Source organism: Saccoglossus kowalevskii, chromosome 18 (genome assembly GCF_978046115.1).
Source record: "Saccoglossus kowalevskii chromosome 18, keSacKowa6.1, whole genome shotgun sequence".
NCBI classification, from domain to species: domain Eukaryota; kingdom Metazoa; phylum Hemichordata; class Enteropneusta; family Harrimaniidae; genus Saccoglossus; species Saccoglossus kowalevskii.
Window position 1 is genome coordinate 15,006,791 of NC_140658.1, and position 60,948 is coordinate 15,067,738.

A 60,948-nucleotide genomic window follows, 5' to 3' on the forward strand; every position below is an offset into this window, starting at 1 on the left:
AGCTAGATTGGCTGGTCTTATTTTACACAATTTTCACTTTGATACATTTCACCACTACTGTATCTCCCTGTATATAGCCCAAACCATAATCATAATCTTACTTCGATACATTCCACTTACATTGTATGTACATGTATGTAATATCCTACTACTACAAAAGACACATACACAACATAAACCACTGCTGAGGATAGATGGGCGCACGCTCGCTGCATAAACATAAATGATGGGTTTGTGTATTTGACAAATGTCTACGAGCAACAAATTTCCTATACACACTATCTCGATTGACGTATCTGTGTCGTCGTGGATTAAGCAGTTGAAATGTTTCGCGAAGATACGGATAATTCAACCGCAATGTCCGTTTCGGACCACCCGCAAGGTGACCGCGGCACTGAGTCCATGGACGTAGGCATTGCCGGAAATAGACAATAGAATCTGGTCAAGTAGAGATTTCCTGTCTATCCCATTGCAGTGACTATAATTACATGCAAAATTATTCAAGACAACGGATGATGTCATAGACTTTTAAGGTCTATTGTTTAGCCTAATTGAGAGTATATTGTTATGTTAAGTAGTTCACAGCTTGGGGTTGGAAACAATAGTAAGTGAGGTAATCTATTGTTTCCTTTGTTCTGTGTCCACTTGTATTTGTCAGCTGATCATATGAAGCCATGTAATAAATGGTTGTGGTTACCAGAGAACGAGATACCCTTAGGTACACTCTTAAGATGGCATTGAAGACAGCCACCCGTTATATACTAAAGGATGCGGTAGAGTTATTTTCGTGAATTTTGCTTTTTTTGTTATTACTTTTGTAAAGTTATTGGGCTCATAATTTTATCAAAATTAAAACTGAAACACATCTAGAATACCCTTTTTTTAAAAAAAAAATAAGAAAAACTACTTGTATAACGGGATACTGTACAATTTGTTTTTGAGATAAAATGACAAATGACAAATGTTTTGTTTTTTGGCGTTTCCAGGCAGAAGAAATCTGACGCCATGGAGGTCATTCAAGTGAGTTGTGTGTCGTCAGAAATTGACCTACTTTCATGAAATTCACACACATTGATAACGTGTTGGCGCAGAATAAACCCTTGAAGCATTTTTTGAGAACTTCTCGCAATAAAAAATAAAAGGCTTTTAAATTCCTTGTCTATGGGTGAAATAACAGGAAAAATGTAAATTGGTGTCATTGTAAACAAATATGCAATCTGTGTTCTAACACTCTCGAGGCATTGACGGGGCTGATGCTGTCTTGATTTTTCAGCTTTCTTTTTTTACAGAACCCCTACGGTTTTCATACAAAACTAATTTTTATTCAAAATAACACCTCTATGTTTACTTAGTAATCACGTGACTAATTCGTGGTACATGTCACAGATCATTTTTCTCAAAAAGCCAGGAACAAGGGCTTCAAGAAAATATATAATTTGCCACGCATCAAAACACTTTTCCTCATGAAAACAGTTTTTTACTTTTTAGAGCATGATAACTCTACCGCATCCTTAATACAAAAATATGTGGACAGACTAATCTTGTAAATATCATTGTGGCAGTCAACGGCGATTGGTATGCAAATTACGTTTGTCTGACGCATTACAAAACAAAAGTCTAGACTGTCGTAGAATAATACACAACTCGCGGACAGACAGTGTGATGAAACCCCTTTTTTACAAAGAGGAAAAACGGCCGATACAATATATTGATCTTGTGGTCTGACCTTCAGCATCAAAAGCAGTATGGCGATAGTGCTTCGCGTTCGAAAAGTGGGATAATTTTTAACATGGAATAACGGACATAAACTAAATCTTGATTCAGGTTACTTCCTGTTGTTAATTGGATTAAAACAGTTATATTTGCTAAATACTGGATCGTACATCTGTGTAAAAAATGCATGAATTTTAGCTCTAATTTGGGCAGCGAATACTGCGTCTACAACTGCGTTGGCTGCGTCGCCGTGTTCATTGAACCAGAGAGTATACAGAACGAAGCGAACAAACTTGAACAGTCACCTGCGTTACTGCATTTACCTATTTTTAAAAATAGAGTTTGGCACACAATTACATATCGTCCATTGGTAATACACTGGGCCAGTGTAGGATATATCATCAAGTTTTACGGCAAGTTGGGCATTTAATGGAGGAGTTTTGATGGAAACATATATAACATATCGAAAGCTTGGAACGTCACCTGTCTATTACGAAGCACACAAAAGTGAAAAAATTAAAAATATAAACTCAAAATTAAATTTTGTTTTAATAGATGTTTATGCAATGCATTCTCTATGGCACATCCTGTGATGTTTATTTGACTGGGGAACACTGGCCAGGGCGGAAGTCGGACATCTTGTCCACTCATTTCTGGCACGTCCACGCCGAGTCGCAGATTTGTATTTGCCTTGTCTGTCACCGGTGTCTTCGCTTTGTTATTTCCCTCGCCATTAAGTTAGTAAAATGGTGTTGATCTTTCGATATACATTTTTTTAATTGTATATTTTTACTTAGTTTTAATTTAAATAAAAATACAAGTACATGTATTCAAACGGCGGTCTTCTCGCTCCGCGTCCTGTTCAACATGGGACTCTTGGCGACAAATACACGTGTTGCGCGACGATTATCGCCTTTTAAATGTCTTATATGATTTACATGATGGTCTCCAGAATAATAAAAAAACGGTTAAACAAGTTATTATAAAATTCACACCAGGCAGTAGGATTCGACTATCGAAATGAGCAACATAGTTGACAGCATAGTTGAAAAATATATAACAAAAAGTAAATCACAAATAGTGTCGGACCTAGTACAGAACCCTGTGGAAGTTATTGCTAGTTCAGTTGACTGCTTAATATTATTATTATTGACATGTTGATTTCTGTTTGTTAAGTAACTTCTAAATAAATTTGTAAGCATCCACCCAAAAATCACAATTGTCTAGTTTGCTAATTAGAATATCTCGATTCACAGTGACAAATGTTTATATGAGTTCACAAATATCAAATTACCAATATCAATTTCCTCGCAATTGCTACCTTTTAGTACTGTATCTCTCAGGGAACCCATAATAATATTTGTACAATATATCAAAACTGTTAAGATAGGAAATCATGTTTGTTAATTGTTTTCACAAATATTTTGCTAATATGTTGTAATACTGATACTGGTTTGTAATTGCCTTAATCACTTGTACTCCTTTTTGAAAATTGGAGTAACTTTAGCTAATTTTAAAGAATTCGGGGATTCACCAGTTAAAAACCATGAATTAATTATATAATTGAGAAGATGGGAAATGTACTCTGGCATAAATTAACAGTTTTGAACTAAATTAGTCATTCCCCAATGCCTTATTTTTATCAAGTGCTTTTAGTAGTTGAAATATTTCTTGATCAGAATTTGCATGAAGAAATAAGAATTGTGGTAAGAATGTTGGTAGATAGGAATGATAGGATTGCGTGCAATGATTCAAGTGTCTCCCGAGACAAACAAATGATTAACTCCACAATGCCATGCAGGTTAACAAGAGTGGTTTCTAAGTCATTGTTTGCAGAAGACATAGGAAGTGTACTTGGCAAATTTACATTAATCGTTTCCATCTTACGTCAAATTCATTCATTTATTTTATTATGAGTTGGTACCATTTTCACTGAAATAACATTCCAACATCTCAATTCATTCACCATGATTTTTAAATACACAAGATGAGATAAAATTTTTAAAGTAAGATACATTACCGATAGTACAGTAAATGCTTGTCTCAATGGTGTTCCCTTGCAGAATGAACCCGTGATGACCTGTGATACACACCTGTGATCAAGAGCGCCATCTGTAGGCGATTTCATTGTGAAGGACATTGCTTCGAGGTCAACGGGATCACCGCCATTGTACGATTGACTGCATGAAACAGATTTTACATTAGGGGAAATCTCTGAGCGAGGTAAGTGATTAAAGTGTACACGTCAGCCATTCATGTTTGTAGAGTTGCTGATCTCGTGAAGTACAAATAATACGTATGCACACCATACGTATGAACAGATCGCGTGTATTGTCCCAGTGGCGTGCAATTTGACACACTTCCAGAAGACGTACCTACCTTCAACCGGACTCATTGGCTCGGTCTATACACATTGGCATACGTAAATTAAAATAAAGAAACTTAAGACATATCACTTGACAATATAATGGTAATAAATTCAAGCTTAACAGTTGAACAGAACGATTGTATAGTCATTGGGTCAAGGGTCACGCACTTCGTTCCAACATGTCCATGTGATTGAATCTGGGTCATGGCGTGACGGGTGAGTAAGACACTCATTAAACACTCACACAATAAAACGGGGAAGTGGTCGCATATTACGGCGTAGCAAACATGGGATATGAAAAACCGCCTAATACAAATGCCAAGGGTTCGAATCGTACTAGATATATACTCATTACAACTGATGCAATCGTTTCAAATAGCCGTCACTCAATTCCCGCGCGTGCGCAGATGACGAACCCACCCGCTTTAATTGAACACTTGTTTACACCAAAATAAATCTCAAATATTTGTTAATGCAATTTTCTCTCAATTTAAAAAAAAAGATGTAATGGTAGAGATCAATTAAACGCAACTTGTTTACACCAAAATAAGTCTCGAATATGTATTAATGCATTTCTTCTCTCAATTTAAAAACTTGTGATGGTAGAAATTATTTAAACATTTGGTCAGATATGGTCAACGCAAATGGCAAAACATCAACATTGTTGGGACTAAAGGTGTACAATAACGGCATACATATAGTTTACACAAGGAGAAAACACTAAATTGGCAACATTAATGACATTTGTGACTCAATAATGGAAATATGTAGAATATCTTTATATATACACACTGTATAGTCTCATCAAATGCAAACGCAAGCAGCCAGTCCATTGGGATGTTGTGTGTCACTTGTCTACATAGATACCATGAAGACCCGTGTTTAAATCCAATCCCTGCCCATCGTTTCTGACAATGTGATTTGTAAATACTATTGAGAACTGTTCTCCTATAAATGTAACTTAAATCCTTTTACTTATGTGAAGACCCTCGTGGTACTGTAACAGTGGACAAGACAGTGATTAAGGATTGCTAATTCTCCATTTCTCTTGCCGCCTTATATAATATATCGCCCCTTTTAGAATGTATCGACCCACAAAATAATGGATATCCATGAGCACAGAAACTACCATGTCATAAATAAATTACATCATTTAAAACAATTGCATGAAGTGTCGGTACGTCTTCTGGAATTGCGCCATAACAGGACATGTTGTGCAAAGCAAACAGTAAATACAATTCTTAACCAAAACCTGACAAGTCTTTCCAACTCTCCACAAATAACAGGGTTTTGTGTATTGGAAGACATATTTGAAACATCTCCGATGCGCCTTTTTGACATTCTCGCTAAATCAAACCTTCATACTTTACTCCCGTACATGAATATTTATTACTCAACAATAACAAACAAATCAAATACACTTGTACGTCAATTAAACTATATTTAGTTAAAATACGTTTTACAGCAAACATTCCTTTGTATGCTTGTTCAACAAGGTTTGTTGAGCTATAAACCAACGTCCAGTAGAGGAAAACGTGATACCAAAGTCAGTAAAAGAAGATACAGATTTGAGTGTTTGTTCATTACATCACCCTGTCTTATATTTTCTCAAGGTGCCGCTTTCCTGAAGACTACGATTGTGGTTTTATTTGCATTTACTTCAAGTTTCCATTAAGGATTGGATCAAAACAAAATCAAATCATCCACATATAGTAAGTAAAATCAACATATAGAATCGTTGCTGAAAATTCCTCTGAGCTCATTAATAAATAATGCAAATAATAAAGTCGACAAATGGAACCTTGATGAACCTCGCATAAGCATTTAAATACATCCGCGATTCCATTTGACTGCTGTATATGCACTGTAAAATTTGGAAAAAATACTATGGAGACCACACTACAACAACGTGTAGATTAAGAAAAAATGGTTAAGGCAATCGAACACCTTTTTCAATATACTATATGATTTGCGAAACCCAGCTTGATTTTCAATTAAAGGACAATTGTTCTAGATTCAGGTGTTTAATTAATTGTAAACATTGCATGGGAATATTTGACCCAACAACAACAGCAACGTTATTCTGATGGAGGGGTATTACTAAACTCGCCACCCCGTCATTTCGGAAAAAGTCAGCAACAAGTAAAACGTGGTTTACTATAGTATATTCATAGCTTTAGCTAACTGGGCTGCTCATACTGTGAATATACTTTGATATATTGTATGTTCTTCATTAGATACAAACGAGTCTCAGATTTGATTTGTTATTTTGCAGGTATAAACTACAAATGCTGCCAATGTATTGATGATTGCCTCATCACTTTTAATTGAGTTGCGGATTAAGAGAAGAGAAACTTCTTCGTTAATTGTTTATAAATATGAATAATTAAGTAAATACAATGCAAGAAAATCCAACTAAAAGTAGAGGTGATGTTGATGTCAACTTAGACCCTGAATATGTGCAACTCAAGAAGAAAGAGTTCCAGTGCAAGCAATGTGAAAAGTGTTTTACTCGGTCCGTTGATCTAAAAAGACACATGCTGACACATACAGAGTTGAAGCCATTTCAGTGTAACCAATGCGGGAAAGGTTTTACTCATTCTAGCAATCTAAAACAGCACATGGTTAAACATCCAGGGTTGAAGCCATTTCAGTGCAAGCAATGCGGGAAAGGTTTTACTCAGTCTGGCAATCTAAAACAACACATGGTTAAACACCCAGGGTTAAAGCCATTTCAGTGCAAGCAATGCGAGAAGTTCTTTTCTGAGGCTGGTAATCTAAAAAAGCATATGCTTATTCATGCAGGATTGAAGCCATTTCAGTGCAAGCAATGCGCAAAATGTTTTACTCAGTCTGGTAGTCTAAAAAAACACATGCTTACACATGCTGGATTTAAGCCATTTCAGTGCAAGCAATGCGCAAAATGTTTTACACAGTCTAGTAGTTTAAAAACGCACATGCGTACGCATGCAGGCTTGAGGCCATTTCAGTGCAAGCAGTGCGCGAAATGTTTTACACATTCTAGTAGTTTAAAAACGCACATGCGTATGCATGCAGGGTTGAGGCCATTTCAGTGCAAGCAGTGCAAGAAGTGTTTTACTCAGTCTGGTAATCTAAAACAGCACATGCTTACACATACAAGGTTGAAGCCATTTCAGTGCAAGCAGTGCGAGAAGTGTTTTAATCAGTCTAGCCATCTTAAACACCACATGGTTAAACACTCCGGGTTGAAGCCATGCTGGTGCAAGCAATGCGAGAAGGGTTTTACTCATTCTGGTAATCTAAAACAGCACATGCTTACACATGCAGGTTCGAAGCCATTTCAGTGCAAGCAATGCGCGAAATGTTTTACACAGTCTATTAGTCTAAAAACACACATGTTTACACATACAGGACTGAAGCCCTTTCAGTGCAAGCAATGCGAGAAGTGTTTTACTCGGTCCGTTGATCTAAAAAGACACATGTTGACACATACAGAGTTGAAGCCATTTCAGTGCAAGCAATGCGGGAAAGGTTTTACTCAGTCTAGCAATCTAAATCAGCACATGGTTACACATACAGGACTGAAGCCCTTTCAGTGCAAGCAATGCGAGAAGTGTTTTAATCTCTCTGGTAATCTAAAACAGCACATGATTATACATGCAAGTACGAAGCCATTTCAGTGCATGCAATGCTCGAAATGTTTTACTCAGTCTGGTAGTCTAAAAAGACACATGCTTACACATACAGGGTTGAAGCCTTTTCAGTGCAAGCAATGCGAGAAATATTTTAATAACTCTGGCAATCTAAAACAGCACATGCTTACACATGCAGGGTTGAAGCCATTTCAGTGCAAGCAATGCGATAAGTCGTTTACTCAGTCTGGTAGTCTAAAACAGCACATGCTTATACATACAGGGTCGAAGCCGTTTCAGTGCAAGCAATGCGCGAAATGTTTTACTCAGTCTAGTAATCTAAAACAGCACATGCGTACACATACAAGGTTGAAGTTATTCCAGTACAAGCGACATGGTAATTTAAAAAAGCTTATTTGTACACGTTCAGGGATGAAGCCATTTCAATGCAAACAATACAATAAGTGTTTTACCCATTCACGCGATCTAGAAAAACACTTGCAGACGCCATTTGGTCAATGCATGAAGAATGCAGACCAGATGAAAATTGGATTATTTGTTGTGTTAAAATATCTGAAAACTAGACTGGAGGATAATACAAGTGAGATTAGTAAACTGAGACAAGGAACAGAGACATTCAGAATGTGCTTTCTTTCTAGAAATGAGAAGACATTAAAAAGACACGAGATTACAGTGACCTATGAAATATTTAAGCTCAATCAAAACATTGCAGAATTTGAGAGCACAGAAACCTTCAGGCATGTGTTACTTTTTTAACTCATTGTTTTGTATCCAACAGTGTGGTGACGTTGAGGTCAAGATATTTTGATATGGAATAGGTAAAACAAACATTGTTTATATTGAATGACGGTGTTTATACTATTACTAGTGCATTTATTCCCTTTATTTGTCTGTGTTATCATTTGCATGATAATGTTATATTGTTAAGATATTATTATTATCTGCCGAATATCACTAGAAAAAAGTTGTATTGCCTTGCCCGTAGTGTAGTGTAAACGAAGGTAAGGTATAGTAAGGGGAAGACTTTGGCGTCGTCGTTGTTGTTGGCGTGAATTATGGGTACGATAACTCAAGTAATTTGTACACGGTCGGTTTCATTTTGCATTTTGTTTGCATAATTAATGAAATATGGCGTAATAATTTTTCAGTTATGACGTAATTGTTGTGAATATATTTTTTTTAGTTAAAGAAAAGTCATTTTAATGTTTTGACACTTAATCCCCCTAATCTGTTTCAAGATTTAACCAGAATATCCATGGTGAAATAGTTGTTTTGAAATCCTTTTGAATATTTTTGTGTGAATTTATTTTCATCACATTGGAACCAGAGTTCATTATAGAAAATGCTTTGTTTACACTAGTTAATATTTGACCTTTGTGTGAAGTCAATATATGCTAATTAGATCTGTTCAGAGTTTATTTTTAAAAACATTTATTAACATGTTGTTGACAATTTATACAACGACCTAAATGTGAGTAAATTTGTATTTTGTAAATGTTCAATTACAATATTTGTCATTATTATTGTTTTGTCCTTCAGTACACTATTTAAATTCACCGATGACATGTAGTACACTTCTGATGATTTAATAAAATTAGTATATAAATATTTTTAATCAAATGTTATGGTCACACTACTAGTATTACTGTATTATATTATATAACTTTATATTGCCTACTTGTTTGTGTGATATGTTTGTACGGTGTGGCTATTAACTAAATGGCTAACTAAAATTATTTATGCGTTAAATATGTTGTTCATTTAAGTATATGTATAACTTTAAATGCGGCTGATACTTATTTTATATGGACAAGTATGGTGACAATTACATCAATTTGACAACAAGAGGCATAATACTCTTATTCCTATTTATATATTTTAGCATCAAGACCAGGGTCTATTGGGGTAAGGACCTCCATTATGTAAGTCTAGCTGCCGCATTATATTCTGGCACACTTTCGGTAATTGTGCAGGAAGGTATCTATTTTGTATGCAAATTAGTGTTCTGGGACCTTCACACTAAATGCGGCATAGTAGTAGTAGAATCCTCACTTGTTGCCGAGACATTGTTGTTGAAATCTTCATACTATTTGGCCTAACCTTCGTATTTTTACTGGCCTACCCCTGCCAAGATATTCTCAACAATCTAATCTGCCGAAATATTTTCCTTTTCCCGCAGTTGTAAGAAATACACTTTTTATGTAAGAACCATAATTTACTCAGTATATATTTTTTGCGATCTAATCTGGTTTTAAGCGTAAACTATTTGTCATTCGAAATTATTCCTTATTAATATTTGCAGAGAGTATTCTTATGATTCCAATCAATAATAGTACTATATCTCATACAAATTTGGACCAGTAAGTGCAGAAAATGCATACAAATATAGAATGATTTAATATTTTCGATTAAGATTCTAATAAGAGTTGCATTTTGAGAGCTTGATTGGTGTTTTGTGGGCATTGTGAACCCTATTTAGTAGTTTAAATTCGTGAAGATTGGATATTAACACAACATTCTAGGACATTCGATAATTGGTGAAAAAAAAAACTTTTATAAATTGTTCAGTAAATCTAATGTTTTGAGTTTCAATATTTAATAATATAATTTTGTTTAATTTTTGAATTACTACTAGCTGTAAAGATTAGTACTATCATTAATTTTGGCTAATTTAAAACAAACTAAATAATGAATAGGTTATAGACAGTTAGTATAATAGACAGTTCCAAAAACATTTTATATTTGTTATACAAAATCATCCTGAATATTGATTAAACATTCACAAAATGTACAATAAAAGTTGCAAGGTTGTAATGTAAAATTGTTCATATCATTTATATGGGTGTTCTTTTAGTAATTTAAACATTGTTGAAAGTATACGAGTGTTTTATAATTTGCTGTGCAGCTAGTTCAGTTATCACATGGCCTTGCACGGAGTTGCTCCAATTTTTTAACCCATTTCTTGTTCTTTTGAAAAAAAAGTATTGTGGGGATACTATTCAAAGACGTGTTGTGAAACATTTAAAAACTAACAATGATGTATGTGTTTTTTAAAAAAAAAAATATTTCTTTGTTTAGTGAATGTCACGGAGTACAGAGAAACAGTAATGCTTGGAAAAAAACACTCGTATGAGCAATATATTTAAGCAATAACCCCCGACTGATGGCGAGATATTGCGCAATTCACGACGTATATGCATGAGCCACAGGCGAGTGTATATATAGAGTGAATTGTGCAATATCAAGTGGTATACCCAACTTCGGCTGGGGGTTATTGCTATTATATTATACCAGTATATTGACAATTCGATAAACCTAGTAAAAAAAAGAGTTTACTTGCATCCACTATAAGATCATGATTATGGCCCTTAACAAGAATATTCATAAGAATAGTATGTAGTTGTACACTGAATGCATACGAAAATTACATATGCAACACAGTTCAAATTGAGTACAAAATAATTGTTATTCCCAAACGTATACACAGTGAATAAAGCAGCATAAACACAGAAAGATGACCTTCCTGACCTTTTACTGACTGCGTCAACGCCATTTGAAATACAGGGTCGAGTACAGTTTGGATCATTAAAACAACGGATTTTCCACGTTTTCATTCCGGTTGTTGTACAATTTGAAATGTAATTTGCCCATCGAAAGTACAGTAGTGAAATAAACCAGTTTTGTGACTCGTCATACTACTTGTAACTGTAGATATTTAACGTTTTAGCGGTACTTTGGTACACCAAAATTAGTTTTATATATTTGTTGACACGTTTATTCTCTCAATTTACTTGTAATGGTGGGAATTAATTGAAAGATTGCTGTTTACAACATATAAGTTTGACATTTTTCTTCAACACATTCATTCATTCTTTGTTTTCAAAAAAAAATAAATAATCATTGTCTGACTGACAGGTCGCTCTTATTGTCTACTTCAGGCCTCGTGGTGTCAACAGTTTTGGGAACTAAAAAACGGAAAACACGATTTATGGCGAACAGGTTATTTTACAAATCAACAAAATAATAACGGAGCAAACAAATTGAAAATTCACCGCCCGATCGACAGACAACTTTAAACCTAAGCGATCGCATCTCCCGATTCAGTTCAGCACTCGCTGTGACTTCTATCCCCCTCATTGCCATTCAAATCAGATAATACAGATCTTCGTCGAGACATCTCGCAAAACAAAAATCTTGGAAAGAAAACTACATGTAGTTGACTCTGGTGGTGCGTTCAGCCACGGTTATTAGTTCAGCAGCTGAGCAAGAGAATGACCTTCCATGGTGGGCAATGTATGGTAATGAGTCTTCCAGAAAAGGAGTGTCTCCTCCCACAACGTATTAATGAATATGTAAATCATGACGTCATTTTGGCGCGGCTTTGTCACGCCGTGAAACAGTGTTTCCTATTGGATTCGGGAGCATAATTTCGTACTTTATAACCAATTGCGACCACGCATATCCACACATCTGCGTGATTATGACAGACAGATACCATGACTATTCGTTATGAGTTTGTTTTGATCCATGGGACAAACGGATTTTGAGTTAGCCGACGATACGTTGCTGCTAAGTTGTTTTTGCCGTGAAACAAAACAGCGATTCACGGCAACTGCAGGCCTTTGATCTCGAGTTTTAGTGGACGCATTATACTAATTTTTCGCACAGACACTCTTCGATATGTTCCCTCTCAAGTCGCGCTGGGATTTTTCTATTTTCCTATTTGTTTCGAAATTACGTTCTAATTTCTGAATACCGGAAAGAACCAGATCGCATTGTTTTTTTCAAGATAGCTAAATTATTATTTATTCTCCAACTATCATGTCGATATATATCTCAATTAACGCGGAATGGTGGTGAGCGTTGTCTGAAAAACTGTTTTGTTGCCAATGTTCCACTAAATTTGTTTATTCATTGGTTCAATTATTTTTTACCGAAAATGGCTTTCTGTGTTTACACAGAGATCACGTGACTATACACGTCCATACACACACTATCTTGTCGATTTCATATCCAGTGTGAAATAAGCTTTCCATCAATATATAGCTTTGTGTGGTTCAGTAAATATTTTATATGAAAATATCAGTTTAGAAAATCAATACCAAAAACGTGTACAGCATCCTTAAGGTTTGCAACTCCAATAATATTACGGTACATTTAACAGCATATGCCAATTTTGTCAGCTTTTTCATCACACACAACGACGATTTTCTGAAATTAAGCAAATAGATACATATATATGAGGAGGCATCAAACTCAAGAATTAATATTAATAAATCGAATGGTCTCAGGGCAGGAAGATGGAAACCACGAACAGATAAACCATTAATTCATTATATGGAACAATGAAGGGCTAAAGGTTTCTCAGGAATAACGATGCATATAAGGCAGAGAATTGGAATGGCATTAAGTTAAGTTAAATCTAAACTTGAATGCTGTCCTACCGAGGTAGAATTTTCATTATTAATCAAATCATTGCTTCTAAAATTTTATATCGTCTCATACCATTCTCGCCACCCAATCAAATAGTTGATGAAATACAACATCTCTTTTTAAACTTTATATGGAACGGGCGTCATTGGTTCAAGCGAAATATAGTGTACCTATCCGTATGTGAGGGTGGTCAAGGTCTCATTGACCTTCACACTCGCATAAATTGATTCAGACTGCAATATTTACAGAGATAATTTTATTTGGGGCTCAACCTTCTTTGCTTTCTTCTTACAGACTATTTTATGCAACAAAGTAATGATATAAATATTCATTACTTCTTGCCCAAGAAAGATTAATGGTTCAAGTGTATATTATCGTGAATTGTTGAATGAACGAAGAGGATCACCGACCACATACGGCGAAGTTATCACGGAACGGTTATTAGATAACCCCTTACTGCTACACTATCTGCAAAACATACCATTGGACATGCTTCACTTCCGTGAGGCTTGCGTAACAAAATGGGTGATTTATTAAATAACAACACGTAAAAAGACATAAATACACTTCACAATATTATTAATAAAAATTCTAAACATGTGCTTGACATTGTTCTTAATGTTATAATGAGGGCAATACCACTAGCATGGAAAAGGTTAATTACAAACAGTCTTAGTGAAGAGTCACGTGACGTTAACTACTCTATTGAAATCGCCCATGTGGATGAAAACCGTGACATTCTATTGATCCACCCTTTCTATAGAATATAGCGAGGCATACTAAACAAGTTTTTAAATCAGCTCAATCACATTAAATTAGATTAAATTAAATCCCATTAAACAAACATGTGTGTGGCATGATTTACTCTCTCTTAAACTTGACAACATACCAATCTATACAGATACATGTGCTTTCATGTGCTCAAGCGGGGCGGCGACCTCCAGTGGCGACTCGTGTATGATGCTTATCCCACTGGAGGTTATCACTTCAAATCACGCATTTTTAACTCTGATAAGTGCCCTTTCTGTGGCGATATTGACGATTTGATGCATGTTTACTTGGAATGATCGAGTCTACTCTATTTGAAACGCTCACTCGTATACTTGATGATCTGCTTGGATTGCCTGCTATCCTGGTTTTTGCTGGGTCCACCGAGAGAACGAGCACGTGTGTCATTAATACACCAGTCATTATGCTATATATTAATAAACGCCAAGGTAGCAATTCATCTAACACGATACGACAAGTTAAAGGGCCAGAACGGAAAATCTACAAATGCACTGCTATGTTTTAAAGCTAGGATAAGAAGACAATTAGGACCAGAAGTTAGATGTTATCTATTGAAACACTCCATCGGGATATTTGAACAACAATTCTGTATTAACAGCGCCGTAGCCACAGTACAAGAAGAAGAGCTTTGTTTTTTCATATGCCACAATAATGACTTTCAAAGTTAAATTGAACTATTTGTACATTTCTTATTATATTCATAAGTCGTTTCAATCAATTGATAGCAAATTATAACAATAATTGTATTATATATATATCGCTTTCCATGATTATTGCAGTAGATTAATAAGTTGACCACTGTGCTTTCATTCAATTGAAAGTCGATTTTTATTGCATATTTATTTTAAGCAATGTAAATAACTTATCTTGTTCGTACGTGTACAACATGTGTTTTTTTGTAGAAAGTTAGTTTATGGATACGCAGTGGTAGTTGTGCACTGGCAGAAAGTTCAGTAGTGAATGATTAAGTCTTGTTTATTTGTATATGGTACTATAATATTGGACAATGCCTATAAGCTGATATAATATTAGTAGTGTTCACGCACAGCTACTTAGCACGGACTAAGAGGTCAAATACTTGCTGAGAAAACGTGCATGAACGCTTAGCACGGGCTAAACAATGCTAAGTACGGATTAAATACGACACATTTTTAAGGTCTGCACTTTATCCTCAATATAAAATGTAGATAGTTACACGTGTTTGATGTGTAACAGATATACTAATACTAGGCTACTCCACCAGTACGACATTATGTAGGTAAATGTGGACATATATTCGATGAAGGTAAACTATGCTATAATAACGGCATTTACCATAGTCACAGTTCGATATATTGATACATCTGTTTATGATATACGTGATATATTAGCATCGTCAAACAGAATATTGCAAGGTGTTGTAGTAAGATATATACCATGATTTATATAAGTATTACAATCAATTAGTATGCATCTGTCACCGTAACGCCATAAGTTATATTAGGAAATTCGAATTCCAAATATGGAATGATTACGTGCATAAGCGTTCTCTAATAATATCAAACATGCCTGCCATCAGGGTTTGACAGTACTCCATACAAAGAAGTTCACTGATTCTGTTCTAAACTTTAGGATTTTTGATGTAACTTTGATGTACAATAAAGATGTATAATAATAATAACTCAGACTGTCACAGTACTGTCTTCGTGCATACTTTGAGGTATCTTCGTAATATAAACCACATAAACACGCGGTTATTATGCCGCTCGTCCACATATACCTCAATGACGTATGTCAAACAATACAAACAAACGACTTTATAGTATTATACCGGGAGTTATATAACAAATACAAACATATTTATGTGCCATATAGAAAAATATCAGTACCTGAATGTGAAACTACTTCAACTCCCAAACATACTTGGCAAAATTGGAGTTTCGTTGAGTGTCTAAAATATTAAACATCATTGGGCGGTAGGAATTCAATGATAATATTATGCTGCTGATTGTCAAACTGATGTCATATTTAAAGTAATAAATGTACTTGAATGAAACGAATATTTAAAGAAAAATTAAAAATTATTTATTTATTTACTTTCCAGAAAATCACACACATAAATATCCATATTCGAAGTGATATAATGAACTAATATTGTAATATTTTAAGAATGTTATTTATAATAATTCATTGACATGGTATTAAGTGCCTATGCCAAGAAACTTACAAATTGTGTAACAATAAAAAACAAAGGCGAACAAAATGAGAAATATCATAAATACATATACATTTTTATGTATATTTTCAAAATTCCACATTTACTCACACTCAGATGCATGTTGTTGACCTTCGTTGCATAGCATTGAATGTATGCAATGGTATACTGGAATACTGTTCTAATAATGTATAGTAAATTAACATTAACAAAAAATTAAACTTGTTTACATGACTACATGACTATTACACCACTATCTGTTATCCGGTAAAACACAAGATAGCTATCCACCATATTTTAAATTATACATATAGATGTATACCATCATTTAGACACCTTCATTCAATAAAAACGTAGTCTGTTTTACCACGTTCAAACCAAAATATCATGATCTGAGCTTCGAAGTACCTTTACATAAATAACAATTAGAAAAGTACAACATGTCTGAAGGTTACTGTTCCCTCACTTCTTGCAATTGTTTGATGTAGATTGTCCATTTCGTAGCTCAACTTAATCTTATGTTTTTTTAATGCTTTCCCATTTCTAGAAAGAAAGCACATTCTGAATGTTTCTGTTCCCTGATTGACTTTAGTAATCGCACTTGTATTATCTTCCTGTCGACTTTTCAAACATTCTAACGCAACCAATAATCCATGGTTAGCGTCATTTATGTAGTGGACATTTGGCGTGTATATGTGTTTTTCTAAATTGCTTGAATAAACACAACGTTGGTCTTGTTGTCTGCACTGGAATGGCTTCCACCCTGTATGTGTAACCATGTGCTGATTTAGGCTACCAGATTGAGTAAAGCACTTCTCACATTGTTTGGACTGGTATGGCTTCACTCCTGTATGTGTATGTATGTGCTCATTCAGATGGCGAGACGTGGTTAAACACTTATCACATTGTTTGCACTGAAATGGCTTCACACCATGATGTCTGCGCGTGTGCCGTGTTAGAGAATTATACCAAGTAAAGCATTTGTCACATTTCTTACACCGAAATGGCTTTAAAACTGTATGTGTGAGCACGTGATCTTTAAGATGGCTAGGCAGAGTAAAACACTTCTCACACTGTTTGCACTTAAATGGCTTCAATCCTGTATGTGTACCCATGTGCTGTTTTAGATGGCCTTGTGTAGTAAAACACTTCTTACATTGTTTGCACTGAAATGGCTTCAAACCAAGATGTCTGTCAATGTGCCGTTTTAGAGAAGTTGGCCAAGAAAAGCATTTGTCACAATGCTTACACTGAAATGGTTTCCGCCCTGTATGTGTATGCATGTGCAATTTTAGATAGCTGGGCCGACTAAAACACTTCTCACATTCCTGGCACTGAAATTTCTTCAAACCTGTATGTGTAATCATGTGCTGTTTCAGATGGCGAGACATTGTTTTCACTGGAATGGCTTCAATACTATTGAAGTGTTCTTCATCAATACATTGACAGCAACTTCATTTTTACCTGCAAAAACAAAAGAAAACAAATCTAAGACTTTAGTGTACTGAATTAAACGATTAAAGGTATAATTCAATATACATGTATCAATGAATATTTACAGCATACATTAACTTAATGCAATATATCAGCCTTCTGTAATGTATCAGGGCAAAAATATCAACTGGCATTGTAGAACGATAGCTGACTAGAATGATTCCAGCAAAATAGCAAACTGATTCAAATGTATCATGTGTCTCTATTGAGTCTAGAATTCATGTGTCACCGATAATTATCTCTCAGCATATAATATATGGAATTTTAGCAGTCAATTCGTCATGTGTGCCAAATATGTATCATAAAAGCTTACATGAATAACATTAATCAAATAGAGTAGCTAGTGAAAATACTTTGTATATGTGTTACTATGGAGCCTAACAAAATGGCTACTACTATACAGAACCTAAAATACTACCTACATATAGGTACAAAGAAGATGTAATGAATGGAAGTAAAAGTATGCCGTGACATCAGATCAGCTTATCTAGCTAGAACGCTAGTTTTCTGTGTGTCTTTACAGAGCTTAGGATGACATTTACATGTTGATTCAATATAGATATAATAAAGTAAAATACATGACATATCCTTCCACATGTATATGCTTATTCAAAATTAACGAAATGATGCCAGACTTACCAAAAAGAGGTGCTGGGGAAATCTTTACATATGTATAAATAAACGCCAGTTTTTGGTTGTGTCAAGGGTTGCAGACAATTTGCCTCGTATTCAGCATACAATTTAATTAATTTATTCTTCAATACAATTATTACAATCTGTGAATTTTTATTTTCAACACCAGAACCATATTTTTTCAAAGGTTTGTTTCCTAAATCAGGTTTCGATCTTGGTGCGATATATTAAGTACTGTACCTGAAGTACTGTTTTATACATGTGCATTTGTGATTTGTTCCTGAACCAGTCATGATTGAACATGATATTGTACATTTTGTTCGAGCTTTCATTTACGAAATTAAGATAATCTTTAAACGTTTCGTTTTTTTACTTCAGCTGTGATATGATCAGTGATTTATGTGAACGACTAATTACTAGTACATGTTGAATCAATTGAAATTCGCTGCTTTCTGCTTTTGGGGGACATAGTTTTAGGCAAAAAAACAGAGTTGACACATGTAGAAAATAACCATTGAAATCATAGAAAAAGAAATAGAAATGGTTTTGAGCATAGTACTGTCTATCACAATGTTTGTGGCCTTGGAAAAGCACTGATTGCACACAAACGAATAACAACAAAGAATAAGATCATCAAAACTACATCGAGCTCAGAGATTTGAATGATAAATGCAAGTCATTGTCATAACATGGTCTCCAGAAGATCTTTTTCCCATTTTCATTTTGCTTGTAAAGCAATTGCAGCAGTATCACAATTGTGTTCTATACCCGCATACATTAAACAAAAATAATAATAAATTGTAACTATCAGAGTGTAAAGCACTAGATATGTAATGATCCCCCATTTTAGCCTTCACATCCGGTTTTATTTGACCAATATATATTGAAGAAATGATGGTCATCGAGGCATTTGATCTGCTCATCAGTGGCTGCTAATGGCTGAAGAGCTTTATATAAAAATGGACAGTTGGGGTTTACACAAGTGTGGTCACTATAAACAAATGGTCTTTCTATTAATGTCACTTTGGATATGTGGTATTTATAAAAGTAGTTGCTATGTAAAGTTGGTCACTACGGGCCGGTGGTATTTATATAAAGTTGGTCAATATGGACGGGTGGTATTTATAATAAAGTTGGTCACTATGGACAGGTGGTATTTTTATAAAGTTGGTCACTATGGGCCAGTAGTATTCATATAAGGTTGGTCATAGTAATAATAATAAATTTGGTCACTATGGAACGGAGGTCTCTATGTAAAGTTGGTCACTATGGGCCAGTGGTATTTATATAAAGTTGATCACTATGGACAGATGGTATTTATATAAAGATGGTCAATATGGGCAGGTGAAACTTTATAAAGGAGGTCTCAAGGTAAAGTTTGTCACTATGGGCTTGTGGTATTAATATAAATTTGTTCAATGTGGGCCGGTGTTATTTACATGAAGTTGATCAGTGTGGCAGGTTGTTTTTTATATACCAGGTATAGATTGTCTCTATGGGCAGTGATTGTCTGTCAACTATTATTCAAGCGACTTCTTCTCCCATACCTTAAGCTTAATCACCTTGCTATTTACACCAAATCTCCTCTGTCAGATTAGTTCATTTCATTACATTTCATCACATCCAAATTTCCATTTTTAGGGAATACTTTTGGCATCTAATTCAAAAATGCAAGTGTCTATTTTTAATAAATATACTAATAGTTTTTTTGTTAATTTTTGCATATTTTTGATTTCTTCTTTATAACCGTCTGCCAGATTGCCTTGATTGAGATTCCTATTATCATATAGATTTGTACTCAATCAAATGTGTTCATTTAGTGAAGATATCGCTATTTTTGTGAAAGTTATGATTTTTTTGTGATATTTTTTTTTCATTTTTTCGACATGTTAACTACTATGGCCATTGTTTTTCAAAAATGTTGAGTTTCAGGTCAAGGTCATTTCAATGTTTATAGCTAGGAAGATAGTCTGTTTCAGTATACACATTATGTTCTGTACTGAACTACCGGGGTCAATGTTTTCCATGGTATTTTCAGAGTTACATTGTCTTTGGTTCTGAACAACCTGGGCCTATGATTTTTTGTTTGTTTTTTTAATGTTGAATAACACGTCAAAGTCATTTAAATGTTTATATATTTGCTGGTATTAAACAATCACGTTGAAGTTGAATTCAAGGTTAATGACAGCCGAAAGAACTTCACCATAATTGTAAACTGTGAGTTGGAAATGCATGGTGATGTTACAGTAGAGCTCTTTCAGTTCAAAGGTAGCTTGTTCTGAAAACGTGGTTTTTAATTCATGACATGACAGTTTCTGAGCTCATGAATATTCAATAATTCGTGGGTTTAATACATTGTAAAAGGGGAGATATATTATTTGGGGGGCAAGATTTAGAACCATTTGGACGTTTTTGTTTCTCCCTCCTGATGTTCACTGACTTGTTACTAGCCTTCCAAAATTTTCCCGAAAAATATATGCACATTTAACTTCATTCCGTCCGCCATTCCAAATCACAAATTATACACCACATTGGTCTCTAATACCCAGTCGCAAAAAAAAGCCCAACAAAAACAATGCCCAGGCCACACACGACAGTCTCTTGGATTCCCTCCCAATTATTTTTATTCACGCCATTATCTCTATTCCAATCTCCTCAAACTTTGTTCTTCCTGTCAACTTCACACCTTGCAGCCAGACCTGCGTGACTCATTCAAAAATCGCTTATTTCTACTTCCTACTTTATGACATACCCACTCCTATTTACTATTTGTAACGCCCATCCTAGCGTTATATTGAGCAAGTCTAAGTGCCCCCCCCCCTACACTCGTTTTTCCCAACGAGACGTATATCACTTGTATGTATAGGTGTCCACTCACTTTAAATATTTTCTACCTAAGTCTAATGCTAACACGTGTTGATGATTATTTGTGATTTATACTGAAAACATCAAAATTAAACAAGTGGTGGTAAAACGTTGGTTTAAACAATTGTCTTTTAGTTAATTTCCGCCATTACAAGTTGTTAAATTAAGAGAATCAATGTGTTGAAAACAAATTTAAACTTATTTTGATGTAAACAGCTCTTGTTTGAATAATTTCCACCATTACAAATTGAGAGAATAAATGTCTCAACAAATATTTGGAATTTATTTTGTTTTAAACAAGCGTATAATTAGTTTCTAAAATTACAAGTTATTATTTATTCTTTATTTTTATATGGTGGCGTTTCGTGAGGTTAATTATCCTATAGAGACATTCTTGTTTACTTGTTATGGTTTTACATGTTTCAGTTTATTTGATTTACGTTTTACATTGTAGCTCTTAGTGGGCCTTGAACTCACCGACTTGTCAAGCTAATTCTGTTCCATCTCGACGCTACACTTGTGTACCACGTCATGACGTTGATGTTCTTTTTGCTAACTACTTCAATGTTTCGACTAGTTGAATGGTAAAGCCAAATCGATTGATTTGGTCCCGGTTAGTGCTTATCTAGGGTGATTCGAGTCTTTGGTGTGTGTACCGATATTAGATGGTTTTTCATTTCCAATGTTTGCCACCTGTGCGATCACTTCCCCGTTTTATTTTGATTTTGTGAGTGTCGAATGATGTCTTCCTCACGTGTCACGCCATGGCATAGTTTTAACCATGCGGACATGTTGTAACGAACCATTGGCAACTGACTGACTGTATGATAGTTCTGTTTAACAAGTTGTGTTATATTCTGTTATATTATATTGTCACGTGATTTGTTCCACCATGTGTAACTATATATTTGTTGACATATGATTTATGTTTCTCGTGTGTTTCTATATATTGAACGTAATAATTGTGTTGAATCAATAAAAATAACGTTCTACCTTGAGACTATAACCACCCCTTATTCTACACCTGTGCAAAGCAAGATACACAATGGTCGCTTGTGTTGGGATTACACGCGGCGGAGACAACACAGGAATCTGTTCATACGTATTATTGGTAAATGCACGAGATCAGTAACTCCACAAAAATGAATGTCTGACGAGTACATCATTATCGTAAACATAAATCACTTACCTCGCTCAGAGATATTCCTCAATTTGACGAAAGCTTGTCCCGTAAAATCTGCTTTATGCATTCAATTGCGCAATGGCGGAGATCATGTTGACCTCAAATCAATGCCCTCTACGGTGACAATATTTTTTTTATCATGGACTACATGGACAGATAGTGCTCTTGATAAATGTTTGTGCATCAAAGGTCGTCGCAGGTGATTCTACATAGGACTCGCGATTTTGTTAAGGTAGAGATGCAGTTTACTGTACAGGTATTTTAATTAGTTAATTAGGAAACCAAGATGACCTCCCTTGTCCACAAAACTATATATTTTCAGAAAGCTTATTGTTTGAATTTTAAAATTTTGTTAGCATATTTTTTTATGGACACAATAGTTTGAAATATGCACAAAAATGTGCTTTTTTGGTAAAAAGTGATTTAAAAAAATTAGCTTTTAAACTTTGCTTCTATTTCCTGTCAAAATTGGTTTACGGGTATATCTATTTACTATGAAGAAAGTGCCGGGCACGGATCTAGAAGCCGTACCTACACACGAATTGGTGACGTCACAAAATACATGACCTTCAATCGGGGTCGTTTCCTGGTACATACGAATTGGTATATACAAATTACAATAAAGATACTTAAGACATTACACATAAGGTAAAACAACTCCTGTGACAATATAATGATAATAACGGTAATAAATCCTAGCTTAACAGTTGAACAGAACGATCATATAGTCAGTCGGGTGACGCCGAGGGTCGCGCACTGTGTTGCAAAATGGCCGTGTGGTTGAAACTGGGTCATGGCGTGACGGGTGAGGAAGACATCATTAAACACTCTCAAAATTACATTAAAACGGAGAAGTGGTTGCATATTACAGCGTAGCCAACATGGGAAATAAAAAAACGCCCAATACAAATGACATGGGTTCGAATCACATTAGATACACACTCACCAGAACCGAAGCGATCAGAAACCAGCAATCGTTTTGGCTTTTCCGTTCAACTCATCGGAACACTCGAGTAGTTATAAAAATGAACACCACTTAACGACCAACGTTGTGGCGTGGTACACAAGCGTGCCATCAAAATAAAACAAAATTAGCTTGAAAAGACAGTGGATTCGAGTCCCGCTCAGAGCTACCGTAAAAAAGCAAATCAAATAAACTGAAGTCTCTCAAACCCTAATCAAGTAAACAAAGAACGTCGCAAAAAAATTAAACCTTACAAAACTCCACCATACAAAACTGAATGAATAAATAATAAAATAACTAACGACTTTAATTGGACGACGCGCAATTTCTTCAACAGTTTCCAGATTGGGACAAGAGATAAGTTTTGTTAAAGTGTCGATGGCCGCGTTCCCTATATTACGAAAACAATTCAGGCAACAGACGACTATCTTCTGTGGTTTTGTGGAATTTATACTGTGTCTGCGGAATTGTTGATTGAGGGTTCGAAGCCAGCAGTTAACATTTTGTTAGAAAGTTTCACAATTAAATCAAATATCCAATGATACCAGTATATTTATTTCATTATTTTAACAACTTGCAATAGTGGAAGTTGGTCAAACACGAGTTCTTACACCTAAATAAGTATCAAATATTTGTCGACACATTTATTCTCTCAATTTAACAACTTGTAATGGTGTAAAATAATTTAACGAGAGCTGTCTACATCAAAATAAGTCTAAAATATTTGTCCGCACATTTATTCTCCCAATTTAACAACTTGTAATTGTGGGAATTAATTAAACAAGAGTAGTCTACACCAAAATTAATCTCAAATATTTGCCTGCGCATTATTCTCTCAATTTAACAACTTGTAATGGTGTAAAATAATTAAACGAGAGCTGTCTACACCAAAATAAGTCTAAAATATTTGTCTGCACATTTATTCTCTCAATTTAACAACTTGTAATGGTGTAAAATAATTAAACGAGAGCTGTCTACACCAAAATAAGTCTAAAATATTTGTCCGCACATTTATTCTCTCAATTTAACAACTTGTAATTGTGGGAATTAATTAAACGAGAGTTGTCTACACCAAAATTAATCTCAAATATTTGTCCACACATTTATTGTCACAATTTAACCACTTGTTAATAGTGGAAATTACTTAAACGCGACTGGTTTAATCAGTTGACATCAATGCAACTTACCTGCAGACAGTGCACAACAGAGTATCATTATTGAGCAATTATAAACAGGAACGTGTCTTGGCATTAGGGTTAGGGTCGGGTCAGGTATGGGCAACGCAAATGGAAAACACCCAATTGGCAATATGTACACTAACAGGTTATGGCATGCATATAGTTTACACAAGTAAAAACACAAAATTGGCAATTTTTTGGACAATTGTAACTCAATAATAGAAATATGTTGTATTTCTATATATATACACACTATATAGTCTTATCAAATGCAAATACATCCAGTCAATCATTTGTGGTCTTGTGGTTCAGATGTCTACACAGTGATCAGGAGGACCCGGGTTCACATCCCGTGCCTGCCCAACTGTTTCTCGCAAACACTATTTGGCAATAAAGCTAAATACTAGTATGACAACAAATTATTCAATTTGCATGACTACACACACAGCTCAGTTGATTTGTACTATGTCAGCGATCGCTGGTTCGAATCCAGTATGTTTAGTTAGATTTTTGAATGCTAGTGTAGACAGTGATTAGGACTTAAATCCTGTCTCTTGAGTGAAGAATACTACCCCACATGGAAGCCAGTCGAATAACGAACACAGTTGACAGCTGTAGGTCACGTGCAACAACAGACACGAGGAGCATGGCTGCTCTCCAAATGAGTCCCTTCTTTTGTATTGACCCCCTAAGGATTACTAACCCCCCTTTCTAACTCTTCCCCTAAAAATAATATATCGCCCCTTTTAAACTGTATTGACCCACAAATTAATGAATATTCATGAGCACAGAAACTGCTACGTCATGAATAAATTAGCATAATTTAAAAAAAAATTGCATAAAGTGTAGGTACTCCTTCTAGAGCCCTGCCAAGTGCCGTCTTGAAAACTGTCTACCGGTTGTCAATTTTGCAGGGCAGCAGCTCAAATTTTACTACTTCAAGTTTATGCATAAATTAACACCCAGGCTAGTTGTCAGTACGATTGTTGTAACACTGTTCAAACAAAAACATTGCCCCAACTTCGTTTTGAAGATAAACACATTGTCAATCATTTGTGAAAAATTCAAAACAATAGGTCAACGCGTCTAGGAGCTATTTTTTTAAGTTCTGGAATGGGCACTAAAAAGAAGCTGAGATAATTACTAATTTGCATAACAATTCACTCAGTAAGAAGTTTGCTAATGCTCATTATTAAAATGGCTGTAACAGTTCCAAATTTATCATTATGTAAAAAGTTAAATATAGTACATAATTTGGAGATCCCGTCATTACTTTTTTCGCCATATTTCTTTTTTAATATTTATGTACATCCTTGCTCAATCTTGCTAAGCATTCAAAAGAGAGAATGTTTCCACCTGTTATTTAAAAGTAGTCCTTTGAGTATGTTCCACTATTCACAATTCTACAAAATTTTAACATTCTGTGAAAAATAAAAGTTCACTGACTATAATTGCTACACTCTAATGTTTTTATGGGAGACATGATCATATAAAATGTATCGAATTTCAGTTTATTTGAATCAATGCATTTTGGCAAACTACATTTATAACTTGCAATAAATATATTTATTTCTAATAAAACTGACCAATATATAGCTTAATGACAATTTTGGCGATTGATAGTGATGATAGTGTTGCCAACTCGTTTTTCTGTAAACCCATTGTCAGTGTCAGCACCTTAAGTACAGACAAACTAAAAATTCCAGTACACTGGAAACACGAAATCCCTCCCTGCTGAAGATTGCGGGAATTTGAAATATTGACTTGTCAGACACAAAATACAAGAATACATGTAGCTACAGTATGAAAACAAATGGCGAATCGAGTAAAATAAAATAAATATTTATACAACTACTGTGTTAACGCACTACAAAAACGTAGCCATTTTCAAAGCGGTCACGGGTTCACCCGACTGATTTCGTCCCCAGTCTTTGTTTATTTCCGTGTTTTTTAGTAGAGTTGATTACATAGCACAATCACAACCATCGGAACTCTGTTCATTTTAATCAAGCCTATTTAGTTTCGCTAACGGCACCGCTGGAAAATACACATGAATGTAACAGACACAAACAAACTTGGCAACTCCTGTTTTTATGTAGCACATTCGGACTCGGTCAGTGTTGCGTTAATTGCATCGCGCCGACTCCGTTTTATTACGTTGCCCGGTGAAAATGTTATTGGCACGAATCAATTTGGTCATTTTGTCATTTGTGGATCGTTTTTCATTGCAAAACTCGCAACAACATAGTAACAAAAGTTCAATGTTCACAAGGACTAGTCATACGAGTTCTACTCGTGACGTTAATTATGATGCTGTTCATGAACATAGGTCCACATTTGATTCCCTACCACATGGCCTTATTACCACCACTATATAGTGTTTCCAAAGGTGTTACATGTAGTAGAGGTCATATTGCATCATACGTTAAGCCTCATATAGACGACTGGTTGTTTAGTCATGTTTATCTCATATCACTCAACAAAGGCATCCAAAAAGATGCACACTTTAATACCCCGGGTATTACATATGTCACCACCGGGTAATTTAATTTGGATTATTTGGGAATAAAGCTGGATGCGTCTAATGATATCTATCTGGAATACTGGAATGAAGTAGACGCTAGTCACTCATAGTATATTAGATATAAACAATACAAAATAAATTGTAAATAACTTCCCTTTTTCAGAATTTACTGATAACACTTTCTAATTTACAGATATTGGAAAGCATATTACAGTTATCTCATTAAAAATGTATTCATTATTTCTACTTATTTCTACATCTAACACTATTTTATTTAAGTTCAAAATATTTTGTGTGTGAATTTTATAAATTTCTTAATATACATGTACCATAATCGAACTTAGTCAATTGCACAAACTGATATAATATGCCTAAAGGAAATTTGATAAAACTGTTTGAGCTATTATAACCAAAACAATAGTGGTACATAATTGTCAACGAAAAACAACAAGCACAACAGACATTGTCATTAATCTATAATGATATGAACAATGTAATAATAATAAAAACAACGAACTAATACTTTAGTTCCATAGTTAAGAATTTATCTCATGAAATAGTTAAAGTAAGATGGTAAGGACACTATTTGTAGTTAATGGTCAATTTTGAATTGAGGTTTCAGTAAATGTCTGAGGTCTGCAGGTCCGAGAATGTTTAACTGAGAACCCCAAATGACATTAAACAGTTAGACAGATATTAACAATGTATATACCTTGAATTTACTCTTTAATTTACTTTTAGATGATTTAAATAAAAGGCCAATTAGATGTAGAATAGCAGGTAATTCATCTACATATCATAGTAAACTAGATGTTGTTTTCAACAGCAAGCCACCTTCTTAGCTTATTCGCTACTATGACTTTTATTCACCAAATCTTTCCACACTTTAGATTACATCTGCTTTTGAAGTTTATTCAATTAATTCTATAACTAATTATTATTATGAGTTACTGCTAATTGTTTTCTGCGATCCAATAAGGAGATTTCCATCAGAATTGTATATATGGTTAATCATAGATTCCCTACCCTATGCTATACCCTTAATATGTTTAATATTTTTTAAAGATGCATTTCAATGTTACCATTTTTTACATGCGAGTACTATGTAGGTTTTTACTTTAATTCAGCATTGTAATCTAATGGATATTCTCTACATCATTTTATATTCAATATATATAATTACATATTAATACAGACAATGATCTTTTTTATAACAGGTAACTACAACCGACCTAATGCCAAGCTTGCTGGGTTGGATCCTGCATACATGGTGTCGGGTATTTATGGCATGTATCTTACAATACCACACGTATTCACTGCACGATTTTTGGAGGAATCATACAAAGACAAAATCAATAAAGCATCAGAAAGACAACGTGTTGAGGCTTCGGGGGCAGTTTTCCACTCAATGCTGGTAGACTTGAAATGGGATAAGAATGTTCACAAATATCGTATTGTTGAAGAGATGAAGAACATTACTTTCAAATATCCACAACCAAATGTTTTATCTATCAAAATAATAATGGACTACTATGAAATGGGCAATACAGACTTTGGTAATTTTACACAAGGGCGTATCACTGGAACTATTGGTGTTGCAGGTCCAGCTGAACCATTTCATTCTCTACGTCATCGCGAACTGCGGACACATGACATTCCTACACTGAAAGCGTCATTCCGAGTTTTTCCAAAACGTCGTCAAATATTATTAGATGTTGGCAATAGCCTTATCCATACTTTTGGAGTCCCAGACGTAGCTATAAATAAACGATTACAAGTTGCATATCCCCTGATCATGAATTCGACTTCGTACGATTGTACTACCAACGTCACAGTATTGGGATATATCCCGTATGAACGCGATCAGTGGTATAGGTTGTCAGCCGGAATCGTACAGATTCCAACGTACGGTAAATTGAGCAGAGAACAGATTGGACACGTACAAGAGAGACCATTATTGATTCGACGAATTGATCCTGAGACTAATGAATGTATAAACATAGGATTACAAGAAGCATTTCATGGTACAACAATTGGCATTATGGGCGATACATTATTTCGTATTAATCCTGAAGAAAGTTTCCAAGTAATAGTATTTGCATCACGATTTGGTGAGCCTCTTGAGAACTTACAAGTTACAATTAAACCAGGAACCAAAAGTCGATATGCCACTGACTGTGGTGGTACAAGCTATCCATTCAATGAACCAGACACAGCAGTAAATTACACACATTCCAATGTTACAGACACGACCGGTATTGCCATTTTCGAGTTTAATAGCAGTGATCCAGGTTCTCCAAGACCAATTGATGGCCAAATGTACATTTATGATGTTGAAAATGAATTTAATGGTATCACTCTCAATATTCGAGTTCGAATATTGCTTTATTCTTTATACAAAGTGTCAAAAGGTGGTCCAACGTGGAACCAAGATATATACCCAATATTCCAAATGTATGCCAATATGTTCCCTTGTATGGCTGATATTATCAACCTAGCATCATATGAGGATGTAACAAAGAAAACAGAAATGTTGAAAACCACCATGAGTTTACCCATCACGGACCCATCATATATGCCTGCGACTCGAGATCTTTCAAGGAGTAAACAAGAGGCTATTCTAAAGTGGCTAGATAAACCTAAGCGGGGCTCACCTCCTCTGGCAACATTAGAAGAGTTACATGGATATTTACAAACTGCATTAGAACTGGAACTTTCCACAATTCCACCTTACCTCAGTGCATTTTTTTCACTTCACAAAGGTTATAATAGTGACGTAATTAATATTTTAAAACGTGTTGTCATGGAAGAAATGCTTCATATGACGCTTGTAGCAAATATACTCAGTAGTATATGTGGATCTCCGAGTTTAAATAATAGTGCTGTAATCCCACGTTATCCAACGACAATGCCAGGAAATGTACATCCAGACCTTACAATATCCCTTCAAAAGTTTTCACTCGGTCTAGTGGAAGACGTCTTTCTCAAAATTGAGGAACCGGATGATTCATTGCCATTAACGTTTCGACAAACTGTACTTTATACAAATGAATCAACTGAAGATGCTGAGTATCTACATCCAAATTACAATACCATTGGACAGTTTTATTATCAGAATGTATGGAAATCCCTAAAATATCTTGACAGTACTAAGGACGATCTATTTGCATGTGCTGATGCAAATAAACAAGTCACTGAAAAACATTGGTATAGTCATGTTGTTGACAAACCGTTTGCAGTGATGAATCTCAGCGATGCATGGAGAGCAATACAATTAATAACAGAACAAGGTGAAGGGAGTTCGCCAACACAACCTTATGATTCCCAAGGAGAACTATCGCATTATTACAGATTCATGGAAATTGTTATGGGGTATAAGCTTGTTCTTCATGAACCTACAATGGAAAAGTTTGTTAAAGAAGATATGGGCGATACTTGTCATCACAGTTACTCGAAAAATGTCAACAAAAGATCAACATGTAGAGATGATGATTGCCAGAGAATAGAATCGATAAAGAAATGTGATGTGCCATTCTATTTTACTGGTGAGAGGGTACCATTTTACGAGAATGAAGTATGGCCAACAGTTACCAATCCTTCAAGTGCGATGTACAATGTTGATTCAAGAGTACGATACGTCTCCGATAGATTCAACCAAGAGTATTCAAACCTTCTACGGTGTCTCCATGAAACATTCAATGGAAAGCAAGATTATATAATCGGATGTATGTCTATGATGTCGTATTTGTTACAACTTGGCAAAGAGTTAGTAAAAATGCCAATCGATCTCAATGGAATCCAGCATGCTGCACCAACCTTTGAATACATTGACATCAATTATAACTCGTAAAACAACCATTATTAACTAAAGGGCAGTGTTCGTTGCACCGGGTCTTTTTCGTAACCGACCGTTACGTTAACGGTACACGGCGTATTCTTGTGCTCTTCTACGTCATGTACGTGCATCACGTTTATTTCACGTTGTCCTGAAACTATGCGGGCTTTAAATTTATCCGTACACGGTGTGCAATTTTCAACATAACAGTTTACAATTTGAAATTAGAATTAGGAATCATAGTGATGTATACAATACATGTAAAATAAATTATTTGTTTACATGCAATTCGAACACGTGCTGCGCGACGACCAACGCCTCTTAATAATTACCCAAGGGGAGTTAGGGTAACCAAGAGGAGTTAGAGCAATAAACTACATAATTATTTTACATGTTTATCAAATTAACAACTATTTCAAATACAATCGTTATATTGGATGTTTATACATATAGAAAAAGTAAAAAAAAATGTAGCTGGCGTGCTAGTGATAATAGATGCGTTCAATATACTGAGGGGGGGGGCATAATGAATCTGGTTCGAAAATATAATAAATTAGGGAAAAGTGCCAAACTGTCCTAACCAAACGATTTTTTGAGGTAAAATTACACAACTGCTAACATAATTTTTACCACATTCAACATTTGTGTGGAAATTCTCTTGGACAAAAAACACCTCATTACACAAAGAGCCTATCACACTTTCCTTGAGCATTTGACACTGAAATCGTCTCCAACCCAGGCCAATCAACGATGGCCTTACACGTTGGCGATGATTTCAGTTTCAATACCAAACATAACATTAGGTTATTATAGCTATAAGTTGTGCACATCTACACCTGATTATCCGTTTGACCTGAGGTGAACTCTAGGCTGAGCAAAGCTATTGTCTTCACTTGTTAAGTAGATTAATTTACTGGAATGTTGCATTGTACATTACTCAAGTTGCCACCCATTTTCTGTCAAAACACATTACGCGAATTCCGTCAGCTGCATGAACATTTGGCTTATGAGAATGGTTGAAAAATGTTGTTTCGCGGTTTGTATTTGTTATTTATCGTTATACAATGTATTTGCCGTATATCTATTAATTGTATCGCGCGACTTTCCGTACATATTGAGATAAATGTGTATTTACTGTAGGTTTTATGATTTACCTAGATTTATTCATGCAATTTCACCTCTATATATTTTTGAACCGAATTCCGTAATTCTATATCTGTATTCTGTTCCCGCCAAGAAATTATAATCCATGTCATATGATAGTTACACTCCATGCATCATGTACCTAGTATAACGTTAATGCTTGTCAGCTGAAATGTAATTATCTACACATCATTTTAAAGAAAATGAAGTCAGTAGTTTATTCTCATCTTTATAAGCCAAGACACCTAACGTCTACGTAGTACTACCTAAGGCATTAAACGTAATCTATGTTTTAATGGTGCTTTTGAAAAAAAAGAAAAAAAGAAACAACAATGTGATAGAATCAGTATGCGAATACGTGTAAACCACATACCTTAGTGAGCAGATTCTTAAAGTCATTGTTTGAGTACTGTATATATTTCACAACAAATTCGTACTTATTCAAAATCATAGTAATGATAGTATTCATCCCGAGAGTGCACATTAGTATCTGACAATGTCTACATAAATTATAAGTAATCTTTTCAAGTCAATGAGGTTTAACACCGTAACTAGGTTACGCTCTGTTCTGAAAGATTTGGTGTACTCGATTAATATGGTTTCATTTCTTAAACAAAACAATTTATATTGATTAGACAGTTACATACTTAATCAACGTTAACTGTATCCGAGGCATGGGCTGCGATGATAGTGAATGAATACAGGAAGGCTTGCTTGCAGAATGATGACATGTGGATTGCCATGTTATCAATCAGAACATGTGAGTAAATCTTTGAACTGTACATAAACTGGTAGGAAAAAAATGTAGCTTCTGAATTTTGTGACATCGAAGAACTATTTTGTTAAAACTATCACTGTGTTAATAAATATTATTTAGCAAGTCTTGGTATTGTGAGATGTCTGTTGATGTTGCATATATTGATATTTGTACATATTTAGGTTTATGAATGGGAAAGAAGGATATTTGGCAGCGGATATAGGACTTTCTTGTGGTAAATTAATTTAATAGAGAAGGACAATTAACAAACGTGGGGTTTATTATATATAGTGTAAACACATGTTAAATAATGTTCCAATCAAATATATATTACGATGTAAATTTGAGTTTTTGTGTGTGAAAATGGTATTATGTTTACAGATGTCAATTATATATGCCTTACAGTGGGCGCTCTTGATTACGTAATGCACATTGCATGAAATCGCTTGTTTCCGGCCTGGTTACACAAGCGTTTATGAATAATAACGTAACCGGCGCGTAACCGTCGGAATGCAATGGGGTAATCTTCAGCGGAATTACTTCGTTTGTAAATGCAGAAATACATGCCAATTTACGTTGAAACTGAAACGACACATACAGCTGGGTAACCGATCATTACGTTAACGGTACACGGCGTATTTTTGTGTTCTTCTACGTCATGTACGTGGATTACGTCCAGTGTAAATTACATTTATTTTGACGTTGTCCTGAAACTATGTTGGCGTTAAATGTATCGGTTAATTGCACGGTGTGCAAGATTCAACATAACCATTTACAATTTAAAATTAGGTATACTTTTAAGTGAACGTTGACAGTTTCCATGTAAGGCATTGTGACACGAAACGAATTCGTTATAATTATTAAACGTGATTAAAACCACCCCGTATACTTTGATCTGTTTCTGAAAGCAATTGAGGAATAGATAAAAAATAAAATTAGTCCAGAATCGTATATAGCGTCTTCGTGCAGTTCGTTTTTAAATCGACCATTGAGTACCATTACTCAGGCTTCTAATGCCCGCAATCAACCACAAAAAACACTGTCAAAGCTTACAGAGTGTATGTACCCCATGCGTAATCAGACGTGCTCAGCTCTAATACATCATGCTTCTCGTACGTCTTTGTAAGATAAATATTGTGACATTTTACATGTAAAATTTAGTTGGGCTATAATAGAACGAAATGTTAATCATGTAGATTACTTCTACAACAAAAGAAGTGTTACCACTATGGCACCAAGTGAGATTTGTTTTCTCTGAGGTGACTGAACTTATATAAACATACTGTTAATTAACCTGTGTTTAAAACAAACAATGAAAGTTTGTATAAGTGTCAGTGTTTGATGTTGGGTGCGAGTACGATGTGTTGGTTGTGTTGTACGTAATCCCTTCTAAGTCAAGTCACTTTTGAGTACACATACATGTTTTGACAATTTTACTGGAATCTCCTATTAGACTCGTATACTTTCTCTCTTAAGAGACTTGCTGTGTTTTCGCGACAGCATTTTATCGGAGCTATGCGGCTCGAGACAGCAAAAAAATGCGCGTTTTGGGCAGGCAAAGTTAGGCCCAATAAACCCTATGGGTTGAACTCCGATATGGTTGTGCCCAACTATCGGGCCAAAATTATGTTCATTATCGAAGTTCTCTCTCATTTCATTTATGGCGGAGACAAAATCGTTTTGTACGTAATTTCGCGTAATTTCTGACTTGATGACGTGGTACGCCTCCTAATGTCTATTTGACAGAGTTTATTCGAGATACCTAAATCATAATATCAGCGCATTGTCTCAGACTTATTTTTTTTTCCAGCTCAACAGCATCGTGCCATGTAAAGAATCAACACAAACACGACATCAAAATCGTGTTCACCCATGTTGTTTTCATACCAAGTATTTGGCAGCGTTGTTCCGTTCGCCACTGATCGAACTGAATTTAACTCTGGCTGATGTAAACGCATTAGAGATAATCTCCCGTTATTCGGTAGGAGGAGCAGTAGTTCGGCTTGGATAGAATGCTGCCGTGTGAACATAGCAATTTTATTCAATGTTTATTCGGACGATTTACTATAATATTCATAACGTTTGATATGATATGATTGTTGTTAATTTGTATCTATCTGTGTAGCTATTGAGCATTGTTGCAATCGAATAAGATACCGATCTTGGTACGTCGTTGAGGCAGCTTGATGGTATTCTGTCGCAATATTACGAGTTTCATTTTCTCCCGGGCAAGTGTTTTTCGTGGGTGTGGCTATGCTACTGCGTGCTGTTAAACACTTAGAATAATTAGAATATCCTAAAATGATGGTGACCACAATGACACCGTTTGCTTAAAAGAATACAAATCATTGCACTCCTTCATTCGGTTAGGAAGCGAGTTCCACATTTTGGCACCATAATAGGACAACGATTCCAGTCCATAGCGTTTAGTCCTTGGTCGCTTTAACTGTAATTGATGAGAATTTCCTAAATTGTATGTTACATTTTTCTTCTAATAATAAGGACTGTAGAGGGCGCAAAAGCATTCAATCGTGTGAGCCATGATAAGGAGCAATTTTAGCTTTCCATGAATTGTAAAGTTTAACTAGATATGAGATCGGCGAGGGCGCAATAATAGAAGTAACGATCTTTACTAGACTCGCCACATCTGACAATGTGAAAAAATAACTTGCATGGACTGCAAAAAAAATCGACTATTGACGCTCAGCAAATGCGACTAACATTACTCGGACAAAGAAACATTTAAAGTGACTGACAAAAACATCGACAAAAAATAGCAACACCCGTTACTGGCACGCCAACCGCCCAGGAAAACCCAGGATTAAAAAACCTCTTGGGAAGAAAAAAATCCATGGAAACTCGTCGCACTGTCGAACGTGCCAAGGGGAAGGTGGTGGGTGTCGTCCTGTGTTATACAACAAACATTAATAAACTTACAAAACAACTAATTGAAAACTGCAGTGTAGCGAGACTGGCCTAGACTGACTGTCACGATTTCAACTATAAGCCAAGGGTGGACAAATTCCCCTATTTTGCTCGGGTTGAACTTTCACCAAATAATGACACAAATGTATGGGATAATATATTTTACTTTCATTTATAGTACTTGTAAATAAATCAATAATATGGCCATAAACATATAAATTAATTTACACCACTCCAATGCATAAATAAAGTTACATTACAAGGATATGCTCTAAAGTACAGGAAATAATAGGGTCTACTTATCAAATAAATGTCAAGTACATTCCAGCTGGTTCGAATGGTGTACGAGTCTTCACCACGTGGCCGGTCTTTGTTGTATCACGAAACTTGCAGAACGACGTTCCTTTGTCTTGATATTGCGTACAGGTAAGGACTTCGGGCGGCACTGACGAATTTCGCGGATCACTGAAACGACCTGAAACAGAAGACACCTTAAACAAGCTCTAACTTCAAAAAGGGAAACAAGAGGAAAATAAACAATCACACACGTCGACGGTAAACCAAAAAGTGACCAAAACCCTCAGCTTTCTTACGCAAAGCATTGTGGATTCAAAATCGCCATCAACGGCCAAAACCACATTTAATCAGACACAGTGGAGGGCGCTATTGAATTGAATTTCTAAATCAAAATACATTTAAATCTGTTTGTAATATTTTATATTTAACTTGTGCCATACATAACACTGACATTAAACCTTCTTTCCTCCACGTAAATACCCCCTGTCACGTGACCCCACATACCATACCGTCTGTTTGCCATCTCGAACAGACAATAGTTAACCGCTATACCGCGAAACGCGCTTAACAATATTTATGTTGAGTCACTACGAATACGTATGTAATACATTATTATATGTCGCTATAATTTATGTAATGCATACTCACAGTCGCTAGAAAAACATTCCGCAAATCGATAAATTAGTACATTATAAACGGATTAGTTAGAAACATATTTCTGGAGTCTTTAGGCCGGGCCACGGAGGCAGGTTTATATGTAAAGTGAATGACATCTATCATGTTAGACCAGTATCGCAGCAGTTCAGGGTGCGTGATTTCCGCTGAATAATCTGAACGTAAAACAACGACAAACTCAGCGTTGCAACTCATAAGCAAGATGAAATAGTCACCAATGTAGCGTGGATCGGTAATTTTACATCTGTGAATAGGACTATATTATTTCATATTTTCCAACTATCTACTGTATTTTATGAAATCAATTGGTATATACAAGTTCGACTGTGGCGTGCTCGCAAATAACGTGGAATAGACTGAAGACTGTGATCATAACTGTCTCTTTCATGACAATTTTGTTTAATTCAGCGGGTTATCCTGGCATCAACCATCACTAGTCGATCACACCCACTAGTGGATCTTAAGGTAGAAGCCTACTCATCATTTTTGAGAAAGTTGGTCATAAATCGCATGACGATGTCAATTGGTTTATTATGTGATATTAGGAGCTATTGTCCCATGGCACGATAAAATAGCATTCTTTTGTGTGTTACAGTGACATATTTTGAGAAACTTGTCCTAATATTTTCCAAAACTAGCTATTTTTAGAACAATTCCATAGAACTCAATTTTAAACAAAAAATGCATTTTTCAACACTTTTTAAAAAAAGTTCAGGAAAACAAAAAAGTACCCCATCAGTAACAATATATTATTTTTTCAGCCTAAGTCACCAGACTACAATTTGAGATATGACGTAATTTCACTGCCTTTGAGATAATGCGTAGATCTAGAGAACAGTACAAGAGACAACTTGCTAATTGTAAGGAAGCTGAGAAGCAATTTCGTGTGAATGCCTTAGCAGAAAAGCTTAAAAATGACCCGAATGGCTACTGGAAAAAATAACAAAGCATAAAAGTAAAAGCGCCATCCTCGGTGAGTAGATATGCAGGTGACGTGAAGTTGCTAAGATGTGGAAACAACACTATGAATCTATTCTGACTAAAACCGGTATTGACATTACACCAGTCATTCCAACTAGTAAGTTTTGTGAAAACATGGTGGTTCATCAGAGTGAAATCGGTGATCTGGTTAGACATCTGAAACTGGGTTTATCTCCCAGTATTGATAGTATCATTTCTGAATATTTTAGGTTTGCGCCCTCTAGACTATATGTATTATTATCCCTTTGTTTTACTGCTATATTTGTTCATGGAATTATTCCTACACGTCTTATGACCACTGTTTTAGTCCCAATACCCAAAGATTCGGGGGTGATATCTGTGATAAATCAAATTACCGTCCAGTTGCTGTGGCAACAGTTGCATCTAAATTGTTAGAGAGAATATGGCTTAATCGTTGCACTGAGTATCTATCTACTACAAATAAACCAGTTTGTCAATTTTTGTTTTGAAGGAAATTTTACACTATCATAAGCGTCGAAATACTCCGGTTTTTGTAACTTTTATGGATGCTTCTAAAGCTTTTGATTATGTTCGCCATGATATTCTGTTTCAAAAATTATTGGCCAGGGGTGTTAAGCCTTTCTTAATTAAAGTATTGGCTTATTGGTATAGGTGTCAAGAATTTGTGGTTCGTTTGAATGGTCATTTATCAGATTCGTTTGGTGCTAACAATGGTGTGAAACAAGGAGGCATTATGTCCCCTATCTTATTTACAGTGTATTTAGATGATCTTAGTAAGGATTTATCAGCTCTTCCATATGGATGTTTACTCGGTGGCTACAAGGTCAACCAGCTGATATATGCTGATGACATTGTCATTTTTTCTACTGGATCATATGGTCAGCAGATGTTAGTGAATGTAGAACCATGGTAATTTTATTGTTTCTTTAAATCTATGTAGTTTTCGTTATATTCCTTGTTATTAAGGGCCCGTGCGTTATTTATTATGGTAACCCGTATTTGTGACGTCATGGAAAAGTTTTGGCCTCATGATTAACACTCGTTGAGAATCGCTACGGTGACTGGTGCGTCCAACTACGTCACGCAACTCCGCGCGCAGGAGAAGAAGGTGCAGGACAGAGAAAAAGATGGCAGGAGCTGTAAGCGGGATTGTGTTGGAAATGTGAACACGAACGTGTTCTGGAAGGCATCAAGTCGGCGTACGAAAAGTTAAGAAAGAACTAAGTTCGGGGTGTTGCAGCCCACGAACTAGTTTATGTTATACCCGTACAGCGACGACATCAAAGTGACTGTCGAACTTGTGTTGAACCAACTTTGTTGACATCCAGCGTTGGACCGTGTCGTTGATGATCAAATTGATGCGACTCAGGAACTGATCGATAAGCGGTGAGTGATCTTTTGCAACGTAGGGCTCAAGGAACTTGACGTACATCAGATCGTGGAGCCTAGAATCACCGCTAATTATACCTGCCTCGTGATCAGCAAATATTCGGGACTGTACATAACGCTGTGAACTGGTTGGCGAGTTTTGACATCGTACTGTATATTTTTGACATAAGTTTGTTATTGTATTATGTATCATTTTATGAGAACTGAAAATATCAGTTAAGCTATTGTGTTCTCTTTGTAAATTTTACATAGTAATTAGTGGATGGCGAGAGTTTGTATTTGCGCCAGTAATTTAGTTTGGAGTGACATTACCCTGCAATGTTTCATGTTTTTGGCTATAGCCTAGAAACCATCGCTGTGTTATTCTCAACTTTACATTGGATATCGGTACTTTTGGATGCTACCATTTCTCGGGCGGGAGCACAGCACGGACTCTGCTTTCCTCTCGTTTATATTCCTGTGAAGCACGTATTTTGTAATGCCGTTGTACTTGTTGTTGCCATGGCATCCTTATATCGAGTGAATTTCTTGTTTGAATATTAAATCTGTCTACTTTACATTTGTATTTTATTTATTTTTATTTGACAAGTCAGTTGTTCGTTCCCCCAGGCGGTATTAATGCCTGTATGCTCCTCACCACGCCAAATTAGCTAGCCTGAGATTCGAGAAATACCCGAGTTTCAAATGCATGTGGCCAGTTCTTTAATGAAAAGAAGGATGTATGTATCCTTTTTCAACCTCGCATTAGAATAATTAAATCCAGTGTCTATCATTTTAAATGGTAGAATTCTTAAGTATGTTGACGTGTATAAATATTTGGGTCATTTAAAGGGGAGCAGAGGTGTGGCTTTTGACACTCTGTACATGAAATTTGAGATCTATGAATGAATTCTGTCGATAAACATAACTTGTATGTGCTGCGAAATGCCCTAAATATCGGGTATGAAACGGGCTGTGAAGCAGACGACAAACGTCCGCTTTTCCTGGTGTCATTTCGCCTCTAGAGGGCCAGTCAAATGACGTCATCAGTGAACACTGATAATTGAAGCCATTCATGCTAGTACGCCAATCCCATAGAAATGCTACTATGAAAGAACTTGTTGACTGACTACATAAAAGTTGAAACATGGCGAAATGTTGTGGCATGAATGCCATAACGATTCATGTTAAGTTTCTCGAAATTCCAAATAAAAAATCACGTTGTTGGTTGCGAGAAAACGGCAGAAGAACTAACCTGAAAATGAAGACACGTACAGCGCTCTAGCTATAGTAAACAGTGAGTAAATAAATATTGTTTGAGTTAAAAAAATAAATTAGAAATACGCTAATATCATTACAGTAATAATATCACCCAACTTCCCACTTTTAATCGACCGCTTATCGCTTAATTTCCGACCGCACTGTATTTTCCGACCGGAAAACGACCGCATTTTTATCGTAATTTTTCTCTCACCGACCCATTGAAAACACCGACCGGTCGCCCAAACACTGGTCATTGGCAGAGTAGTGACCGAAATAGTGGTTTTGAGTGATACAGTTTGGGGATACAACGGGTACTAACTATTATTAAATTCCGAACTACTCTTCAAATCTATACCACATTGTATCATTCGCGGAGGAAACTTCACCTGTGTCCAATATTAAATAACTGACTTTGCGTAATTATTATGAAACCGATATATTACAATGTTGAAATTTTTAGAGCCGGTACAACATTGTAAACAAATTTGCGTAATTAGAAAAGCAGCGCACTAAGTAAACGACCTCAAAATATACAAGTTTCCGTACAGCACCGTCAGAACTAATAACAATTTTACAAGATCGACGCGCGGAGCATGAAAGAAAATGATTGCTAAGACAACGCGCCTGTTCAGTGCGTGACTTGGGGGTCAAACTTCGGTCAACACACACTTGATGTCAGCATCGCCGCGCAGTAAGTTACGCAATGAAAGTACTTAAAATTCAATTGCATCCTAAAATGATGGCGTTGATCACTCAGTCTTTTGCAAAATATTATAACTAGTTTCCAAGCTTTTGATGCAGCCAGATTTATTTAACTTTGTGGAAATATAATCTTTTTAATTTCTCAGTCCTTTCTGGGCGACCTGCGACTGTTTGTTTCCTACTCGCTCCTAAGCTAGCGATTGGTGAGAATGGTTATTAATATATTACCCAATACACTTGTAAATCGGACAGTCATACCGCAATTGTGTTGAAACATTTTGGGGGCAGTAAGTAACGTCAGAATATTGTTTAAAATAAAATATTCCATCCCAATCAAATCTAGGTCAAAGGGTCAAAGTGCGTGCATATAATTATAGATAGTTAAAAACTAAATATATTTGAATGTTTGACGGCTATTCAACGTTTGTGCAAACAAGAATAAAAAAAGGTAGTGTATACAATAGCGATATGACTGAGATATAATGGCATTTGTTTACAATATTGTACCGACTCTAGTATTTGACACAGATGAAGTTGTTCGCGAACGATACAGAGTGGTATAGATTTGAAGAGCCGTTCAGAATTTATAATAGTTAACACTTGTTGTATATCCCCAAACATTTTGACTACTCCTGTGCCGGTGACCAGTGTTTGGGCGAGCGGTCGGTGTTTTCAATATACGAGCGAGAGAAAAAAAACGGTAAAAATGTGGTCGTTTTCCGGTCGGAAAATACAGTGCGGTCGGAAATTAAGCGATCGTTTAAAATCTGGGAAGTTGGGCAAAATGAGTACTGTGGTTCAAGTGATATTAGCATATTTCTCATTTAGTTTTAACTCGTACAATATTTATTCACTCACTGTTTACTATAGCCAGAACGCTGTACTGTCTTCACTTTCAGGTTAGTTCTTCCGCCGATTTCTCGCAACCAACAACGTGATTTTTTATTTGCGATTTCGAGAAACTTAACATGAATCGTTATGGCATTCATGCGCACAACATTTTGCCATGTTTCAACTTTTAAGTAGTCAGTTAACAAGGTCTTTCATAGTAGCATTTCTATGGGATTGGCGTACTAGCATGACTGGCTTCAATTATCATTGTTCACTGATGACGTCATTTGACTGGCCCTCTAGAGGCGAAATGACACCTGGAAAAGCGGAAGTTTGTCGTCTGCTTCACAGCCCGTTTTATACCCGATATTTAGGGCATTTCGCAGCACATACAAGTTATTTTTATCGACAGAATCCATTCATAGATCTCCGATTTCATGTACAGAGTGTCAAAAGCCACACCTCTGCTCCCCTTTAATGACCTCTGACTAGAGTGTTTTATGTTAGAGGCAATGTTATTATTCGTGATTTCAAGTTTGCAACATTTCGTCTTAAGTGTAATTTGTTCTCTGTTTTTTGTGATGCTCCATATTGTTCTTATTGATGATGTAATTAAACCATTCAGTCTTATTGTAATTTACCCAGAGCTCATTCACAAGTTTTTCGAAAATTTTCCGGTTGAGAACCACCCGGTAACAGAGTGTGGGAGAGTAGAAAATCGATTGTACGAAAAACCGTTGCGAAATATTTGATAAAACTGAAGAATTATAAAGTTATAATCATACATTATATGTGTGACTTTCATTTACAGTGTTAATACGAGTTTATTATACACAAAATGTTCGCATCTTGTCATATATCACATCGTGTTGAGGTTGGTACCAGATCGTTTAAAATGTATTATCCCACAACTTCCAAATTCGCGTACAAACAAAGCGTTTAAACCTCAAAAGTAATTCGAATGGCATGGTGCTATTAATTTTGAATTTTGTTGTCTACTGCTTCTTGTGAATCGATATCTGTCCGATTGGTCTACATATCAAATGTTTAGGTCATTGCTGTCACATGCTGAAAGAATGCATGATAAAGTTCTTAGTTTATCATCTTTCGTTTTGATCACGGTGGTAAACATTGACCTCTGTTACTTCCGCACGTACACACAGATACAGCAGATAGTTGAATACATGGTCAATATGCATCTATGCATTATGTGGTAGTTGTAAATTATCAGAATATAAAATAATAGGTTGTCCGTCACTATGCCAACAATATATCGCAAGTAAATACATACATATTTCCATAGCCAGATAGCACAGTAGAATTTGCTTGGCATTTTGCTTGAACCCTGCAAAGAATGCAAGATCGACATAGTCAACATAGTTATCGTCTAGCCTCGTTTACTCGTAGGTATGTTTGATTATTTTGCACGTAACAATCATTATTTTATCTTTATCATAAATTAAATTAGTGATCATATTGAGATAATCGAGTGTCCATCGCCACGGAAACGATATCATTTGGTGACAGCAAACATATATCACCGGACTGGGGAGGGAAGTTCGGTTCAGTGAGCTGGGTGTGCATCATAGTTATAGTTGCAGCTTACGTAGAAGCGCACAGTTGGCACAGTTTTCGTTTGAAATCATAAATGTAAGTACCTATTAGTTACCTATTATGGTGGCAATCACGATTGTGCGAGCGAGTATTTCTAATCAAGAAATTATGAGTTATAATCGTTGTTATTTCAATTTGCTAATCAGTGTTTACTAGTAAAGTGTGTTAACTACAATTTAGTAGAGAGTGCATGGAGAGCGGCTCTATAGATAACATGTGTATATAGAAGAGTAGGAAAGAAATCTATGTACCCCTAGAGTTCGAAAACGATGCCGTTCCAGTAAATTGGCGCCGCCATTTTGTTTTCATTTTTTTATTCTGAATTATTTGTGAAGATTTACTACAGGCAGGATTTTAACTTGAATCTAGCAGGGTCGTTTGTAGCTTCAATACGCAGGACACTGTACGCATGGAGCGGATTTGGCAATTTGTCCTCGGCTTGACGGCGTGGAGAGTGAACACGAATTAGTCAGGACCACTAGAGAGTGTGTTCCGAAATATTTGATAATACTGAAGAATTATAAAGTTGTAATCATACATTATATGTGTGGTTTTCATTTATAGTGTTAATACGAGTTTATTATACACAGAATATTCGCATCTTGTCTTCTATCGCATCGTAATGAAGGTGGTACCAGATCATTTGAAATGTAGTATTCCACAACTTCCAAATTCGCGTACAAACAAAGCGTTTAAACCTCAAAAGTAATTCGAATAGCGTGGTGCTATTAATTTTAAATTAAAGGGTGCATGATAAAGTTCTTAGTTTATCCTCTTTCGTTTTGATCACGGTGGTAAACACTGACCTCTGGTGCTACTGAACGTACACACAGATACAGCAGCTACTTGAATAAATGGTCATCTATGCATTATGTGTTATGTGGCAGTTGTAAATTATCAGAGTATAAAATAATAGGTTGTCCGTCACTATGCCAACAATATATCGTAAATAAATACATACATATTACCATAGCCAGATAGCACAGTAGAATTTGCTTGGCATTTTGCTTGAACCATGCAAATAAATGCAAGATCGACATAATCCACATAGTTATAGTCTGTTTGATTATCTTGCACGTAACAATCATTATTTTATCTTTAAATATTATAAATTAAATTAGTGATCATATTGAGATACTCGAATGCCCATCACTATGAAAACGATATCATTTGGTGACAACAAACATATATTACCATACTCGCGGAGAGGCAGTTCGATTCAGTGAGCTCGGTGTGCATCATAGTTACAGTTACAGCTTACGTCGAAGTGTGAGATCGCACAGTTGGCTTAGTATTTGCTTGAACTCATAAATGTAAGTACCTATTAGTTACCTATTACGATGGCAATCATGATTATGCGGGCGAATATTTCTAATCAAGAAATTATAATCGTTGTTATTTCAAATTGCTTGTCAGCGGTTTCTACAATTTAATGGATAGTGCACGGAGAGCATCTGCATCTGTATCGATAACATGTACATACATATAGAAGAGTATGAAAGAAATCTACATACCTCTAGAGTTTGAAAACGATGGACTTCAGAGTGATTCTCAATAAAAAGAAATTGTCCTCTGGCAAGCGACTGAAAATAGTCTAACTTTGAATAGTGTTTCAGGTCATCTCAGCGGCGACACACTCTATTGATCTTTCTTTTATACATGTTTTTTTTATGGCCAATGACGCTCTAAAACTTCCTGCCAGTTTAATAATACTGAATAATTGTGTTTTTTAGCTTTCGAGCAACTAGAATTGTTTATCGGCAGAGATCGAACATAAAGTGATTGTGAACAGCAGGTGGTAAATAACTGAAAATGTTCATCATCACTCGAATTAATCATTAACCAACGAATAAACAACATTGCGGGTACCTCAGATGCGTATCTGTGGATGCGTTTTGCGGGTACGCAGAAGCCATAACACTGATGTCTGCGTGTCGTTCTGTGTGTAGGTTCTGCGTGCAGGGTTTTGATCAAGTCTGCGTGTGCTACCGATTCTTTTGCTTTAATGCGATAAATGCAATCCGTTAACCTAGCAATAAAACTTGTTTTCAGTGCTGAATATATGGAGGTGAGAAGTTTCAAGGTAGTTTTGTGCTATTACGAGATCGCCTTTTATTATATTTTACCCGTAAACCAAAAAGCTCAATACAGTATTTTGTACAGAAAGACAATGAGCTAATGAATGACCTGTAGATATCACACACAATAAACGCATGTGTCAAAGTGGACAAAATTCCTTCATAAATCAACTGCTTAGCTCATTCAATATAGTTACCATGCAACTAAACAGCTCATTGATCTGAAAATCATTGGTCCAGGGTATTGCTGCTCAAACAAGTGAACGTATTACTTATGGAAACAATGTACTCATGTGGAAACAAAAAAAATCCACTTGTAAATGTTGCCTTTTTCAACAAGAGAACAATATTTTCCTTTCATAGTAAATGCCAATAAAGGAATCTGAAAAAAAAATGTTGCTACGCGTCGAAATTGCTAAATAGTTGAATAATTGTTGTCTATTACAATTGTGGCTGGTTTAATATCCATTGAATCTTCAAACATAACGTCCTGGAAGCCAATAACATTGAATGGTATATCAAAAGACAGTACGCTTGATATCGCACCCAAGCTTGATTATTCTCCATTTTTGTACTGCTAAGTATAGTTTTAAGAGGCATAGAAACTGTAGGTAGATTTTAAATATCCATATAAATCAATATCATATACTTTATTTACCCATTATTATGTTCAATACAACGTTTCTTTTCCAGGTAAAATGCCCGGACCTCAAGTTTTTCCAGGTACGGAAAAGTTGACTTGGTCATGAGCTGCCTTCTCTACAAAATGTTCGAAACCTTTATAATGCTAAACCTATGACACTCTTTAAATTTGAGAGATACCAAACCGAAATCATACAAATACCTTGTATTTTTGCTTTACGCAGCAGACGCGAGAACGGACGGGCCGAGTAGTGAACTTCTAATATATTTTCAATCTGAAAAACCCAACAAATCATACGATGCTATACAAGAATCAGTGCAGAAGTATTTAAACAACGGGGCTGACATTAATATCAGATACAAGGATGGGCAAACTGTTCTTCATAAGGTAATACTAATGATCATAATATATAACGCGAAGCTGTGAGAAATGAAGTAAGTCACAATTAATAGATTCCACTTTAATAATAATGTCCCCAGCACGTAACATACATCTATATCAATCATGTCAATAATTTGACTTGTGGGTTCGTAGAGGGAAACTGACACATCGAAAAGAAATATATGGATAGACTATTTTCATTAGCACTCTGAGCGGTCAAATGAACTCTTTAGAAAATCACACCCGTATTCCACGTTTAAGACTCCAGCTAATGAATGGATTGCTTAGTCACGCGTTGGTAACATGACAACGCAGATAACGCAATTAGAATACGCAAATATGTGCAACCAGGAAATCGGCATGGGTATCAGATAGGCATATTTCTAACGCCAAATTCAGACGGAAAAATTAACTACGACTTCCGTAAAAATCAATAAAGACGTATACAATTTCGTACATTCGTATGTCACTCATGTTTTCTACATAGACCGACTTAATTAAAGTAATTATAACTATAAATTCATGAGTATTGGTATCCAAAACATTATCAGAACTATGGCAATGTCTTATCAATTAACTGTGGTGAATCAGGTAAATTAAATATCTCTTAATCTAATACACTTTTAAATTACGCCACCAATTATTTACTTTTAAGGTCGCAAAAGATTGGACAGAAGAAATTGCTGAATTTCTTATAAAAAGAGGTGCGAATATCAACGTAGCTGATTCGGAAGGAATAACCCCCCTCCGGGTTGCAAAGAAAGATAAGATGGTTAAATTACTAGAAGAGAACGGCGGTGAGATTCTTTGAAAATATATTCATGTATCTTTTACTACATTAACGGAGAATTCAAACAAGATTTGTAATGTGATATTCCTCACATTGATTTATGCTTTATTCTAGTTATGATTGTTTACAAAACAAACTAACTTTGACTGCTACATTTGCTGTTGTTTTAACACGACATTACATATGTCTGTAAAGTATCTCACATATCGACACATATCATATTATTGAGGAAAAGACACTTTCTAAATGTTACCCCCATATGATAATACTTGACGACTGGAATATTCAATAGTATTATTCGGTGAGCATATCAGAAGGCAAACAGCGTTAAGAATGAAATGTACCTTTTGCAGGCAACATTTTCATTACAACTAACTTTTTTATTTTTTGTTGATAACATATCAAATTTAGCAGATCGAAAATATTTATTTTATTAAAAAAATAATTTTAGCTGCATGTAATTTACAAAATTGTCGATATGAAAAAAATCTCTGCTGTACATACCTTTTGACAAGATGTCCAACAAATAAATTCAGCAGGAGTTAGGGCAAATATTTCTTTTTTATTTCTTTGAATTAAAATTTGTTTAAATTATGCTCGATTATATTGAATTTTATCCATCAAATACATAAAAGTGAAATTTATAAAATAAATTTAAAATAACTAATTTTGATAGACGTCGAATACAAACCTATCCCAACATTATTTTGATCTTCATAAAAAGTTATTTTCAATGACACCAGTTGCCGCAAAATAAAGTACCCTATTATGACTAAAATGCTTTTTTAAATAAAGTCAATTTTGTCAATAACAAAAATTAACCTTCAACATTGTTACAGGAATACAGGAAAATACAGGAAACGAAACGAAGGTGCGCGGTTAATGAACCTACAAAATAACAAATAAAATCCCTTATAAACATATACATACAGCTGTCAGACAAAAAGCCCAAATCTATTTATACAATAAAAATATCATAAACAATGATCAAACAAAATGCATTACTTGTTTTACGTGTTGAATAATTCCAACACGATAAAACAAATTATCGACAACCAGCAAATGTCTTGAAATTTCACTCCCTGGACAATGTTGACATCCGGACTGGCATTGACTTCCAGGGTCGAACTTACAGTAAAACATGTAGTCGAAACAAAACCAAAACAAATAAACTAAAAGGCTTGCGCAAATGACGTTCCAACAAGCTCTACAACATAATATAGTAAACGTAGTATAATATCAACTATAAGCTCACTATAAAGATGGTTAAAAAACACGCATCCCTTTCTTAATTGTTTTAAATTTGGAGAAACTTCAAATGAATGACATTTCTTCCATTAATCTATTAATCAATAGCTGATTGGTTATTGTTATACATGGCATGTTTTATAGGTAAATACAATGTGAACAATCGGCATGAATCAGGCATAATTGAAAATACAGAACTTATTCGTAAATATTTCATTGATGTGTGGAAACCACAAGATGATACAAAAGCGAAAACGATTGAAACCATGCAGAAAAATATAAACAAGTTGACCGACAATGCGAAATCCTCTATATGCAATGAAACTGGATCTGAAAAGGTACCTTCAATCATATTTTATTAGTTTTTACGAAAGTCTGTTATTATGGTGTAATGGAGTTTCATGGTCCCTCTATATTCATATCTAACTATTTACATATTATATTTTCTGTATAGTGTTGGCACAAAAGTGTTGCTGAGGACCTCATCGAAAAACAACTCATCAACTTGACTGACACAAACGGAATAACTTTAATACACGTAGCATCTGCCATAAATTGTACAAAGTTAATTACATTTCTGCTCCTCGAGAAGGAAGGTGAGAAAATAATCTGAAACGACCAAGAATTAATAATGATAATAAAAAAAACATAAAAAAACAGTGAAGCTGGGTTAACTCCAAAACACGCATTGCAATGTACAATAACACTTGCCATCATGCAATTCACCTTCAATCACAATCTATATTCCGGGTATTCTGATTCTAATGTATATATAAATCTAATTAGTTATATAGAATCTTGCAATTTATACATGTTTCACGGTTTTAGCCTGCACAACATCTACATTTCACTGGAAGAAAAAACGTCGGTTCATAGTAGATTTCATGACCATTTAAAACATCATTGCATAGATTCATCTATTGGTATGTAAATTAGTGTATCTTTGTATCAATCATGCGAGTACTACTCAGTGGGTACTTGTCAGATTCTTTCTCATTGTTATATTTAAACAATTATTCTTCAGCGGTTTTGTTAAATATATGCATCTTGCAGACTGAATATAACAACAAAACATATCCTTGTAATATTGATAAAAAATCCTTTAATTACGCCAAAACACTGATTGTTTACCTCAAGAATTTCCACAAAGTATTCTTTCGCATCTCTGTCATTCATTCACTTTTCTGTAACGTGATCTCGCGGGGTTTGCATTTAATATTTATATTTAGTGTGGAAGCAAATCATATGCGTTACTATAAAAAACGTTTGACAAATGGCTAAACCGTCAAATGCAACTTCAAAACGGAAACACATAATTGTCATATTTCATGATCATATTTCAAACAGTTATCAAAACAAAAAATTGTCACGTCACTAGACGAACCCTGTTTGGCATTTTAAGAGGTAACTTTTTGATTACGTCACAATTTCAAAGTCTGTACAAGAACCAAATTAGATTTGCCGCTCAGGGTAATATTTGAAAACGTGTAATATTTGAGAACGTAACTTGACTTCATACCATCCATATCGCATGATACATGTAATGAACTGCAATATTATTGTCGTTGTTAAGGGAACACACCATTGCGAAATATTGCGTGACTTGCGAGATATTTAGTAGTAAAGGTGAAGTAGGGTCATTTTCACCTGCATTTTTGATCGCATGGGGCATCAGATTAATTTTCCTTTACTGGAATTGGTGAGTCGTTGCCATACTTAAGAACTTTTAAGTTTGCGATGTTTGAAGCGTTAATATGTGATTACAGTTGCGCAGTGTTGTTAAAAAACATGAGGGAAGAGTTGTTATCAAATGTTTATTTTTGTTGTGTTCAAAGCTAATGTAAACGCAACGACTACAACAACTAAACATACACCACTGCATGTGGCAGGTATGCATGGCGCTTGTGATGCCATCACAGTGTTAAAGGATAGTGGTGCAAAAATGAATGAGAAAGATGACAAAAGCAGAACACCGTTGATGTTAGCAGCGCTTGGTGGTAAATGTCTGTTAATTATTTGAGTGTTTATCGAATTATTATAAATAAATAAATAAATAAATAAATAAATAAATAAATAAATAAATAAATAAATAAATAAATAAATAAATAAATAAATAAATAAATAAATAAATAAATAAATAAACTTTGGTTGGTCAATTAACTGACAGATCGATTGGCAGACCGACAATCGCTCACAAGGCTGATACAACCACCAATTAAACACAATGGGATCCCCCTTCAAACCCCATCCATGATAACACGTTCCCGAACAATGCCTACATATATGTTTAGTAACATCATTTCATTTCTGTATTTTATAGACTACAGTAAGGCGTGTATGCTCCTACTAGATTTTGGTGCCAACGTTGATATCGTGGATAAGAACGGAGAGTCGTGTATTATAGTAATGCTGTCAACAATGCCAGACGTGGTATGACGCATTTATATCAAAGTTATTATTTAAGTAAAAAGTCATTGCCCTGCTTGGTACAACTGACGGGATGATCTATTGCTATTATATTTTGTAAATATATTTAGAATATACATTTCAAGGTCCAGAAGGCGTTTTTGGTGCATCCAGCATTGTGTATTGCTACATATCCACAAATCTACATATAAAATATCATAATCAACGTATTCTTTTGAAAAAATAACAGTTGCAAAACAACGTCAGACGCTTTACTGCTTCACACTTGTTTAATGCTCGCTCGAATGCCAGTCAATTAACTGGCGTCGTTGGTTATCCTTAATAGAACTTTTCATTCACCCAGTATTATTTAATTACTATTATATAAATAATTGGGTTTGGTATTCCGACTTAAATGTCGCTCTCACAGAGACTTGGCCAAAACGACCCACTGATGAGGAACACAACTCTAATGACACTCTTGCCCGGATGACCCATTGTAATCAGAGGCACAACTCCCATGACCCTCCCACCGGGTATGACCCACTGTTCTCAGGGGCGGAACGCCAATGACCCTGGCACAGGGTCATAACCTGTAAGACCTACTGGTATCAGGAACAAAAACCAATAATCCATAAGACCCACTGTTATCAGGGGCAAAACTCCAATGACCTTATCACAGGGTTAATACCTGTATGACCCTCTGTCATCCGAAGCAAACACCATTGACACTTATGATCCACTATTTGTCTTAAATCAAAGATTGCCCAATGCTAATAGAAAGTTTCATAAAACCTATATTTTCAGGCACGTGTCGCTCTGAACCAGTTTCATCATATAGATCAAACATACCGTAAACAATACTATGACTTAGATAAACTGGAACTAAAACCAAAATCGTCAGAGAGTCAGTCAGAGTCAGAGTCAAAGGAAAAAGGTAAATGAAATACATCGCACACAGTATCATCTATCCATTCATGTGACTTAAAAACCTATTGTATGTGTCACACTAAAATGACGAAAACAACCATGGGATACGTTACAGACACCCATTGCACATTAAAAACTCTAATCTCAAATATAAAGTTATTGAAATATGTGTTGCTCAGATATGTATTCCAGTAAATGCATGTTTGTGTTTAAATAATATATTCGAAATTCTAGAGAAGTTGCGGGAATTGTTGTGTGCATAAATTGACTAGACCTTCAATTAGACTTTTTTGCATTATAAAGTAAATGTATATGTAATTCAAGCTTTAATACTGTTTAATGCAGTATTTAATCTGTGGGTATTTATGTTTTACAGCTGAGCCACATGAACTATCTCCGGTAAGGCAATTGTGATATCTAATTATAATTAATATCAGTAAATCACAATAATGACACCTGGATATCATTGTGTTAGTAATTCATTCACGTTTAATAGATGACATCAAAATTCAACCGCATTTCACATTATTTTTTTCTGATGCTACTTTATTTTCACAGCTAGATGTTGTCGTGCGTTCTCATCGCTCGCAATTACAAGTAATTGACCATCCAGTGCTTTTAAAACTCATTGAGGTTAAATGGAAGAGATTTGGCAGGTACTTCTTAAATTACACCTATTACAACTCATAAACAAACATGCGAAATAATAACCCAACATTTTGTGAAAATGCTAAACAAGTTGATTTTAGTGTTCAGGAGATTAAAATAAACAAATGAATCCTATGTTTCATGTTTTATTTGAATAATGATGTTTACGATGCTTGAACACGCAATGATCCTTATCTCTACAAGTTATGTCATATTTTGACTTGCCATGAAGTTTTGTTTGTCGTTTTGTTTGTTTTGTTACCTTGATCGTTGGAACAACAAACAAAATTACGAAAATAAATGGAAGTTGATAATTATTTTTGAAATACTTACTATGTAGTACAAAACACAATCAAACGTGTGACGTATAGAAAGAAGTGTGTTGGTCAATTATTCCTGTTCCAGTGTCTCATTGCAATGAGTAACGGATTATCCGCGGGAAGCTTACTTATGTCAAACTGGTCGTCAAGATCAGTAATTTGCTCGGTGATTTGAGCAATGAATAAACGAACAAACAAACAAACAAACACACAAATAAATGCCCACACAACCAAACGGACGAATCGACCCACAGAATATCGGAATTGTAAATTAACTATTATATTTCTGAATGGTATCTTTTTAACAGAAATGCGGCGATTATGTATTTAATACTAGATCTTATGTTTATTATATTGTGGACGATGTTAGCCTTAATACAGCCACATGCTCGGGGTTGTTATGACTTTCCCCGAGACACCTTGCGAATAGTATTGTGGGTAAGAATACATTTTATGATCTGTTTGCACATGACATAACATGACACACATTGTTCCATGTATGCCATACTAGCTTTCGAATAAGGTAAATGGCATTCGCTATTAAACCTGTAGGATTATAAATGACAGTACATATACCATCAACCATCCGGTCCAACACAAATGGAGTAATATTCGTCGTAATTACGATTTCAGATCGCAGCTATTGGGTACACTGTTAGTTTCATTATTAAGGAACTTAGAGAATATAATGAATCAACAGAAAAAATAAAGGTAAGAACCCACTACCTTATCGAAGTAGGGGAATGGTTAATGACGTTTTTCAACTCACATTATCAGTCAAGTCCTAATTTCGGCGATTATCATAAATTGCTGTCAACAAATAAATGCATAATTTACATATGAAAATGGGATTCTTGATGTTTCGGTTTAATGAGAACATCAGTTTGACACAAAACATTGAATATGCCATAAAAGCAAGGTATATATTATTTTTGTTGATATTATGTTAATAATTGACCTATATTGTTTATCAATACTTACCTAATTTATTTGGAAATGACGATTTACAAAACAGGAATGGCAGGAGCAAAAGTACGAGCAAATAAAAGAAAGCATGGATTGTTCTACCAGCACGACATGGCCGAATGTATACAAAACACTGAAAGCTGAGAAAAAAAGAGTAGAGGAAACTAAACGTTCCTATTTTATGGATTATTGGTACGTTTGGGACAATATTATGTTTATTGTTACATGTAAGACTTCTCCACAGGAAATTCCAAGCCAGAAGCACCGTGGTTATTTGACTTATGACCCCTCTCTGTCAGAACAGTCACGAAGCAGCCACGTTCTATAAGAACCAATGGTCGTGTGTTTCCTTTGTCATTAAAAATAATCGATAAAATTACAATTTACTTGGCGTTATTATTGCTGCTTAAGTACGCTAAACCCTAGAATAAAGACTTTCAGTTTTCGACATTGTGAATTAGTTTTTGTTTTTTGGGAGAAAACCTCTGAGTAAACCAGAATTAGATTTTGACAATATAATTCAGAAAATCATATTAAGCATAGTTAATAACGGAATGTATTCTTTATTGAGCCATAAATAATTTTTATAATTACTGATTACACAAGAATATCACAGAAACAAAATAATTTGTTATAATCTCTATATTTTTCGAATTTTATTTGTCTTGAATTATGACTGAATGAAGCCGACAGAAATTACAAACTATGTATTGTGTTCAACAACTTATGTATAACAACAACTTTAATAAATACACTGTTACAGTATTTTTATGCATAAAAAACGAAAGTATTTCACAATGTCGAAAACGGGGAGTCTTTATCGCAGTGCTGCTATGTAACTTTTTGATGTAGAATAACGTAAACCGAAGACGAACAGAAAAAACAGGTGCCTACATATTGTACACGGCATGGCACACCTTATGCATGCATGTATAGTCGTAATTAAGGGTAACTGCGTAATACAAATCGGTGATGAGTGAAGTAAACATGGGACTGATATATGGTATAAATGACAAATAACACACAAAACAACATATTATATTATATTATTTCTTTAAACATATTATGCTTCAAAATGTAAATTTATATTAAATATAATATTTCTTTATTCTCCTCAGGAACGTGTATGATTGGATTGTTTATATCTTACTGATTTTAGTGGTTCTATTTCATGTTGTTGATGTAGGGACCGTATCTGGGGAGATTTGCTATAACTCCACACAATCTAGTTTACATGATTTTGATTATGGTGAAGAGGGTGCGGCAGCCAAGATACATCTATCGCTGTTTGCGTTGACAATCGGGTTTGTCTGGGTTCGACTTTTAAAACCAGTCAGAGCTTTTACAATATTTGGTAAGTTTAAAACATGTAGATTTTCTCGTCCCAACACTGATGTTGCAGTTATGCTGATGTATGATTCTCCCAGCCTGTTTTTTACAGATTGCAAGGAATGAAACGTTCGCATTGATGAGTTGCAATTGTGTATAGCCAAAACGGTCTAAATATAAGGCAAAATATGTTATTCTAAAGACGTGGGTGACAATGTATGCATATACCTTAAGTCTAATTCACATTATGCGATTCTGTACCATATGCAACTGTTTTCATACTAATATTGAGTGTACTCCCCCCGATAACAGGATATATACATTTACAGATTAACTAATATTAGCTGATGAAACTGATTATTCTACTTTCATTATCTTTTATATTCCAATTAGTCCGGCAAATTAAATGTACATTGTTCAAAGTAATGCACGTAAACATGATAATAATATGATAAAATAATAATTTCGATTTCATAAACGTACAACATAAATGATTTGCTAGTATTTGAATGGGTTTATGAAGATACAATACCATTTTGTTCAGGCTAGTGTGCAGCTAACATTTATAGAATTGTGATCACAATGTTTAGCATTTACCAGCAACATGCTTGTTTATTTTCTTATAACGCTATACTTTCGTTTGATAGGCTGTCAACACCATTTAGTATCACTGACCGTTCTATCTATTTCCACAGGCCCGTTTGTCGTAATGTTTTATAAAGTGCTCGAATATATTGCCAAATTTCTTTTTCTTTATTTGGTTTTCCTTATTCCGTACAGTAAGTAAAAACATATATTTTACATTTTCAGACATATTTCATTAACTGGCTTATTATCATTGATAACGGTTGTATGTACAGTTTATGGCAATGTTGGAATGTCTCGAAAATTTGGAACGGCGACAAGCCACTGAGCTGGACAGCAATTTCACCGATAACGAGATTCGACAAAGTGTAAAAAAACTATATCACCACTAACTTTCTGTATTTGTTCATCGCATGTTATTTGACTTTTAACTCTCATTCACAGCATGTGCGTTTTGGATGATGTTCGGAGGAGAGGTACAATATTATATGACGGTTGCTGAAACTATGTTTAGCTTGTTTCGCATGACATTAGTGGACTACGATTATGACGTAGGTGTTAATAACAATATTTATCCGAAAACGGAGACATATGCTATGACCTAACTCATGATTCCCTGCGTAGGTTTATTCCTCTATATCTGTACTTTATATTCAGATTCCCTCTTGCAACAATATCTTAGAAGCATGTGTATATTCATTTGTTTTTCGATCTGATTGATGGGCGATTGGAGGCCATTTTATTCTAAAATTCCAATAAAGTCAAAGCTTTTCTAACATTTTAGAAGTGGATCATGTTCGTGTGTGGACGAACTTTAATGCACATCATTTAAATATTTGGTGTTTCAAGCCATATTGCATATTACTGCAATTCCAGATCTGAATTTCATGGGAAAACCTTGTTCAAAATTTCATGCACTGCTAGGCAGTAGTAATACGTGTTGTTGTTACCTTAGGCTTTGAAGGAGGCGAATCCTACTGTAATGACTGATATATTGATTGGAACTTACCTAGCAATATCAGCAATAATACTCATGAACATCTTTATTGCATTGTTGAGTGATGCCTTTGTCAGGTAAGCAGAATTTAACATTCCAGCAAGTCTTAATGTCTGACTGAAATGATAGCTGCATAATTTCGCTAAAATATGTATTTAGTGTGACTAAAATAGCTCATCGTCTTTTGTTAAACAGAGTACACGACAAAGCTAAAGCCAATGCAATGGTACAGAAAGCTAAAATTATTCTCAGTTTGGATAAGAAGAAGACAGCATTTTACAATCACATTAAAGCCAATTGTGCGCCTCTTTCTGAGAATTATGATGACGACTGTGAATATGAGGACAATGCGAAGATGGAACTTCGAATGAAAGTACTAAACAGTATTTAATTGCTTGATCCCGAATCCGAGCTATTGCCTGACCAGGCAATATTCAGCTACGTCAGTGAATGTTTGTAAACTCCATAGTCATAAACATTGTTCACCTATGTGTGTACATGCACAATATTAAAACATTGCTATTAAACATAATACTAAAAAAACGAATGATTTAATTTAAATGAAACTAACGATTTTTTTTTTCAAATATATATCCGTTTGGTAGTTTTATTAATCTGCCCAGCTGTGCACGTCAATGTGTTATAATATATTTCTTATTACTTAGTCTTTTACTCTACTGTAAACTCATTTATTTATTTCAGAATATAGAGAGTGAAATTACCAAGATGTTAAAAATACTGAAACAGGTTTGTAAAACATTGGGACATAGTAACTGTAGCAACATCGTATTTAGTGAACAATTATCGTATGTACATGTCACTAGTAATTACGTATTATGGCAACTTTAATCTGGACGCTTACTTATATACTATTGAAAACTATGTCTCTAAGCAAAGTGTTAATAAACATAAAAGGAATAAGGTGATTATACCCTTTAAAACACAAATTTGAGCCTATTATATATTATATATTATCATATATGTACACCAGCTTATCAAATTCTAGTTCATTACCTCTGCTTGATCGTTCACTATACCGTATAATTTATTTTAGCAATCAGTGACTGACACTTCCAAGCAACCTATTACAAAAAATAAAGGTATGTACAACTTCAGTTCTGTACATTTACATTATAATGAATTACAGCATTGTCAATACGAAGTAATTTATGACGTCATCATTGCCCATTATTCGCCATAAAGAATTATGATCAACTGAAACAAGATCCGAAATAATAATAGCCTCAGAGTCTACAAAATAAACCCATGAAAAATAACATAGTGGTGTAAATTACAAATATTGAAACAAGATGTCGTCGCCGGCTTATGCTTTGATTATGACATTTCGTTTTTGTGTTTTTGGTAGTAAATAGTATCGATTTTGTATGCTTTTTTGGACTGGTTCACAAGCAAAACGATAGCTGTGTACGATCAGCTAATGCTCACATTTACTACATCAGCAAGACAAAAAGAAACGGCAACGTTAAAAAAGCCTATCATTAACTGGATATGTTAACTTATTTTAGAAGTCAATTAGTTAAATGCAGACTTTGTTTGTTCAAAAAGTGAAATTAAAATAATCTGTAATGTATATAATTTTCTGTTATTTGTTTATTTATATAAAAAACGTAAACAATTTATTAGTATATTGATTATGTTACAATATAATACTAATACTTCATGCTTAATATGTGTGCAACTGTTTATTTTAATTTTGTGAGTGTTTCATCATTGTTCAAATATATATTCATAAAATTCATTTCGAACTAGAATGTTGATCTAAATTATGAAAACATACGCTATTTTTGGCATTGCATGTTTTCGTTCCGGAGAAAGGGTGATTCCACTGAGAGAAGTCATTTCAACATGTGAAACAAACCTATGCTACCCTCAAGATATTCTGCTTGTACAGTTAACTGATGTTGAGAAATTCATTTCCTGCTTTATCTCAGCAATGCATAGTCTTCCAGGCGAGGTATCAGTTGATAAATTATTACTTACTCCTAAAAGACCCACACTGTATTAATTTACAACAAAATTTAGTTTGGGGGTTTGTATGTCAAGGTCAATCAACACAGTCTTATCAGCGGTTTTGTTATTTACCATTTCAGGAGAACAAACAGATTCACAATAATGATAGTGACAACAGGTAAAGGTTTCAGGACAATCCTTGTTCACACCTGTACATGTTTTTTTAAGTGATCGATGGTACGTCTCATCAAGATGAGAAATAGATCTTCAGCTTTCAAGAAGACGGCATTGGTCTAAACCAGCGTTTTCAATTATTGTACATTGGTTCCAATTGGTTTAATGTGAAAATATGATATTATTTGATGGTTTATTTGCAAATCTATATCATTTAATCAGAACTTAAAACCATTTCACAGTGTGTTTTGTAGAATGTATTGAAATAAAATGAATATCGATTTCAAGTCTACGCTTTCCGATTTGAAACTATTATTTTAAAAGACAGATTGATTTTTCCGTTCAAAATATTAAACTACACATTAACCAAGGGTTTTTTGCAGATATATTAAGCTTGTTTTTAAATATGAGAACACTGGTACTTTTATAATTTTAAATAGTGTCAATTGCACTTGATAATACAGTCTTATGTAACAAGTGATTATTAATATGAATTATATATGACAGGCGTCATAAGTGGCGCAAGAGGAACATTTCCCAAGCCACATTACCTGAACGAGGTCTATATTTTTTCTTTTACTGATTTGTTTATGTAGTGATGTGTTCTATTCAGTTGCTTTGTGTGTAGGTCGCATTTGGATATAATTTTCGCATGTTAATTTTACTGCTTTATACATCTATTTTTGAAAGTGTGTGCATGACTGTTGAACGAAACACAAATTTAAATATAGCCTCACATATTCTATAGACATATGTGCTATCGAAATTGCAAGTTGAAGTTAACATCCTGGAATCGTATAACATGCTACGTATCACCTTGTATATGCAACACATCCAACTGATTATTGTCAACACTAATAATAAAGATAAATCAGTAGATTCGACTAGAGCTCTTGAATAAATTGTGTACTTAGTCTAAACTAAAGGTTAATTATTGAACTATAGTCTCCGCATTTACGAGTTGCCTTGATAAGTTGTTGAGCATTGCTATGTGGACATCCATTCATTGAATGTGTGTAGATTTAAATCCTTTTCAAGTCAAACAAATATTCGACCATCGATTCCTGTTTTATCATCAATGTACGATCAATAATTCATCTCATGATAACTGATGGAATTTATACCATGCTATCTTACATCGTGAGTCGAGGCGCAATTCAGGTGTGTATGCAATACATATGGACCACATCGCCAATGTGCTTCACTAGACCGAGGTCACACTATTAGTGTTAAGTTGCCATAGAGACTATATAATTTATATAATTTCCGACTAACCATGGCGATGTACTCACATGAAACACATTTCGATTCAAAATAATCCTCTGCTGAATAAAGCATTAGTTGCCTATACAGCAGAACGGTACTGGTCGAATCGGCCTCATTTGGTTTGGGAAGAAATCGCATTTGTTGAGATGAGGCTCGCCGCTCGACTGTTTAATTACCTTAGATGTCGCTGGTTACCTGCGGTATCAAGGTACAAGCCTTGTTCATCGAGATCGCTCATAAATACGCCCGATATCATAGAGATTATCTTGTAATGATCTCTAGGTATTTTAATGGGGATATTTATATATACGACCTTGAATAATTGTTGAAAGATCATGTTTCTCGTTGTTTACTTGAACTTTTTTCTGCATATACGATTTTGCAGGTGATGCCATTGGCTGTACAAAGGATGAGACGGATGCTGTATAACTGTAGGTTCTAAGTTAGATGAGTTTAGTCAGATAAATATTGCATGCAAAATGAGAATTAAATATAAAACGCATAGTAAGTTAGACAATTTGAATTTAATGTTGGCGGCGTTGCATTTGAAATTGGGAATGTTGTGGGAAAGTTAGACAATGTGTAAGTATATCTAAACATTAATGAATGGTAATTCGATGGCAGTATAACTCGATAATGAAAATCGTATTGGTCCTGTTTTTGATTGAGTAAACTCGTATACAATTACTTTGCAATTTATTTTGGATATGCTCTCCCATGCATTTTCGGCTATAAAAACTTTAGCTACGAGTATGGGATATATCAATAAATTGGAAATTAATACTTCCGTAACCTCGATAAAGCAATTCAATCAGATCACACTGTACAATTTGTGTGATATTTAATCTTTATAAAAACACTTGAGCCACG

At 35.0% G+C, this 60,948-nt stretch overlaps 3 protein-coding genes across 3 annotated transcripts; all 3 read left to right on the forward strand.

The window, feature by feature from the left end:
- The first annotated feature begins 3,822 nt into the window (after positions 1-3,822).
- Positions 3,823-9,336, forward strand: LOC146731610 (uncharacterized). The gene is made up of 3 exons (XM_085493158.1): positions 3,823-3,936; positions 5,695-5,793; positions 6,357-9,336. Exon 3 carries the CDS (start codon positions 6,481-6,483, stop codon positions 8,470-8,472), a length of 1,992 nt encoding a protein of 663 aa, XP_085349284.1. The 5' UTR covers positions 3,823-3,936; positions 5,695-5,793; positions 6,357-6,480; the 3' UTR covers positions 8,473-9,336.
- An 18,835-nt stretch (positions 9,337-28,171) lies between these two features.
- LOC144364033 (uncharacterized) lies at positions 28,172-32,842 on the forward strand. The gene has a single exon (XM_078014312.2). It carries the CDS (start codon positions 28,172-28,174, stop codon positions 30,821-30,823), a length of 2,652 nt encoding a protein of 883 aa, XP_077870438.2. The 3' UTR covers positions 30,824-32,842.
- Positions 32,843-48,614: 15,772 nt separating this feature from the next.
- On the forward strand, positions 48,615-60,507 carry LOC144364038 (transient receptor potential cation channel subfamily A member 1 homolog). Its single transcript, XM_085492955.1, has 18 exons — positions 48,615-48,824; positions 48,941-49,082; positions 50,322-50,483; positions 50,807-50,916; positions 51,700-51,829; positions 52,199-52,221; positions 52,381-52,478; positions 53,099-53,228; positions 53,424-53,501; positions 53,806-53,948; positions 54,875-55,110; positions 55,781-55,864; positions 56,115-56,221; positions 56,626-56,744; positions 56,863-57,040; positions 57,370-57,414; positions 57,722-57,767; positions 60,464-60,507. Exons 1-18 carry the CDS (start codon positions 48,615-48,617, stop codon positions 60,505-60,507), a joined length of 2,085 nt encoding a protein of 694 aa, XP_085349081.1.
- Positions 60,508-60,948: the final 441 nt, after the last annotated feature.

What these genes read in the sequence shown, in the direction of transcription:
- LOC144364033 (XM_078014312.2), top strand. Translation starts at nt 28,172, where the DNA reads ATGATCTTTTTTATAACAGGTAACTACAACCGACCTAATGCCAAGCTT.
- LOC146731610 (XM_085493158.1), top strand. Translation starts at nt 6,481, where the DNA reads ATGCAAGAAAATCCAACTAAAAGTAGAGGTGATGTTGATGTCAACTTA.
- LOC144364038 (XM_085492955.1), top strand. Translation starts at nt 48,615, where the DNA reads ATGGCATGTTTTATAGGTAAATACAATGTGAACAATCGGCATGAATCA. An exon ending in AATCAACAGAAAAAATAAAG is followed by an intron (nt 53,502 to 53,805) that starts GTAAGAACCCAC and finishes TTTACAAAACAG; the next exon opens with GAATGGCAGGAGCAAAAGTA. An exon ending in TTGAGTGATGCCTTTGTCAG is followed by an intron (nt 56,745 to 56,862) that starts GTAAGCAGAATT and finishes TTTGTTAAACAG; the next exon opens with AGTACACGACAAAGCTAAAG.